We start from the raw sequence: 53,734 nt of genomic DNA, 5'->3' as shown, positions 1-53,734 counted from the left end.
CCCGAGGTACCAGTGTATAGCAAAAAGAAGCCCTGCTCTGGACAATAACTCCTGGAAAGAGTGGCTATAGTTGAATATAGGAATACGGCAGACATCAAGTGTTCATATAACAGAGCACTGCAGGCTTGCTTGAGCAACAGTCTTCGGTACTGAAATTGTGTGTTAGACGAGTGGGTGGTACTCAACTAAGTTTTACTCAGAATAGACCTGTGGAAATTAATGAGCATGACTAAGTTAGTGCATTAATTTCAACGGGTCTGTTGTGGGTAAAAGTTGGTTGAATATCACCCAATGTTCCCATTTTCTTATCTGTGAAACATTGCCAGCTATGCAGTTTGTCACAAAACACACTTTAGCTGAGCCCCTGTGGGTCCAGCTGGTCTTAGTCTGTCTCATCTCCTCCCTGAGGCAACTGGTTTGCCCCAGCAGTCCTGGAAACAATTCTCACACAAAGCTGGAGAAGTCATGCTTCATGATATTTATGATGCTATAAAAGTTGAGAATAAAAGGAATGGCAGGATCCTTCTCACCTTTAGTTGAAGGCTTGCCCGTGGCTCTGCTGGCCCGTTTTCCCACAGGACCACTTACCTGGGGGGAAAGGGCAGCCCTGAGGAGATATGCTTAGTGCCATCATTTTTTAATGAAATGTCCTCATTTTCAACAGTTAAGTGATGAATGTCAGAAAAAGCAAAGCTCATCACTGACAAGAATTCCCTTTGGGAGGGTGATTAGAAGTCTCAGAATCCAAATCGTTTACCTTGAGCCTGCCAGCTTCAAAGCCAATTGCTCTGTGCTAGTCAAGTGATGCCCAATCCACTTCCACTTCTCCTACAATGCATTTCATTAACACATTTAAGTTTTAGGGCAGAAGGAGTTGGAAAGCTATCTCTGGAGTCTTTGCTTCCAGTGGCTGCTCTGAAACCCAGTCCCAGGGCTAAGCAGCCCATCATGCAAGACCCAGGAGATCTGCATTTAGGAACTCCCACCATTTAAAGGCAGCAAGTTCAGGAAAGAGGGCTGGAATTGGAACACAGCACTGGAGAAAGAGGGTTTTCAACTGTCTTCTTCATGCCACCTTCCCAGAACATCAAAGTGATGAAAGAGAGAGCAATAGAACCATAATGCTATTTTAGGAAAGGTGGTGTGTATATATTCTTTAGCCAGAAGAGGACAAAGAGTGCTGGGTGACATTGCTCTCTTTCCCCATTGAAATCCAATCACAGGCTTAAGCTGCTCTGAATGCTAGCACTTGCTGCGACAGTTACCCAAATTCATCCGAACAGAATCAATCTCAAGGGCTTCAGGTGTGATGTGTTTAGAATCATAGAATCATAGAATCATAGAGTTGGAAGAAACCACAAGGGCCATCGAGTCCAACCCCCTGCCAAGCAGGAAACACCATCAGAGCACTCCTGACATATGGTTGTCAAGCCTCTGCTTAAAGACCTCCAAAGAAGGAGACTCCACCACACTCCTTGGCAGCAAATTCCACTGTCGAACAGCTCTTACTGTCAGGAAGTTCTCCCTAATGTTTAGGTGGAATCTTCTTTCTTGTAGTTTGGATCCATTGCTCCGTGTCCGCTTCTCTGGAGCAGCAGAAAACAACCTTTCTCCCTCCTCTATGTGACATCCTTTTATATATTTGAACATGGCTATCATATCACCCCTTAACCTCCTCTTCTCCAGGCTAAACATGCCCAGCTCCCTTAGCCGTTCCTCATAAGGCATCGTTTCCAGGCCTTTGACCATTTTGGTTGCCCTCCTCTGGACACGTTCCAGTTTGTCAGTGTCCTTCTTGAACTGTGGTGCCCAGAACTGGACACAGTATTCCAGGTGAGGTCTGACCAGAGCAGAATACAGTGGCACTATTACTTCCCTTGATCTAGATGCTATACTCCTATTGATGCAGCCCAGAATTGCATTGGCTTTTTTAGCTGCCACGTCACACTGTTGGCTAAAATGCAAGTGAGTGACCATTTCTCCTTATTTCACAAAGAGTTGCATTCTGGAGACACTCTCAGAATAGCCCCCCGAGAGTTCCAAAATTGTTCTCATTATAAGCAGGACATTGGTTTACACTGGCTAGGCCAGGCAGCTTCAGTATGGGGTGTTCTTGAGCCATACAATCCGCAATTAAAAGTCGGTGAATAGAATAGCATTAATTCACAAGCGGGTTGGATTAGGACTGTACTTTCTAAGGAGTGGGTAGCCTGTGGTGGCCTTCTAGATGTTGTTAGACTACCAGAGGGATGGGGAGCCTCATGCCAGGAGACCATATATGGCCCTCATGATCTCTCTATCAGGCCCTGGGACTCTCTCCAGGCTACACACCCTCTGCAGCTTTGCACTCTCCTTGAGTGTTTCCACCAGGCTGGAACGGGTCACTGGAACTCTGATCAATGTTTCTTGCTTGACTGGATGGAGATTTGAGAGAGATGTGTAGAAAGTAGCATACTTTATGAAAGTGAAGTGTACTTTCCCTCTGGTCCCACCTGCCACTAGTATGCAGCTTCTTGGACATTACCCAGAAGTGAATGTGGCCCTTAGGCTGCAAAGGGTCCCCCATGCCTGAACCACAACCTTCATCATCTCTTGGCCTTGCTAGCTGCGGCTGGTGAGAACTGGAGTCCAGCAACAGATGGAGAGTCACCTGTTCTAAGTCAACATTTCAAACCAAAATATAGGTGTGTGTTTTTTTGGACCCTGAGGTTTGCAGCTACCAGAAAGTGGAGGGAAGGTTGAAGATCCAGGTCATTTGCTTTAGGAAGAACTAAGTTTGCTTTAAAGACTAATAGTGTGTATCTCTGTGCTTGCCAGCTTGACTGTTATGCATACCTGCAAATAAGTGGAAATGATAAGAATGCTAGACGCCTCCAGTGCTGCCGCTTGGAAGCTGCTTGTGTGAAACAGCAGAGACACAAGACATTCTGAAAGAAGCTCCCGACTCAGGTTACCACTTCTGAAATTCAGCCTGCATTCATCTTGCCAAAGGCATACTAGCTAGCATCAAACGTGAACATCATAGGAAGATATAACAGTTTCAGGGGGGAAGGGTGTAAGAGGTACCTACAGGAGCAATTCTTATATGTGCTCCCTCTTCGAGTGAAAGTTTTTAAAAAGGTGGGGAGGAAGTGGGGAAGATGGAATGTTCAGACATCACGTTATGCTTAGCTTTGTCTAACGTGGCACAGCAGTGCTGGCTGGGAATGATGGGAGTTGTAGTCCCAAAACTCTGGAGGGCACCAGGTTGGGGAAGGTTAACACAGCATAGCCACTGTTGTTTCCAGAACAGGTGCCAATGCAGCTGTTTCTGCTCTTAAACAGGGAGGCCCTTTCCTCTGCAAGAAAGCAGATTCAGGTTGCCTGTTGGAAGAAGCTTCCAAACCACATGGAGGCTTTCAATGGAAGTCTGGTCAAACTTCTGTTGGGTATGACTATACACTCGAAGTGCATGGCTTCCTCAAAAGAATCCCAGGAGCTGTTGTTTGTTAAGGATGCTGGAAGCTGTAGCTCGGTGATGGGTGAACTATGGATCCTGGGATTCTTTGGGAGAAGCCATGACTGCTAAAGTGATACAAATGTGCTTTGAATGTATGGTGTGGATGTGGCCTCTCTATCTGTCCACCTGGCTGTCAGTGTGAAAATAATTACATTTGGGGATGGGCCACCTGATTTGCACACAGGAAGTCTCAGGTTTAATCTCGGGCTATCCCAGGCAAGGCTGGGAGAGGCCTCTGCCAGTCAGTGTAGACCAGTGTTTCCCAATCAGGGGCCATGTGGCCTCTTGTGGGGGCCCAGAATATTCCAAGGGGGCCACAGGTGAAAAATGTGTAAATGGGGGGGGGGGGATAGCACAAGGCTAGGGGACCACAGAGGGAAGTGAAGAAGAAAAAATGATATATATGCATCTTAACATCAGCTAATGCATTTCCATGCAATTAAAAAAGGTGGCTGGATCCCAGATCAAGGCTAAATTCCCCAGGTAATATCCAGTGATTCAGCACAGGACGAAGTCAAGAGATTAGGCAAGAGTGCTAGATTAATAAGGCTGTAGGAAAAGATCTGCCGAGGAAATTGAAGAACATATTCATGTATGCGACAATGGCGGCAAGAGTCTTAATAGCACAAGGATGGAAGAATGAAGAAATCCCGACAAAAGAGTAGTGGCAAGGGAAACTGATGGACTATGTGGAACTGGCGAAACTAACGCATAAATTACGTGACAAGGACAACTTTGACTTTAAAGAATAATGGGAACCTTTTACAAAGTACTTAAACAACAAAATGAACTGATCTCCTTGGCAGATTTTGAATAAACAGACACAAATTTATTATTGGCAACATATAGACAGATAAATTAAGGATCATTACAACTTGGGAACATGCAGAGAGTAAAATGTGTTTAAAAACCAGAGAGAGGAGCTGAGGGAAGTCTGGGAGGTGGGAGGGTGGGTTCTTTTTAAGGAGGGGGAGATAAATTTATTGGGGGGAAATGAGGTTGATATGTTTATGATAAATTGTCATGTTGAAATGTTTAATAATTAAAAAATTATAAATAAAAAAAGATTAATAAGGATGATCACTCGCTAAGTGATGAGCATCCACCTGTGATCTAGCAGCAGAAGTGTTGCTATATATGACTTACATTCAAGGTTCTTTGCACGTGAATGATAAATCCTTTCTATCTACAAATAGAAAGGGATGTGTTCCATTGCCTGGCTGATTAATTAACATTCTCAGCAGTTTCAAAAGCGTGGGAGATGAGTTTTCAGCAGTAAAAAGCACAGAAACTATTCCAGAGCATGGCAAGACATACAGTGATACCCAACACAGTGGAGAGCTTTGTGAATGAAAGCTAATGAGCTCAACTGAAATTCTTTGCCATAGATGAAGGTGTTCATGCCTTACTAAGGAGGAATTGAAATGTTATTTGAGAGAAGGTTCATTAATGCATCTAGGATCTACATAACTACACATTTGAACTGACAGCAGCATTGGACCTGAGAACCTGGTTCAACACCAGCTAAACAGCAGGGTTGGTATGCAGTTTGTAGCAGAGAAGTAGTGCCATATCTTTGATTTTTCTCCCACTTTCTGCTGTTATCCTACAACTTCTTTCCCTAGCTGATATTCCCCTGTGATGCAGCAAACACATTCCCTTAACTGTTACCTTAATAATCAGAGGGGTTTAATCCCCCCCAACCCGTTTTAGGAATAAACTAAACAGTCACGTGAGGGAAGTTTGGCTAAGAACAACTGGCCCACAGTCATCCCAGTGAACTTTATGGGTGAATGTGGATGTCAACTTGGCTTCTCCAAAGGAATTTGTTGACTACACCACACTAGCTCAAATTTAATCTGCGTTTCCAGACTCCAGACTGCAGTGTAGCCAGACCAAATGACAGGGGCAGGTCAGCAATAACTCATGCTTCAGGCTTCAGTGAAGTTAATTCTGTTCAAAGAAACAAGACAGCCCAGGAGGCCTAGTGAGCACAGCAACTCTTCCCAGTAGTACCTGCTCCTATGAGGAAGTTGTGAGGACTGAAGGTCCCTGCCTTCCCGCAACTCCCCAAGTCTCCTCCCTTGGTTCCTTCCCAAGCAGTCTGAGACTCCACCACCTTGTTTGTCTTTGCTCCACCCTCTTCATGCTTCTTTGGGTTCTGGGAAGGGGAGCTGGTCACAGCAGCAGGAGGAAACAGCCTGGCTGCCTCACCAGCCTGATTCATTGCTGCCTCTTAGCGTCCCTCCTTTCCAGCCTCTGATTCTGAACTGCTCTCTGCCACAGCCTCTTCCTGCTCACTAAAGCCTGTTACCTCTTCAGCTTCCAACACCACCTCCTCCCAGTCTGCTTTGTCTTCTCCCTCTGACCACTCATCATCATCCCATCACCAATCCCCTGGCTCTGAGCCTTCTTGCCTTGGGAATTCCCCAACTGGTGCCTCCCAGCCCTCCTCTGTATCCAGCCAGTCCATGACAGCAAATAGGGCTCAGTGATATATCTAGGTTCAGTGTGCACATTTACTCAGGACTGAGTTCAATTGAGTTGAAAGGGAATTGATCCCTAGTCAAGTACATTCAGAAGACACTTGAGTGCTTCATGCACGTGTGTCTTGTACGAATGCAGGAGAGAGTGTACAAAAGAGACTGTTCATGTTAATAAATGCAGGCTTTACATTTGTATTAAGCACCAACCTAAAGCAAAAAGCATATTTAGGTGTGGGTGTGTGCTGAAAATGCCCTTTAAAATGCAGTGCCTACCAGACGCTTGAGGGGGCACCCACATTAGCAAAATGTACAGAAAGAACGGGCAATCTTGCTATGGGAAAAAACCCAGAAGCCTTAATATGAAGGCTACTTAATATTAAGATCAGGGACTTAATATTGTAAATGGGCCATTCTGATATCACAAATGTGTCATTGGCAAAAATCAGATTCCCCCCCCCCCTAAAAAGGGTAAATACAGATTTGAAGCAGGGAATGAGCTGGCATACTGTGGAAAAGTTTGCATGCACAAGCAATATGCATGCCATAATAAGCATCCATCTGGAAGCACCCCTTGTGCTTCAACAACATTAAATTCACTGTCTTTTACAGGAGTTGATCAGTTTTCTTTGCTGCGCTCAGTTTTCATAGATTAAGAAGCAGGCGGATTAAGTGGCATGGCAAAGAGGTGATGGATTAAACCCAGACATAATGTAGGGTGTCTGCACATCATCCACAACAATGCAATTCAGAACCTGAAACTAATTCACCTTCTGCTTGGATTCCACTTTTATCAGACCACAGCATGTTCACAAGGATACAATGTCCTGTTGCATGAAATGTGATACCTGTAATGCAATTACTCATGGATGGAACACCTGTCTTGCCATATGCATCTACTGTTGTAAACAAAATCATCCCTTTTTCCCTTACGGGGTATCCAAGAGCCCATATAGAGTCCTTACATAGGTTCCCTATTGGTAGGAGAAAATAAAAGAGGCCAACCAGAGAATATTGAGAAGCAAAGCAGCTAGTAAGCCTGATCTTTATTGATCTGTTGCAACAGGGTGCTCCCCTCACACACACAGGAGGGGGGAGGGACTCCGAGCCATGCGCACAAGCCCTTATATAGATATTTTAAATTCCCTGCCCTTGAGCTCAAGACCACCCCCAGAAACATTGTACATACATCACAGGAGGGGGGTGGTTCAAGACCACCCCCCAGATACATCATACCTACATCACAGAAAGGGCGGTCTACAGCAGAAATCTGAGTGCATTGTTTATCTCCTGTCATTGTTCATCTCCTGTCTGGCAGGTTACTTGATTGGATACCCTGCTTACTTGATTGGATACCCTGGGGAGCCTGGCCAGTCTTTTGTAATGATAAATACTTAGTAATGATAAATACTTAGTTCCTGAGCCAGGTCACAGGCTCACCCTATTCAAACACAGACATACCCTTTAAGACAGGATTTATGAAGGAAAATACAATGGGGAGGCTTTTCCATTTTCCTTTGACCTTGCAGAGAAAACATTTGGTCAGTTTGGGAATCAAAAATGGTTTCAGGTCGGTCTTCCTGTGCTGATCTATGTATGTGCTTGGTTGGTACATTTATGAACATTTAATATATATCTGAGACCTTAAAATTCTTATCACACTATGCAAATCAATTCCATGCTAAAGCTATTTTTAAATTGTATTTTCCACCATGGCATGCTCTCATAAAGCCACTCATCACTGCACTTTTTCAACTGCACACTCCATCTGTGAAGTCCCTTGCAATACTAGATTATAAGTACTCCTGTGTGGGCAACAGGTATAATGTAAGCAGTTTGGAAATCATTGCCGCATTCAGTGAAACAAATCTTCTGTCAAGCTACATTGTGCCAAAGGCTGGCCAAATTATTTTGTAAGATGAGGTCAGAAATCCCAGAAGCATCTCTCCCTGGGAATAAAAATGCAACAATAATAAATACATTATGTAACTCACAATTGGTTGTCATTTCATGACACCCAACAAAAGCTGCCTTTTTTGTATCTTCTGTTTTTCTTGTTTGTATAGTATTATTTTGGATTCAATGTCTGTAATTTTTGTTATGATTCTGCATTGAAAATAAAATATTTTTTTAAAAAAAGCTGCCTGAGGCAGCCACTACACTTTGCCTAATGGTAGGGCTGGTTCTTCCTCTGTCCTCCTAAGAAGAAATGGTTGCAAAAACAGTATCTCCTGCATGCCAATACTTACTCATTGTGGGAGAATATAGGCAGCCTCTACTTTCCATTTGGGTACAGTAGGAACAGGGCCTGTTGCATGGATAGAAACTTTTTAGTTTTCACATTCACTTCTGTAGTAAATTATTGCTGTCATGTGGTAGACACCCTCACCCCATTGATTTAGAAACTGGCCACTTTTGGATAGGGTGGCACAGGAGTGAGTCCTTTTCTGCCCAAGGGCCACAATCCCTCACATGAGGAACCTTCTAGTGGACACATGACAGCAATGGGTGTGGCCAGTGATGGGTGTTCACCTGCTGAACAGCAGCCTGAAGGGGGAGAAGCCAGAGTGACTACGCCTGCAGTTGATCAGCCTTCAAGGATACAGAGGAGAAGACACTGATGAGAACCAGCTGACTGCAGCCTTCTTAAGCAAAGCTTCCAGCAGCAGTCTGATGCTGGCAACAACACTTGTAGTTCCTGGTCCGACCTTGCTGCTTCCTGCTCATCTTGACCTTTGAACCCATGATCATTGGATTCCCTGACCCCTGGAATTGCTGTTTGCCCAACCTTAGGACTGGACCTGACTTTGGATGCTGATTCAGCCTCCAGGCAAGCACACCTCAGAGACTCTTCCAGTTGGTTGGCCTTCCACTTCACTGAGCTTTGTGCGCTGTTGCTCAGCAAAAAAGGCTACCATACTTACCTTTATTACAGTAGGCTACAGCCACACAAAAATGAGAGGTTCAAATGTGCGCACACACTTCCAGATAGGCAAGCAAGACACATTACCACAGTTTAAGGACATGTTTCAGCCAGGCAAAAGCATTTGAGGAGAGGATGGAGTAGGGTCAGTGAGAAGTGTGGGGATATGAGATAAGGTAAGGTTACCAGATTTTTTCCCCACTGAATCTGGGGACACTTTTCAACTTCCTATTAAATAGATGGATTTTGTCAGGGGACTGATTTGTAAATCCGGGGACTGCCCCCAGGAAATGGGGACGTCTGGTAACCTTAACATAAGGAAAGTTTTGAGAGCCAGAAAGAGAGCCACATTTGGCCCCTGAGTCTGAGGTTCTCTGCCCCTGGGTTAGCACGTCATGAACAAGCTGCAGTGAACCTTGGGTTCTTGAGCTCCTTCCCTTCCCCCTCCTTGTCCACCACTTCGCAGCTGTTCCAGAGGAGGGGAGGGTGTGGGTGCAAGTCCAAGACTCACTGTGGCCTATCAATGCCACACTAAACTATGGTTTAGCAGGACTTCTGAACATTGTGGACAAATACCTCCTGAATCACACCATTCATTTTCTTGTGGTTTAAACAGAGAGGAATATGGCAGTCGTTTCTGTTCGATACATTGTGTAAGTTGCGTAACATTGAATGTTTTTTGAGATGAAGTTCGACCATGTCTATAATGGGAAATACAATTGATGTTGCTTTTGCAGCTGGCCCAATCATTTGTACAGCTCTGTCCACCGTAAGTGAGAAGAACTTAGGTCTGATTTACGCATCAGGCAGTAGTAACTTCCTGAGCAGGTAAAATGGACATTGCTAACTGTTGATTTGTGGATCCATTTCGAAAGCTCTGCGAGTAGAAATTTAGCACTTCCAGAAAGAAGGGTCTAGATCAACTTTCTCCCTGATGTGCTAACCTTTGACTTGTAGGGAACATTAAACATTGACATTCCTCCAGCCATGATCTGAGGTGATAGAGAGCGTTCTACCATTTCAGGATTTTACCTCTTCAATCTGCTGTATGTGTATAGCAGGCCACAGACAGAGGAATGGTAACAAGACCGCTTCATAGATTTCTCTAAGGGCTCCTCAGTGACCCCAGAATAAAAAAGTATATGCACAAAAATATGTGCTTCCAACATGAGAATCCTGGAAAAAGCAGATCATTAGATACAAAAGCACTGTACAAGCAAAGTGAACCAACACTGTACTACACAAAAGACACAGCGGTAATCACCACTGCTGACATAGCCAGAGAATAGTAGGAAAGGATTTCACGTGTACAAACGAAAACATATGACTATGCATAAAACAGATGCACCTGTATTATGTGTAGTTTGTGGTCCCTGCATGATGGAAGCAGAATGGCATTAGTCTTGTTCAAAAGATCTGCAACTCTGGTTACATATGTTTTTTAAAAGCAGATTATTAGAGAAAGAAATATTGACCAAAAAGAGAAGCCTTGATTCTTTAGATCACCAACAACCAATGTGCTATAGCATCTCTCACAGGAGCATGGAATTCAATTGTAAATCCCTCTATTAGAGGCTTAGGAGATCAGCATCGAACCAAATTTGTCTTGACAGTTTAAATATTTGATTTATAGAGAGTGCTGGAGGGGAACAATATTATTGCTCAGAGTCTGTTCAAAGCTTGTTATTTGTTTGCCCATTTCAGCTGCTTCATGGCTAATTCCTTGCTGTTATACCTGTCTCTGACCAGCACTGGATCCCCAAATTCAGTACAATGAGGAAGTGGGTGTGTAGAGACTGCTCTACAATGCACAGAATAGATAATTGGGAAGCAAAACCTACCAACCGATCAGCCTCCAAGGCAGAATTGTACTTGCAGAACTTGTTTCATTCATTTAGAATTGCGTCTCCTGCTCACTACACTTATAAGGGCTCTTAAGGAACAAAGCATTATAAATACTGTTAAATCGAAACAAGGATAGCATTCAAACAGCAAAGGCAAACACTGTTAATAATATTAGTGATAGACAGGGCTGGATGGATCAGTTTATTTTCAGCCCATGCCTATGTTTGTTCATAAGTCTGTCTTGTCTCTGCATTATCTGCAGGATAAACACCTTTTTAAGACTAAAGTTTATGTGGCTAAAGTAATTGTGCTCATGCAGTTCAGGAGAAGTGGAAATCAAACCCTCAGTCTGCATTTTGCACTGGGCCAGCTTCTATTGCATAGCAAATACCAAAAGCCCAGAGCCTATCTCCTCTGCTTCCTGTAGCTGGCACGGCTGCCCCCTCTAGTACTTCCTCATAATTCTGAGCGAATGCTCAAATCCCTTTTTATCACATTCCCTGTTTTAATTACTTGCCAAGCCTCAAGCAAACAGAGCAGGCTCTGTCAACTGTGTCCAACACGCTGGAGAAAATTGAGACACATTTTGGAAACTGAAATTAAGCGGATTGACTGCTGATGAAAAGTGTCAGACCGTAGGCTCTGGAGACTGACAATCAGCAGTCAATCGTAGATGTCAGGCAGACCTCTGCAACAGAGGAGGATAAGCACATTAAGGATGCAGGATACTCTGGGTGGGGTGGAGGAAGAGGTAATTTACCACTGTGCTGGTCTAAGACACTTGGTCCTCAGGGCTCTTTTACATATCAACAAGGGTCTGCAATTCCATTTGCCAAGTGTCCCTGTTACAAGTCTCAGACTTACTCCCTGACTGTGAAGCTGGGGGGGGGGGGGGAGATGGCATCACCCCTGCAGTTGCACTGTGCTACTGAAGCCCTCTGAGCACCTCAGGAGCAGATGTTCATTTACAACAGGCTTCCTCAACCTCAGCCCTCCAGATGTTTTTGGCCTACAACTCCCATGATCCCAAGCTAGCAGGAGCAGTGGTCAGGGATGATGGGAATTGTATTCTCAAAATATCTGGAGGGCCAAGGTTGAGGAAGCCTGACTTACAGCCTCCAACCCCTGGGGAGCTGGGGAGAGGGAATTGTCCTTGATCTTCTGCAGGATTCAGGTAACCACACATTTTGGGTTGGCTACCAAGGCTAGCCAAAATTTGTTGACTCCTGCACACAATGCACGGCAGCAATTGCAACTTTGCCAGCAACTGTATGCTCAGCGTAGAGCCACATCCAGCCCCATATCTCTGACAAGCATACTTGCACAATGCATGCATTTTCAAACACCCGGTTGCTGCATTTACACATGTATTGGCTGTACACCTAAAAAAAAAATCAATATTCAGACTGGTTCACAGAAATTCACACGTGCAAGTAGCCTATTTCTTTAGACATGGTCGCAAGCTGTCAAGGACAATATGGGAAAACTGATGGTAGAGATCAAATCTCTCAAACACTTCGCTGTCCTACAAAATTTGTGGCAGTAGCATATTTCTCTTGTTTCCTTGGCTACTTCTCGATCCCCGGCAATCTGTTTCCCTGGTTTTTCAGTACACTGGAATAAAATGTATTGGAAAGGCTAGCGGCCATGCATGGGTGGAACGGCACAAATTCAGTGTTTTAAATAATAAAATTTATAAGTTTGAATATCTGCTTCCAGAAGTGTGAAGCCTGAGGGTATGGGAAATGCACACAGAGATTATTTCAGATCAGTGGGTATGATGGAAAAAATGTATTGATTTTATTTATTAAATTTCTATACCACCCTTCATTGGAGGATCGCAGGGCAGCTTGCAATATAAAAACTCAAAAATACATAACATAATAACAAACAAAATAATACCCCTCTTTGTTTAAAAGGCCTTAGATTGTTAAATTAGCAACCATAATGAAAAACTAATCTTGCTTGTCCCATAGCCACAGCCTTAAATTCCAACAGCAATCAGACATAGCTCTGGCTCCAAGCTGCCCAGCCTGCCAGCTTCCACACAACTCTCACCTTTGTCTTTCTAACTACCAGACAGTTGAGGGAGGGGCTCCCACCTATTGGTTTTCTTGCCCAGAGTCACTTCCTTTGTTACCTTAATGACCCATACTTAGGCTGCTACCTCACCAGGAAACTAGTCTGGCTATTCCAAGAGTTGGATCCATGCTGGGTCCAGGAATTAGGTCTCAGGCATGCAGCCAGCACCTTCCCCCCACAAAAGCTCCATCTAGACTAGCTCTAGCTAATGTAGTAGACGCTTCCTTCTATTTCTGCCACAATGGCACTTGAGAGAAATCCTGCTGAGTTTCCTCTAGCTTCCTTCCTGAGACTGCGCTGGACACACTTAAGCTCTTTCCCACGCAGACAGAAAATTGTTTGTTTGTGACAGTTATAGGCCACCCAATAACAGCTTGCAATAAAAAAAATTAGGACTCCCAACTAGATGTGAAACCTGAAGCACCACTAGGAACCTTACATAAGTGAGCCGGGAGTGAAATATTCATCAGATTGATTAAATAATAACAAGCGGAAAGTCGTATGCAAACAAGCAGATAGCTGCCCCAGCGCTAACAGAAGCATAGAAAGCACTCAGCCACAGAGACTGAAGTCCTCCTGAGTAAGGGATGACAGAACTCTAAAAGCTCTCAGGTATTCCTTCGACTGTTCAGCATGAGAGAAGAGGAATGGCCAGACTGCCAATGAGCTCGCCGTGTGTTCTGTGCAACTGCTGTTTGGTCAGTTCAGCTTTGAAAATATGACCACAAAAGTGTAGCAGTAGCCTGTCTGCCTGCTCATACCCCTGACACTCATTTATGTGAGTAAAAGAAAGAGATCGACCTTTGTCAAGTGCCTCTCTATTTGGTCTCCTGGAAGAAGTTTTCTTTTGCCATAGGTGACCAGGTGACAATGTGTTTATAAACCTGCAGTTAGTTCGCTAGAAATGGGAGTCCAAACATGAAATGCCTATTAATTAAAAATATATATGATTACCCTGAATGTAATAACTTACCTGGCCACTGAATATTTTGGGTGATGCTTTCTCACCAGTAGTTTCCCCTATAACTAAGGGTGCAAATGCTGATAGTTTTTCCTCCTCCACAACCTTAAATATTGTGGCTTTTAAAACGACCAGAGAGAGGAAACTCCACCATTTATATAAAATTCATTAGAATTCTGTGTGCATCATTGTACCATCTGCAGATGCAGTCAGCTGATTTACTAAACATTTATGGGTAGTTTTCTCTCCCCTTCCTTTTTTTCTAGTAGGGAAAAACAGAATAATGATTTGATTTAGTGTGACTGGTTGATTGCACTCAGGAACAAATATTGTCACACATAGTAAAGCTGGTCTAAATCTGACCTAGTTTTTCTAGGGCCAGCATTGGAATATATGAATTAAGGAAGCATGGGACAACATAGGTAAATAGAGCAATCAGATACAGAGAAACAACTGAATAGGACTCACAAAAGTCCAGAGCATGAGCCTACCTGCTCATTCCCTGCATTGCATCCCCATCCCTCCATGTCAGGTGAATTTCCATATGATGAAAGTCGTTCTGTGATTTCATGTGCATGGCTGAGAATGAACTTTGTCTCTTAGAATGTGGAAAGTTTTGACAATGTAGAACCAGGATGGGGAACCTCAGGCTTGTGGGGCTGCCTATGTGATATAAATCAGCCTCATATAACCAACATGACTAACAACTAAGGCATGTAGAGGTTAAGACCATAGAGTAAGCAGTCCTGCCAGGCTTAACTAGGCCACATACCCTCACATTGGGAGGTAGGATTACCAAACTCTTTGTTCTTTCCACCAAGACCCCCTTTTTACTGTGTGAACCAGCCAGTAAGGATGCCTGGGCTAGTTGCTCCAAGCCCAGATCGTGTGGCCTTAGCAAGCCATCTTTGGTTTCCTATACAAATAATTTAGAAACATTTTTGAAACTAAGTTGAACTGCCTGCCTTTGCTTGCTGCTGTATGGGAAAGCACATGAATCTGACCTTGTGAAAAGTTTGTATGTAAACCATTTTTTTAAACTTACCAAACTTTCTATGTTTGGAAGAAACTTAGAAGAGGATATTTTAAAGGTCTAGCAGCCTACTTTTCCACATTTTACTTTGCTGCATGTTTTGTGATTTTAAATCTCTGCTGAGGCTGTCTCACCAAAGAGTACTTGCCCCAAACTTGGATCTAGGCACCCATGGAATTCTCCTAAAGGGGCCACTCCTCACCAGTATCCCCTCTCATCATCCTTGAGTGCCTTTGCCTGGCTGGAATGTGTCCTTGACAATGACTTTTGCTTGTCTGGAGGACAGAGCAGTGCATGCAAGTGTATGTAGAAATTAGCCTATTATACAAAGGTCGCTCTACCCACTTCTACCTCCGGCCCTGCCGCTCACTCGCATGTGGCCCTCAGAAAACTGCCCAGAAGGGACTGTGGTCCTTGACCTAAAAAAAGTTTCCCAACCATTGTAGAAGCTCTTTAAATGTTATTCTGCCACACACCTTGCATACATGCCCGAGGAAATCACTTTTCACCCTTCAGTTCTTTTATGGATAGAACAAATTCCTTCCTGACATAACATAGAGAACAAAAGATGCACTTATTCTCATGTAAGGCTAAATGCTCTCAGATACTTCAGCTGTATCCTTTTTTTTTCCACAGGAGCATAGGCAAAATTGTAGGAGGCTATCAGACAGAGCAGTGCAGCAAGGAGTGTACATCACAAAGCACTCGTGGTTTATTCATTATCTCAGCTGTCTTTTAGCTTTCATTATTGATGACCACATTTCATAGTGTGCCTTTTGAACATACCACAGGATCCTTCTGTGAAAGTCACGGGATATGGAGAACACAGAAAACTACCTCCCCAATTGCAATGGTCTGCCAGTGACCAGAATGGTAACTATGAGGTAGAAGTGTTAGAGAAGACTACCAAAAGTCTTGCAATGTCTTGAAGATGAATTTCAGAAAATCAAATAAGTCATACTTTGGGTTACAGACGTTTCAGGTTGTGCGTTTTCGGGTTGTGCACTGCGCCAAACCCCAAAGTACCAGAACGGGTTACTTCTGGGTTTCGGCGCTTTGTGCATGTGCAGAAGCGCTGAATCATGACCCACGCATGCGCAGATGCGGCGCTGTGGGTTGCAAACGTGCCTCCCGCATGGATCACGTTCGCAACCCGAGCATCCACTGTAGCTTTACTTTTCTTTATGAAATCTAAGTCCATGCCATGTCATGTTATGAAATCTAAGTCCATGCCTTGTCCATGTTTCATGGACAATAAAGAGCTCTGAAGATAAGGATGGTGCTGAATTCTTCCATGTCTGAAATTCATGGTGGATAAAGCCATCAGTGACTATGAGTCAAGATGGCTATGTGCTACCTTTAGGGAGGGGCTGTAGTTCAGTGGTAGAGCATCAATCCTCAACTTCTCCAGGACATCTCCAGCTGTTCTGTTTGAAACTTTGGAGAGCTACTGCATTATAGACAATGCTGAGCTAGATGGACCAATGGCAGCTTCCTAGGTGGTTCCAGTGTTGCAGGCTCTGAATACCATCTGCTTGTTCTTTTTATTGTTGGCATCTATCCTTCTCGAGAGACAGCGGAGTGAGTCTCTATGGATGAAGTCAAACTGCTGGAGAATCAGCCACAGAGACCAGTCACTCATAACCGCTGCCTCCCTAGTTTTTGCTGCATTAGCAGCACCATAGTGACCTTTCTGTGTTGCAAGCCTGAACAGTGCGTAGGGAGCTCCTGGGCTACCCAGATGACAAGCGCAACCCCTCTTGGCCTTGCTGATGTGGTCCAAAGGGAAGCAGACCAATCCATTTGGCACCAGCTGGGAGGCATACAGGGCACCATCCGACCATTTTAGGGACTCCACTCCAGATTTCTGTAGGGTTTACTGCTTGGCCTTTTCTTTCTATGGTGCTGTGTGGCTATCTTGAGAGATCACAAGTATCTGGCTTTGCTGGTGATTCAAACCAGAGACTAGTGTTTATTTATTAAATTTCTATCCTGCCCTTTCTCCCCGAAGCATGCGCAGGGAGGCCAACAACATAAAACTCAACAAAACCGTATCCAATAATGACAATGTGCCTAAATGTACCTATTCCCTTCCAAAGGCCAGGACAATTCAAATTATATTCAAATTCTGCCAGGTGAGACAATTGCCTGATCTACCCTGGAGCTGAGGAGCACAAACGTGAAGAGTGCTGCAGTGCTCATGTCATGTTTGCTGGCTTCCCATGGGCATCTGGTTGGCCACAGAATACTTAATTGGATTGGCCTTTGGTCTCATCCAGTAGGGCTCTTCTTACTGCAAAAGCCATGGTTTTATTATCCACATCCCCCTATATTGGAGGGACACGCTTTCTCCAGACAGAAAATAAAACTGGATATCCCCTCTATTATCTTCAGTCGCTGCACATTGATGCAGTAGCCATATTTTGAACAGAAGCAATATGAGGGCTGCTCCACCACAGCAATTAACCTTCTAATATCAACTTCTGCTGGTTCTGTTTGCATTGCCAGGCCATCAGTACATCAGTTGTCCACACCAGCTGAATGCCCCAACCATCTTCATGCATATGCATGCTTTTTTTTGTTTGTAGACATGATACACCTTTGCATTTGTAGTTTTAAGGTTCCAATTCTAACCTAGTTTACACTGTGACCCTAACTGACCATGTTTACTAAGCAGCAAGCCCAGCTCAGGGCTTCCTTCGAAGCGTGCTTTGAAGTTCAGCCTCAGTCTTGCACATGTATATATTACTTTAAGCCTCACTGATTAAAGAAGATGATTTGGCATGAAAACACTTGAATACAGATGAATTGTGCTCATTAGCGCAAGCCTTGACAGCAATAAACACATCCTGGCTCACAATGAATGCGTAGCAGATTAATTAAAAGTACAGTGTCTTTCAGATTGATTGACAGGCATCAGGGCAAGATTCAGAAGTTCTGGAATCGCAAATATTCAATCCAAAAATTCAGCTGTTATTGCAAACGTTGCTGTCAAATCTAAGCACAGGTCTTGTTTGGAGATCCTGCAGGTCAGCTATACAATGGAGAATGCTTGCATAAAGCTGTTTTACTTGTTGAGGTAAAGTGTGGGCAATAAATTGTAATAATAATAAAAAATGTTAGAACAATTGTTGAATTGTATTCAGATAGGGTAAGGCTTGCTAGCCCTGCCAAAAAATGTTGTTGTTGTTTAGTCGTGTCCGACTCTTCGTGACCCCATGGACCAGAGCACGCCAGGCACTCCTGTCATCCATTGCCTCCTGCAGTTTGGTCAGGCTCATGTTTGTAGCTTCGAGAACACTGTCCAACCATCTCATCCTCTGTAGTCCCCTTCTCCTTGTGCCCTCCATCTTTCAACATCAGGGTCTTTTCCAGGGAGTCTTCTCTTCTCATAAGGTGGCCAAAGTATTGGAGCCTCAGCTTCATGATCTGTCCTTCCAGTGAGCACTCAGGGCTGATTTCCTTAAGAATGGATACGTTTGATCTTCTTGCAGTCCATGGGACTCTCAAGAGTCTCCTCCAGCACCATAGTTCAAAAGCATCAATTCTTCGGCGATCAGCCTTCTTTATGGTCCAGCTCTCACTTCCATACATCACTACTGGGACAACCATGGCTTTAACTATACGGATTTTATAGCCAAAAAATGTAGAAAGAAGCATTCCCCATCCCAGTATCCCTAAACTAAAAAGATGCACCAGTGAATTTCTGTCTTTTTTTCCTACCTAAAGGTGCATAGTTGAAAATTCATGATTGCAAATGTAGAAAAGAAGGGGTTGCTGGTAGAACATGCACTTTGCTTGCAGAAGGTTCCAGGTTTAATCTTTGGCATCTCTAGTTAAAAGGCTCAACTAGCAGGTGCTGAACAGAGGGAACTGCCTTATAGCGGTTGTGTACACATGGCAGTTTAAAGTGGCTTTGGTGCAGTCCATGGTGCAGCCAATCAGAAGCTGCGCTTTGGTTTCTGAACATTTTGGAAGTCAAATGAACTTCCGGAATGGACTCCGTTTGACTTCCAAGGTATGACTGTACCTGAGAGGTGGGGACAACACCACAAAGTGCAAATTCATCTCATAAAGCACTTCTTAAATTTCAAAAATGCTTAGGGCAGGTCTTTTAGGAATCTTACAGCTTCGATTTACAAGTCTGTATTTTGACCTGTGGTTCAGAAAACTCCCACCAGAAGTTGGCACTCGGGAATCAAATTAAAAGCACAGAGCCCACAAAAAGCACAGCCTTGAGTCCACAAAGCATTAGAAGACATTCAATGAATGCTGTGGTTTAGGCTCGCCGCAGCACTTTAAACCCATTTCTCCCCTTTGCTGATTTCCCTCGCTTCCAAATGCTGACATCTGCTGGAGCCGCACACATATCGCACCCTCGTTTCATTAGAAAGAATAGTATCTTGCGTTTGTAGAGTAGGCAACTGTTATTTAAGAACCTGATTGATCCCTGGGGAAAACTTGTGTTGCCTAGTCTTCCATGGTCAGCCTGAAAATGTGCCTGCATCTCACTCTCTTGTATTTTTGTAATTGTTTTTGTTGTTTGCATGAAGTTATATTGAGTAAGATGCAAGCCACCCTGAGAAGTGCATTAATTACCGTATTTTTTGCACCATAACACTCACTTTTTTCCTCCTAGAAAGTAAGGGGAAATGTCTGGGCGTGTTATGGAGCGAATGCCTACGGGTGGCGGGGGGGGATCTGCTGCAGTCGTGAGCAGAGGATCCATGGATCCCCTTCCTTCCCCCCTCCTCCGTGGCTCGCTTTAAAACAGCAAAGCAGGAGAGGAGCCGCTTACACAGGTGTAAGCGGCTCCTGTCTGGTTGGCTGTTTTAAAGCAACCGTGCTCTCTGTCCCTCTCTCCTCCCTACTCAGCTCACTAAATAGCAGCAAAGCTTTTCAGCTCTCTAAGCCGGGGAGGAGGGAGAGAAGCAGAGCCTGCTTGTTTTAAAGGAGCAAAGTGGGAGAGGAGAGGAGCCTTCTCCCCTTATACCCCTCTCCTGCATTATTAGCAGCATCCTTCTCCACACACTCCACATTCTCCTTGTCCCTTGAGTGCTTTTCCTTCCCTCCCCACTTAAAACGTGGTTACAAAGCACGGATCCACATGGATCCTCAGGATTTTTGCACTGGGTCACCCCAAATTCACCATCAGATCACATAGCATGTCCATGTCTACAGCCTGCACCAAAAATATCACGGATCCACTGTTGCCTGGGGCTGCAGTGGTGCAAAAACGTGGTTACAAACATGGATTCTCAGGATTTTTGCATTGGGCTCCCCAAACTCACCGTCAGATCACATGTCTGTGGCCACAGCATGAACCACAAAAATCATAATCCACTGTTTCGTTTAGAATATTTTTTTTCTTGTTTTCCTCCTCTAAAAACTACATGCGTGTTATGGTCAGGTGCGTGTTATAGAGCGAAAAATACGGTACATTAGGAGGACAGAACGAGTAAGAACAGCCGACCTGAAATTTGTGGGATCGCAGCTTAATGGCTGGCCAGCTGAAATTATCTTTGGAAAGATAGGGATGGTCACATGGAGGCGATTCTGACTCTACACTGTAAGTGAAATCTCCCAGTACGTAATCCTGGTGCAAGTTCCAAGTCTACTGTACTTGAATGAATGCTTTTGCTGGCTATGGATAGTCTGCCACTGTAGAACTTTAAGTGTTTTGTTTTTAACCACTTCATTTTATTTACTGTATTTGATTATTTGACCTGTATTTTATGATCTTTTGCACATCACCTTGAGATGCGTGCATAATAGGAACTATGCAAGCATTTATATACAGTAAATATAACAGCTACGACTTTTTCATTCAGCTGCTTACTTTATTTCATATTTGACCAAAGATACCCAGCTCCTGTTTCTCACTAGAATTAGAGGAGCTTTGAGGTAAAGAGTAAGATTGTTCCCACTAGATGGACTGAGCTGTGGAACTAACTGGTTGGGATGGAAGTTTGGGGAATTTGGCCTGAGGTAAAAGCCACTTTTAAAAGGGCTCCTGCCAACCTAGCAGTTCGAAAGCATGTCAAAGTGCAAGTAGATAAATAGGTACCGCTCCGGCGGGAAGGTAAAAGGCGTTTCCGTGCGCTGCTCTGGTTCGCCAGAAGCGGCTTAGTCAAGCTGGCCACATGACCCGGAAACTGTACGCTGGCTCCCTCAGCCAATAAAGCGAGATGAGTGCCGCAACCCCAGAGTCGGCCACGAGTGGACCTAATGGTCAGGGGTCCCTTTACCTTTACCTTAAAAGCCACTTAGAGGATAGGGCCAGCGACAATGTCACTTGAACCTTCAGAAACCGTCAACCACCACCTTTAAGACCTCAGTATAAGTCCATATGTGCACAGCAACTCTTTAATAAATCAACAATCTTAAAATTTGTCCTGTCTCTACGGCTTGTGTTCATCTCACACCTAAGCCTCCTGTATCAGCTGCAAGGAGGCCTTTAAAACATTCTGAATAAATTTAAAAAATTTAAAGCAGTGTTACCTAAACTTGTGGTTGCCCAGGGGAGGCTGAGGGAACTGGCATCCCTGACAGGCCTTCAGAGTGGTTTGAGGTGTCTACCCCTGGGAAAGATGAAGCACAGCTCTGAATCATTATAAGGCAGTATCACGTGCTCATGAACTGAAAGGTGAAATGTAGATTATTCCTCCTAGCGTCGGCATTGTCACAGACTTAGCAGAAAGCTATCAAGCAGTGGCAAGAGTGTTTCTGAGTACCTACGTGATCAACCAAATGCTTACTTTCCAAGGGGAATTAAGCCAACAAAACTGTACATACAAGATTCTGAAAATAATCCATTCTGCTATGAAGCTCCCCAGAATCATCGTTAGTGGCTCATTCCCAGCTGAGATATTAAAGTTAGGAACGTTGATTAAGTCAGAATGAGCATTAGCAATTTAAAAGGGTGACCCGGAGTGGAAGACAGCAGCAGTTAAAATGTTGAGTTTTACAGTACAAAGCAGAAGACAGCAAATATCCCCAACATGTCAGGCTTTAAAAAAAGAAAGGTGGGGAAAGCAAGCATCTAGCTGTTAAGTCAGTGAGGAGAACTTGAAAATATGAGGGGAATGACTGGTGAAAAGTTCAGTAGACAGAAGCAAGGGCCCCAGAATATTATTGCTAGTGATATAGTTTCAGGATTCTGCAATGCTCTTTACTCAACTCCGTGACTATCACAATATTGGGCAAATAAACACATGTGAAATTGCAAAACCTTTCTCCTGCTGAAAAGTCCTAAAAGAACTTGCTTGTGGGCTTTCCAGGTGTGCATCTTTTGAATCTGTGTTTGGATATCCCACTCCACAGATGCACTTCTGAATAAAGGAGAACCTAGAGGTGTTCAGAACAGTGGAGCCCTCTCTCGGGACAAACACCCCCCCCCCCCGAGGTCACCAAGTGTTCTAAAAATCACAACAAGAGACACTGCAGAGCAAAGAGAAAATGAAGTAGAAGTATTTATTAAAACTAAAAGCACAGATAATGAACAAGGCACACAGAGGTGGATTGCCCTCAATGTCCAGGCACTGGGATTTGCTGGAGTTTTTGCAATGCACTTAGGTGCTTGGCTGTTGAAGGACCCAGAGTTCCTGGCTTGGCACTTACAGGAAAAGGTGCAATCCTTAAGAACCACCACAATATCCCAGCAACCTTTAGCCACCCAAACTGAATGCCATCGCTTGGGATTCCGTAGCCCCATGCATTAAGCACCCACCTCCAAGACAAACTACACACACCTTCTTGCCGAGGCAGAAGACACCCTCCCTCCTCTGCTGTGCTTCCAATTTTAATAAAACAACATGACAAAAGCCAATCTCTACTTGAACTTGCCCATACTTTTCACTGGAAGTAGTAGCTGAGACGTACTGGAAGGAGAAGTAGAATCATACACAGCCTAGGCTTTTACTTCTTTGATCCAGTAAATAAAGGCTTTTCAAAGCTATTGGTATATGTGTTCTATAAGTGCTCTCATCTGGGTTAGAAAAAAAACAGGGAGGGAGAGAGCCTGCTCCCATCCTCCTCCCCCTCCCCAATCTGCTGCCACTTCTCACAACAGGTTCGCGGGTCGATACCAGTAAAACTTTCTGTAGCTAGACATCCATGCTTAAATTCAAGATACCTGGAATATCAGAAATAGGGCTTTTCTCAAAACAGCCCCCTGATTCATTAGCTCTTTTATTCGTGAGTTTACCTGGATCCCCCAAAATACATATTAAGCATTACAGTGAAGTGGCTGGTTTCCCCCTTGTCAACTCCTTGAAAGTTCTGTAGGCCTATAGGCCACCATTCCAACCAAAGAGGCTCTGCTGAACATTATGCAAATATGACACACACACACACACACACACACACACACACACTGACTCTTCCACCATGCAAGATCAACTTGCACGGCACACACCAACATCTCACAGGCCGTGAGGTGCTGTTCCTTTGTGCTACTCATCGTAACTTTTCACCAGGCGACAACAAATGGGTTCCATCAGCAAAACCAAGAAGTGTCAACAGGGCAAATGTTGGGCGGAAGAATGGATGTAAGGTTAATAAATAAAACAGAAGGATGCTTTATGATACTGATTTGTTCCTGGCTTTTGCAATCACCGGTTTGGGGAAAAGTTTATTAAGTGTATCAAAACCTAAAAAGGCCTCTGAAACGTGCTATGGTATGGAAACATCAGGCACTTTGTAGCAATCAGGGAACATGCTCTGAGTCAGGAACAGGGCAAACCCTTGGAAAAGGACCGTCCCCACCAAGAACAGCAAAGCAGCACATGGAACAGGCACGCCAAGAGGAACAGCTCATCTCAACAAGCCATTTGGAAGCAGTGGCACATTATGGCAACAGCTTGTTGCTCTAAGCACTGGCCTTTGCTGAGGAGGAACAGAATTCCCTAGAAGGTATCCACGTCTTAATGAAGAGAGATAATCAGACCGGAGTCTTCTGCACCTAACCTAATAGAGCAGCCTTCCCCCAACCTGTTGCCTTGGGGACATTTTGGACTACAACTCCCACCATCCTCATAGCCATGGATGGTGGGAGTTGTAGTCCAAAAGCGTCTAGAAGGCGACAGGTTGTGGACAGCTGTAGCACAGGAAAGTAGCTCAAGCGAAAGCAATCCAAGTCCTACAATGCTAGTTCTGATCTGAACTAGAAAATGGTAGCTATTTAAAATAACACACCATGGCACCCGTGTGTCTGTGTTTGTGTGCGTGTGCATTTTCCGTGGAAAATATAACTCCTAACATTTGCTTCAAGACGGACTACTTGCAGGTGATTAGACAGCTAGGAGAGGTAGCTGCTTCTCCTTTTGCAATGACTACAGAGCCTAGGCACAGGATGGTTGCTCTGAAGTATTGGTTGTTTCAGCTTTACTGTGACCTACAGTCTGTGACCATAGGAGGGAAGAACACATGTTCCAGGCATAATATTTGCCTGACTGGCAGTATGCGTCTCCACCTTTATAAAATCGTGGGCTGTCCAATTCCAGCAAAGGGATCTTCAGGCACGTGGATGAATGTCCAAGAGCCCATACTCTGCAGAGGTGTGTGCATGTTGTCTCTGCCCTTTCCTCATCTATTCTTTGTGCATTTTTGCACAGAGGGCCTGAGGGGGGATTCTAACCATGTTCAGCAGGACACAGCTACAACCTTCCAGGCAACTGGGAACCTTGGGCAATCAGGGATACCAATGGAAGGTATTCGAACTGCATCCCACTGTTAGAATCCCTGCACACCTTCACTCTGAATGCACAATGGCTGGAAGAGGAGAGGGCAACACTCACAGCCGCTACAAAGCTTAATTCACACCATACATTTAATGCAGTATGATGCCACTTTAAACCGTCATGGCTTCCCGCAAAGAATTCTGGGAGCTGCAGTTTGTTAAGGGCGCTGAGAGTTGCTAGGCGACCCCTATTCCCCTCACACAGCTACAGTTCTCAGAGTGGGGTTTAACACTCTGTCCCTCTTCGCAGGGGACTCTGTCAATTGTAGTTGTGGGAGGGGAATAAGGAGGGTCTCCTAACTCCTCAGTAACTTTAAACAGCTCCCAGAATTCTTTGCGGGAAGCCATGACTATGCAAAGTAGTACCATGGTACTTTAAATACATGGCATGAATGTGACCTAAATACTCCCATCCAAACACCTAAGGAGGGCTAAAGAACCTTTCTGTTTATGACAGCCAGGAAAAGCCTAATTCAAAAAGGCTTTTCTTACTTTCCCCCTCGGACAGAAGAAGAACTTCCAGCATGGTTTTAGGCTATGTGCGACCCAGTGCCACGATGCATTACAGGGTCCATAGCCCTCTCATTCTAACAGGCATACACAGCTTCTTTTTCTTATAAAACTAGCCCAAATGGATAGGGCTGTTCCACAAATGTACTGACACCACAATGGCTGCCTACAGGCACCACGTTGCTGAGTAATAAAGCTTTGCACACAAACACACCCACCCACCCAGCTGCCTTTTTTGTGAAGCAAGGGACCCTTTCAAAGCAGGGGAACACTTTGGTGAGTCCTAGTATTTGAAATTTGCTAGGCTAATGAAAAAGGAAGGCACCTAGGGGGCAGCACCGAGAGCTGCCTTGTCATATGCTATCCAGCCGGCAACATTCACACCCTTTTTATCCTTGCTTCCCAACAACTGAAGGTACTTACCAAAATGGACAAGCCCAGGATGATGCTTGTCCTTCCTCAGACTCCTGTAACTAACGCTGTATGTGTCTCTCTCCCTTCCCTTCCTCCTCAACACAGAGTATTCCTGTACAAGATGAACCTGCCGTTCATTCTTCTACCAATAAATAGCATTTCAGCACAACAATATTGACCAGCCACACCTCCCACCACACGGATGGGACACAAGAGCAACCTCGTCCTACCAGACCCCAACAGCTCATCTACAACACGCCGGCTACTCATTTCTCAAACTCTCTTCCTCCATTCCTCATTTTGCTAGGCTAGCTATTCTACCAGGATACAATATGTCCTATTTCCCTGCATGCCTGGACATGCAGAGGTCCACTTCATGCAGTCTCCTCTTTACTTGCCCTTTCACCTTCCAGAAACACTGGATGGAGCCCACATAAATAATTAATAAATAGTATGAATTCATGATTTCTGGAGAAAACCCCATAGTGCTTAGCACAGGGGGAGGAGGGTGTTCGGGCAGTGCACAGACTGAAGGCAGTCAGTATTCACGCCTTTTGCTTCGCAGGGGAGGGTCAAACAGGTCTCCAAACAAACAAAAAAGGCATTTGTCATATACAGCTTTACATTATTAACTGCACCACAGCCAGAAAACAGAATTCCTTGCCTTTCTGGAGACTAACGAGCCACATTTTGCTTCCCTCCTGATGAAGCAAAATGTTATTGGCTGACCTCACCTAAATCACCAACTCCTCCTGCCTTCTGCTCATCAAAAGAGAAGTGGCAGCTAAATTCAATGGCCATCTAGCCTACTTCTTTTTTTTAAAAAAAAAGTCGCACCGAACCCATCCCCAGAAATGAACTTCTTCTACACACAAAGGTGGGGAGACTCAGAGGCCTTCCAAAAAAAAAAAAGGTGAGGTGAGGGGAGCCCAAAATAAATAAATAATCTATATAGAATCCTCCTTAAAGCTTTATCATGAGTAGGACCTCATGCCCCAGGCTAATATCCAGAAACAACTCAGCCCATCATTCCTGGCTTCCTTATATTCACTTCTCTTTTGCAACCAGTATATATATATATAAAACAACTATGGGGGAGAAGCAACTCTTCAGGCACATCTGATTATCTATTTTGTTTCACTAGCTTTGAGCAGCTCCCCCCCCCCCCGCCCAAAAAAGAATTACTGAAAGGTTCCCTCAGCACCATCCTGCACAATTCTACACACTTGGCTTCCTTTCCTCAAAATGGCCATTATTTCACTACAGGATTACAAATCTCAGGTTTACACCTTGCCGGCAAAAAGAACTCCCCCCCCCCCATCACCTCTGATCCTCCAACTGCAAATTGTTGGTGTCTCAATGCCAGCCAACCAGAATGACATGGTCTGTAAGACAATGGGGTGTCAGGTTATCACCAATTATTACTGAGAAGTACTGTTCTTGCCTTTTTTTCTTCCACAACTGGCTGGCAGAGAGAGGTGCCCCTCTCGCAATGAATATCCAGGCCATTACTGCCCTACCCCCCGGAGACTTTGCCGACAGAAGGGAGGGAGGAGCGCGTGTTCTCAGAAACTCTTCTGACTGTCACAGTTTCCAAGGCAAGAGAAGAAATTGCTCACAGTAAGGAGCGATAAACAGCTGACACAGGGTGGGGTGGTTTGCCCACAGCAAAATTCAGTTTAGAGGACTTGGGGAAATGAGTGGTTGAGCAAAGAGTTAAGTTAGCTGTTGCTAGGGCAACAGCATTAACTACTAGGACTGCCCCTATAGAGTCAAAACATGGCACCAGAGAATCAAGACGGCCCTGGACACTACTACTATGGGCCTGGACGCAGCAGGCCCACTGGAAGGCCACAGAAAGGGGCCTGCAACATTCACAGCAGCCATTAGCTTCACAGCCACCTTCTTCGGCCGCAGGGAGGTGGCTGGTGACAGGAAGCCAAGAACTGAATCACACCCTGGCCACTGCTGCCTTCTGTTTCCTCCCCTGGAGTCCTCTCTGCAGCACACTGGCCGAGGAGGCTGCAGCTGGCCTTGCGATTACATTCAGACGTCAGCTCTGAGAGGATGCCCCGTGGTGGGGCAGGGCCAGCTGAGTGGTGCTCCCCACCCCACCTGAGGATGCTCAGAAATCCAAGGAAGTCAAGTCTCCGAAATCACAGTCAAAGAGCTCGCTGATGCCCTCGCCCTCCTCGAGCCCAAAATGATAGTCCTGGGTCGGCGAAAGCGCAATGAATTCGGCAGGTAGGAAGCTTGAGAAGTCCTCCTTGCCCTGCTGGAGCAAAGCATCCACGGATGCCAGTGGCGAGAGGTTCACGTCATCCGCAGGGCACTTCAGTGGCAACGTGCTCTCCCTAGACAACAGGGGCTCTGCAAAAGACAAAACACATGGGTTTCATTCATTACTTCTATTTTTTAATCACACCACAATCAACTTGTCTTGAACTTTTAAAGTGTTCATTTAAAATGCCACAGGTCAGTTCAGGCAACACATGGTGACTGCCCACCATTTATTTCATTTCATTACACTGAACGAAATTCAACATAGCGCTAAGTGGGGTATGTGTGTGAGGAACAAAGTTTGCTCATGCAGTGGGATGTTTCCTACCCCACTCTTTTCCTCCCTCGCCGTGCACTTCTTGCATTCACCCTAAACCTGTTCTAGGGTTCCTCCAACCCTCCAGAGAATATTTAGGGGCATGGAGAGTGTCACTGCATGAACAGAACTTATTCCGTGCATGCAGCAACTTACTGGACTCCTGCTCATCAGTTTTATATCCTGCCCTTCCTCCTGAAGGAGCACAAGGCGGCTAACAACATAAATGCAATAATATAACAAGAACTGAAATGAACACCACCAGCAGCAGTTTGAACACCTGACAGCAGCAGAGTCAGTAATAATGCTCCCTATATCCCAAAGGCCTGAGTAAATTAAAAGCTTTTACTCTTGCCAGTGATGCTCATTTCCCATGGAAATGCCTATGGGAAGCCTGTAAGCAAAACCTGAGTGCCGTAACATTCGCCCCAATCACTGGTATTCAGTGGAGACAGAACACGACGACTGTGGCCATTGATCATCTGTTACTCAAGTTTGGCAGTGCATCTTCCACCCCTTTCCGTGTGTGTGTGTGTGTTTGTGTGTGTGTGCGCGCGCAGCCACATTAACTTGCAGTCTCCCCTGTCAGAGACTTGCAAAAGAGGAACAACCTTCACTCCAAACCTTGTCAGTACCTTTCTGATATGCCTAACATGCCTATGGACTCCTTATCTAGCCCTCCCGAGCAGAGGCAACGCATGAAACAAAGGCACCAGGCACACCTGCTGAGTCACGACACCGACCTCCTTGCCACACTCTCTGTCCATGTGCCTCCCCAGAAATTCAGCCTGCGGTCTTTTCTTCTACTCAGCCCATAGGCAGGGAACCCCAGCCCAGGCTGCTGCATGCAGCGTCCCAAGCGAGGCTGAGTATTGTGCTTTGTCACCACCATGGGGAAGGCAGGTGGCTCAGCAAAAAAAGAAAAGGGAAAAGGAAACCTGGAGCCCAGCAACAAAGCAGATGAGATTATGGTAGCTTCTTAAGAGAGGCCACCGTGACAGAAAAGGGCATGTTTAAGACTGTGTTCTGCTCTTTCCAGGCAGAAATCTCTTCCAAAATGCCACAGGTCAGTTCAGGCAAGGAAAAGTGTGGGCAAAAGCCAGTTTTAGAAGAAAAGTTAAGGTGGATACTTCCTCCTTTAAGCACAACTGCCCTAGTAGTGCCTGTCAACCATCACTAGGAGCCACAGTGAACCATCAGGCTTAAAGCACAAGGTACCTGCTGAGATTAGCCTCTCACAGGGAACGGCCAGAGCTCAATGCCCAGCTTCTCCAGGTGTGCTAGGAAGAAACCCCTGCCTGAAACCCTGGGGGTATGCTTCCAGTCGGTGTAGACAGTACAGAGTTAGATTTGGTATAAGGCAACTTCCTATATCTGGGTGATGGAAAGGAAAGCCCAGCATTAGGAGTGTGTGCAGTAATGCTTGGGTAGGGCCAGGAGGGAAAGAGGAAGAACAGAATGTTTCCCCTTTGACCACTTGAAGCCCTACCTAACATTCCTGATCTGATTATACGGAGACTTCAGTAGGCACAAAATACATATTTTCCACGCAACTCCACCCATTAAGTTGGGGTGAGCAGGTTTTAGATTAAACAACTGGACAGAGAGGAATTCTTGGATCTCTTGCTGCTAACAGAGTTTACACTAGGCAGACCCTTCTGGGTTTTTTCATCAGAAAACCAGAGTGGCTGAAATCTATTGAGTTATGAGAAGCGAATGCTAAGATGGGAAGCAAAGGAATCAGTCCCCCCCCCCCCACTGGCTTACAACACACAGCACAAAAAGATGAAAGTCCACACAAAAATGATGCTTCTGATCCTAGCATATCGTTCTCAAGCGAATGGCTTTCAGTCTAGCTCAGGGAAGGGGAACCTGTGGCCCTCCTGATGTTTCTGGACTACAAATCCCATCATCCTTGACCTTTGATCATTGCTAGATGGAGCTGATGTGAGTTGTGAGTCCAGCAACATCTGGAGAGCTACTGGTTTCCTATCCCTGGTGGAGATCTAGGCTGGATCTTTTACTGGAGGTCTGGAAATACACTCCTTTTAATTAAATCTTATGTCCTATTACAGCTTTCAACGTGAGGATGTATCTAATCATGGGGGGAGGGAGACTAATAATAATAATAATAACAACAACAACAATAATAATAAACAAATTAAAAAAAACTTCTATACTGCCCTTCATCCAAGAATCACAGGGTGGTTTACAGCATAAAAACACAAAAATACATAACATAGTAACAAACAAAAACAATTACACACCCACCCACACCAGTTTATGGTCTTGTTTAATTAGCCAAAGGCCTGAGAGGGGAGGAATGTTTTTGCCTGGCACCTAAAGATATGTAACAAAGGCGCTAGGCAAGTCTCCCTGGGGAGAGCATTCCACAAGCAGAGAGCCATTGCAGAAAAGTCCCGTTCTCGAGTTGCCACCCTCTGGACCTCTTGTGGAGGAAGCACACGAAGAAGATGATGGTTGCAGGATCTAGGTCGGTTCATATGGAGAAAATACAATATCTTCTGTGTTTGTGTACCAATGATCTGTCCCCAGTCCACAAACCAAGCCTGCCCTTGCAAACCCCCAAACTGCTCCCACGCTCCACTCTGCACCCTGTTCTATGACCTATGTTGTGATGGGGCTGGCGTATCAGCTGCTGCAGACAAAATAAAGGGACAGCCAGCACAACTATGTATTTCTTGCAAGCTTCTCAATGTACCTGGTTGGGCCCAGCTGTACACAGAAACCCAGACTAGATGGGCCATGGTCAGACCTAACAAGGCAATTCTCACGCTCTTATAGGAGACGTTATAGGCTCAGATCCTGACCTGCTTTGATACAGCCTCCAATCACAACATGCTCCAAAGGGACCTTCGGGTGCCCTGTTCCCCCATCCACATACCTTGGTCTGCACTCAGCAATGGTGAGTTCATTTCCTGGGAGGGACGCAGAAGTGCAGGAGCTGCTGCTTGCGAAGACCCTGGGGAAGGTTCCTCGGAAGCCACCTTCAATGGACTCTTGGTGGGGCTGCAGACTCCAGAGCTCTCTTCTGGGCACAGGAACACATCTATTGGGCCCTGGGTGCTCTTCACAGCAATTTGGAAAGCCTGGAAAAGAAGAAGAGGTGGACATCTGTGGAGACATTTACACAACTGAATAGTTTTCTGTCGTGGAAAATCTCCCTACCACCTTGTTCCCCTGAAGAAGAGATTATGGTCAAAACATGGTGGGAACTTAACCTATATTCCAGTGATGTGGGGATTAACAGGTGGACATTAGGATTAATTAGGGTTTTACAAAACCTGGATTGGATTGGGGGGCTATGCACAGTCTTACCATTCTTGGCTCTAACTAACAGGGGCTAAATAATAGAGCAGTCACTTTTTCCAAGAAGGACTACCCCTCCCCAAATGTGCAGCATTAGCTTCACATTGTCTACTATTTTCCCCCTAGCTCACCAATTGTATTTGGAAGGACGGAGACAACATTGCCTGAGCTGCCTTTTTCTGGAGGTCAACAATTTATTACAGTGGTACCTCGGGTTACAAACACTTTGGGTTACAAACTCCGCTAACCCGGAAGTAGTACCTTGGGTTGCGAACTTTGCCCCAGGATGAGAATGGAAATCGCACGCTGGTGGCGTGGGAGGCCCCATTAGTGAAAGCGAGCCTCAGATTAAGAACGGTTTCAGGTTAAGAATGGACCTCCGGAACGAATTAAGTTCATAACCTGAGGTACCACTGTATTAGCAAGGCTCCGTGGGTGAATGAATGTTGATTCGTACTCACCATTATCAGCTAATCCAGTTAAAGTGAAGCTACTAGCTACCCCCTCTCCACCCTTCCATACAGTTTGTAGCTGCATGAACTGTCTAATGTATTTCTAATTCTTGCCTCCAGATCTGTCTACTGGAGATGACATGATTTGGATCAGTATGATGCATGGAGAATCCTGCCTTGGATAGGCAAGCGAGAAAGGATCCTTATTGGCCTATGATTCTTGAAGACTGGATTTCTTAGCCATACCATTGGTTCAGGGTTGGCTACAGCTGGATCAGTCACCACAGACTTCTGCAAAGGGAGTGACCGGTTCAGCTGGTAGGAGCTGGTGCAGAAAGCATTCTGTGCACAATGGCCCTGTAGTGACCAGGAAGAGTTACCTCTGCCGGGTCAGAGACTTGCATCTGCGTCTCCTGGGGTGCTTTGATCACCATCACCAGTTGCTCAGAAGGGTCTGCAATGCTGCGCAGATCTTGGCATGTCACATAAGCTGAGGTGTGCCCAGTTAAGTTTTGCCAGGAGAAGGATGACAGACTACATGCTAAGCACTAAGTTACCAAGCCCAAATCACTAGCTTTTGGGAAACAAAGACTTCTACTGTTCTCCTGAACGCAGCATAATATGCTTGTATCCTTCAGCTACCAAACATTGTGGGGAAGATACGAAATGATAGAATTGCTTTAGTGTGGGATGGCACGTATAGCTTTTCCACACAGCAAGAAATCATTTGTTATTGCAATAAGAAACTGCCCCCCACCAGTAAAACTGCATTATTGATATTTTTTAAAAGCATCATTAACATTTGGGCACCTTTTCCTCTTCCTCCCAAACATGGACATTGTACATCCATGGACCAGCATCACAGAGCCCGTCTGTGCAATTTCCCAGTGGATTCTGCACTATAATGGCTTCGCACAGGTGTCAGCCTCCATTACAATCAATTCCTTGTTAACTGTATACATTCTTGGAGAAGAATGCTAACACTTTGGGAGGCAGTGAGGGGCAATTTTCTGCTCCACATTGTTCTCTGATATCACCTGGATGATTCAAAATGGACAACAAGCCCATCAGCCTAATCCTTAGGACCATGAAGTTAATCAATTCAGCTACTTCCACCAGACACCCTGAAGAAAAGCCACTTGCTTATATATAAAGCGTGGGCTGTGTTGGTGATGAGCTGTGTGCCTCCTGGTCAAACTTTAATGGACTGCAAAGGAATATGTTGAAACTGAGTTAAATGTGACAGTTGTGACACATTTACGGCACTGCACCCGTCACAGAGGGTGGGATCCAAGTCGCATTATCAGGAACAGGCTGAGCTACAGAGCTGCCAGGCAAAAATCAACTAGCAACATCTGACTGACTTAACGCCACCCTTCTCTCGCTCTCACACAGCTCTCCATTCCACTGACAATGCACAGCGTTAACCAGCAGCCAGGTAGGGATTTTCCATTAGCTCACAGGGTGGGGAAGTACAAATTAAAACACCAACACCCAGTCCTGGAATGTCAGGGGTGCAACTACCTCTTTGGAAGAAGGCACTCTTTTTGCACCTGGCTAATGCTTTGGACCTGCTTGCTAGGAGCCCAACTCTGCATCTTCCGGTTTGCCAAAAGCACCCAACCCCCCCTCCACCTTCCACACAAGGATATTGCTTGTTTTCTGGGTCCTCCGTGAGGTGCTTGAACTGAGTAGTACACATCTGGATGAGGCTGTCCAGTTGCTGTTCTGCTGCCTGAAGATCCTGGAGTTCCTTCACCAACCCCTGGCTCTTGCTGGCGCTCCCCACAGCAGTCCGGCTTCCCCTAAAGAAAACAGGGCACGTCAAGATGGAACAGTCTCATCAGCGACCTGCTGTCTCCTAACATCAGGGGGCATATTAAAAAGAGGAACAGACAGCATGTTCTATGGTCCCACATGGTCAAAACTGATCCAGCGCAGGGTTAGTGAATGCCCAGGTACTTATATTAGAAGTTTATGGTGCAGCAACATGGAAGTCACATTGGGCCAACTCTGAAAGTTTGTCAACTCTATCCGATACAACTTTTCATCTGCTATTCATTTGACGTTGGTGAATGTTTATATACAACCATCTCTGCACATTCAAATAATCCCCACATCAGGATGGGATGTAGCACACATTTTTCTACAGCATGGTATGGATCAAGCATACATTGCAGATGAACACATTCATGCCACACTTCATGCATTACATTATATGCGCAGGCTTTTTTGTAAGATCATCTCTTCCGTGCAGGAGGGGAATAAAACATTTTCAAAAGGACAGAAGAGCAGTTTTTTAGCTTAAGTCAGGCTTAACAGCATAATCTTAGGCACATTTACTCATAAGGTAGTCCCATTTCATTCCATGGGGTTTGCTGCAATCCTATGCACACTTACTTGGGAGTTAAGCCTCATTTAATTTTGTCATAAGATCATAGGAAGCTGCCTTATATCGTCAGATCATTAGTCCATCTTGCTCGGTTTTGTCTACAATGTCTGGTAGTGACTCTCCAGGGTTTCAGACAGACACCTCTTCCAGTGCTACCTGGAGATGTCATAGATTGAACCTGGGATTTTCTGCATGCAAAGCAGATGCTCCACTATTGAGCTAAGACCTTTCTGTAGTGAGAGGCTAGGTTCTCAATAAACATACCTAGGAAAGCACATTTTATTCAAATCATAATAATAAATACTGGTGCAGCTTCAAAAGCACGGATGGAGCAGAGGTGCACGTACACTTTACAGCAGGACTCCCAGTGGTTCAGGAGATGGGATTTCACTGCCCTGCAAAGCTGTTTGCCCATCCCTATGACAAGTAGCACATTTTACGCACATTCCATAAAGTATGTACATTTCATTTTGTCGTTTACATAGATAGCCGAATTCAGTTTTTCTGACACCATGTTCAAGTTTTCTTGATGTAGTCTTTTGTTCCTTTAAGCCTTTGACTCCATATATAGTCCTTGTGATGACATTATTCACTCACAGAAGAATGCTTGTAAATGAGAACTATTAACAAAAGGAGCTGTATTAAGTCCAGTACAGTAATCACTCTCATCTTCAAGTGTTACCCTATTAGTTTTGTGCAATACAGAAAGCCTTATCCATGCCAAACCAAAGGCTTTTCTCCTAAGAGACACATTCCAAAAGGACAACCAGGCAAGTCTCCTACAGCAAATGCAAGAGGTTGGTTACTTCCTAAGGCCAGGAGAAATTCGGAAGACCAATACAATCAGAATAGGGCAACCCAAAAGAACAGGTGACATTCTACTTACAACCACTGGATATGGTTCTTGGACTTCTTGGTGATCAGCTGGATACCTTCCAGGACATTTGTGATGTCATAGATCCGCCTCTTCTGCACCTTCAACACCTCTGCAGCCCAGTTGAGATCCACAACACCATCAGGCGATTGGCTCAGCAGCTCCAGGAAACGTTTGGTGGTCAGGTTCAGGGAGGTTTCATAGCGGGATTTCTCTCCAGGAGACTTCACCCCTGAGGATCAATGATGACTTCATTACAACTAGCAACGTTGTTGAAGGTTTGCCACTGCATGGCTTGGAATGCGAACTTGTCCAGCTCATGATGCTTGGCTGCATCGCAAATCAAGCAGCATTTCCCCAAGTTACTGCTGTTTAGCTCAGAATTTAAACCCCCAATGCCTTGAATTCTGCTATCCGAGGCACCAGATAAAATATAAAGATCGTGGCTTCTCAAAGAGGGCTCCAGCAAGACCTCCCCATTTACCCAAGCAAGTAGGAAGGGTTTTGCAGAGGAGGTGGCAGGGGCTCATGGTGAAAAGCAAAGATTTGCAGACCCATTAAGGTGCATTATAAAAATCAGTCTACAGTCTGAAAGATATCCATCCACCAATTACATTGCAACCAAAAGAGGAACTGGCCATGTCTTCCGGTTGATTTGCACAAGTATTTGTCTCTTGCTAGCAGGAGCAGAAAACTTTCTTAGGTAAGGCAAGCAAAGAGTTTTGCAGTCCCCTGTAGCATCCTACCCAGTTCCCCTTCAGCTTCAGCGACGTCAGATGCCAGGGCCAACATAGTTTCAAGTCTATCTTCACAGCTTTTTAGGTACAGTACAAGAAAAGTATCTAGGGGTCTTGTGGACCACAAGCTTAACATCATTCAACAGGGTAATGCAGCAGCAAAAAAAAGTGAATGATCTTCTAGGCTGCATCAACAGAAGCACAGTGTCCAGGTCAAGGATGTAATAGTACCACTCTATTCTGCCTTGGTCAGAACACACCCGGAATACTGTGTCCAGTTCTGGGCACCACAGTTTAATCAAGATGTTGACAAGCTGTAGCGTGTGCAGAGGAGGAAGACCAAGATGATCAAAGGTCTGGAAAGCAAGCCTTATGAGGAACAGTTGAGGGAATTGGATATGTTTAGCCTGGAAAAGAGGAGCTATGATGGCCATGTTCAAATAACTCAAGGGCTGCCACATGGAAGATGGAGCAAGCTTGTTTTCTCCTGCTCTGGAGGCTAGGAACCAAACCAATGGCTTCAAGTTACAAGGAAGGAGATTTTGACTAAACATCAGGAAGAATTTTCTGACAGTAAGAACTGTTCAACAGTGGAACACCCTCTGGGAAGCTGGTGAAATCTCCTTCCTTGGAGGTTTTGAAGCAGAGGTTGGATGGCCACCTGCCATATAAGATCTAGTTAAGATTTCTGCATTGCAGGGGGTTGGACTAGGGTCCCTTCCAGAACTGCAGTTCTGTGAGAAACTTGCTCTTTTTTCACTTTAAAAAAACAACAACTCCAAGAATGCTCAGATTTCTAGGATTCTAAATCTAGTGCCAAACATCAGCTTCAGCACTTATTATTATTGATCATTTACAGTGGTACCTCGGGTTAAGTACTTAATTCGTTCCGGAGGTCCGTTCTTAACCTGAAACTGTTCTTAACCTGAAGCACCACTTTAGCTAATGGGGCCTCCCGCTGCCACCGCACGATTTCTGTTCTCACCCTGAAGCAAAGTTCTTAACCCGAGATACTATTTCTGGGTTAGTGGAGTCTGTAACCTGAAGTGTATGTAACCCAAATCGTACCACTGTATTAGGATTTTCAGATTTTTACGGAGACATAGTTGGTTTCCTATTTCCCCCAAATTCCATTTGTCTTTTTTGTAGTGGTTCTTTCACTTCTGTCTTTCAGCCGTTTGTCTCCTTGCACTTATTTCTGTACCATTTTAACCGAAATCTGATTGTATAGTTGTAATTGATGTCTCTATCGTTAATGTATGGCTGGGTTACCTGTACATTGCTTAGAGAAGATTGTAATTAAGGGGTATGTAAGTTGCCAAAATAAAAATAACTATTTTTTAAAGGGGGGGGGGTCACTTCATTTTTGTTTCCAATGGCTACCCCCCCAACGATGTACAAGGCTTGTAATTGCTTATTCCCCCCCCCCCAAAAAAAGCACCACAGCTGCCTTCTAGGCTCAGGCTGCTCTATTAACAGGAAGTCCTGCCCTGTTTAGCTACTGGGAAAAGGAAATCTTGAAAAATCTGTGGATTGATTAAAAGCAACAGGGTTCCCTTCTGGCCACTAGCACCTTTGACAGGGTTTTTCGCTTTTCCTCGGGCTGCATGAACACTCTCTGCAATGTACTGGTGGTCAGTCTCCAAGTTCAGCTTCCGTTTTACCTGGAACAGAAGAGAGAGAGATTTGCAATAGGTTGGTGGATAGCTATAATCTCATTTCAGCTATGCAGTGAAACAAGGAAGAGTTTGTGAAGCAGAAAGAGCCCAAGGGTACTTTGAAAAACAGGACTAAATCTATATGACTGTGTGCTATCTCCATGTTCAAAGGCACTATAAATTACCAATCTGAATTATCAGTTGTTGGGAGAGAGCGACTGACTTCCTGTCCTCCCTGTGAGCTTCCCAAGGACATCTGGCTGACCACTGTGGGAAAAAGGATGCTGGGCTGCTTAGTCCTTTGGCCTGATCCAGCTGGGCTCTTATTATGAGAGTCTCCCACTTCCAAACAGAAGTGGTACAGCAAAGGCTGTATCATATAGTTTCTCTGCAACTGTAGTCAGAGCCCTAAGATATCACCAAAACTGTCAAAAACCATAGCAGAAAGTAATGTGTGAAGAAATTGTGCAATTGGAATTGCTATTTTTTTCATAGACATGAAGCTTGCTTACCAAGAACCATCCACAAGCACTCTAGCTACTATTGCCCAGAATAACGAAAAGCTTAGGAAGCTGTCCAAACTATTCACTGCTCATGATCAACAACTCAGCAACATAGGGCCTTCTGGTCATGGCGTATTTTTAGTTTTTCTTCTGTGCAGCTTCTATTCAAAGTGTGGAGTAAGGAGAGCTTATATTCTGCAAGTCCCAGGTATTATTTCAATGAACCTAAGCATCAATGATATTCCAGTCATCAACACCAGCAACTGATAAACCTTTATGCTCTCGTAACTCCATACCTCTTGCCTGAAACAGAAGAGTAAGAGATGGCAAGATCTTGGGCCACAGAGACCTGAAGTGTTGACCTAATAGAAGTAGATCACATAATCCACTTAGAGTTCCACAAACAACAAATCTCCATGAGGTTGCCTAGCAATGAGCAAAAGATGCAGGACTTTTTATACAAACAAAAACCCAATAAGGACAGCACAACTGCAATATGTTGGTTTGAGAATCCCACTTTAGTTACTATTTACAGAGCAACCAACTTGGTTGGGATGTTTCAATGAGGGAGAGAGAAGTTGCTCCAACCTGATGTGTTGAAGAAGAAAAAGAAGAAGAAGAAGACCAGAAGTCATACTAATAGAGCAGGGCTGGAAACCTTTTGACATTCCATTGTACATACTGGATGAGACTATTGGGAGTTACAGTCCATCTGGAGGGCCAAAAGCTCCTCAGTCCCGTAGTAGAAGTAGCAGACAATTCCACAGATAACCCCAAAAGTGGCAGAAGCAAAAAGTCATATTCTCTTTAATCGGTGATTCAGACACAAAGCTTCAACAAATTAAGTTATCATGAAGTTAAGAGAACATCCCACAACATTATCCTGTTTTTCCAACTCAACCTTATTAAATGATTGCTGACATAGATGGAAATTAGTTAGGAGGTAGCGGAGAAACTACAAAGGATGACCACTACAAAGAAAAGCTTGACTGCAGCAAGTATAGGTAGATAAAAGATTAAGAAGAGTAACTATCAAGAAGATGATAAATTGGTACATTAGATTGAAATGGGTTGCCAGTCTGCAACCATAAGGACAGAATGGTTTCTCCATTCCTTTCAGCCCATCTTTTAGTTTATTCTGTGGGTACAATTTCCGCACAGCTCATAGGTCCCCACACAACAAGATTGCATCCTCAGGTCTATCCATTCCCAGAGATTACAACAGCTGGAGAGCAAAGCAAATGCAAGCCTGGACATTCCGCTTTCTGGAAGCCTATTTGCTTCTTCTGAAAGGAAGCATTAGGAAATCCGCAATGCTTGTGGACAGTTAACAAGACAGGCTTGATAGACGAAGTTTTAAATATAAAATACCATCTGCATTTTTTTGCCAATGACTGAAATACACTAGGCATAGCCGCAAACATAACCCTACCATCTAGTTTTTTCTTTTGTTTTCCAGTACTGGTGTTTGCTGAGAACCACCCTATGGGAAGAGAGATATAATTCTTTTACAAACTGAACTCCGGCTGAAGGCTTCAGTTTATTAATTGTTCCATTTTACTGTCCAGGAATGGTGTCTATGCTTTCTTCCCTTTAACATGGGAGGCTAGTAACGGGATTGAGGCTCACCCTAGCACTATTCTGTCTCTGATGAAGGCCTGAAACACTTGTGAGCAGCTTGCTTCTTGGCTACGGGGAGCAGCAACGCTGAGAGATCTCACCTGGCAATTCCAGGATCTGAAGCAATCATCAGGTCAAATTCCACTGCTTCCACTTGTCCAACTACTGATAAAAGAAAGAGACTGCTTCTTTCCCAGCAGCTAAGACAAAATGACGAGACGAAGGTGGGGGTGAAGGTGTTACTTACTAAAGGAAGTATATTTTCATGCATCCTGCAAGAAAATACTTTCTATAGAGTCATTTACAGTTAACTGCAGAAGTACTCGCAGCATGCTAAAAATGCTTTAAGGAGTAAATGTTGGCCATACCTGAATGAATCCCTCAGGTACAGGCACTTTAAATGGAAGCATGAATCCGGCATGAATTAGAAATTCTTTTGTCTCGTTGCAAAACCAGAATTTCTAGGGGCCCTGGGTGGGAAGCTATAGCAATTAAACCAGTTTAGGTCTGCAGAGTAGACATGCCCTGTGGATGCCTTCACATGTGATGCCAAGAATGCCTTTTAAATGGGGTGAGAGTTGGAACTTGTGCTTTCAGTAAGGGAGCTTAATTTTTAATTCTGTCCCAAAGAATACTCTGTTTAATGTGCATGACCTGGTTGGTCTTGGGAATGTGCTTTCCTGTTCCTGTCAACCTGAGGCACATTTATGTCATCATGAAATCTTGCACCCAGGCATTCCCCTTTCTAGATTGCCATTTCCATAGTATTTTTATGTCAACAGGAAACATATTACTAAACTTGTTGTTGTTGTTGTAGTTATTACTACTGCTAACACATACAGCCCAGGTTAGTGCATCACCAGTGCGCAGGGCAGAGATGGGAGAACAGCTGGAGAGAAAGGGCAATAGAGGAGCATCTTCTCCAACCACTTGGAGAAGATGCCTGAAACATCAAGCCTAGTGAGTGGCTGAGACTGTGGTGCTGCACAACCCAGAGGATTTAGTGCGTTGCGTCATTGTTGCCAGGTGAGTGTGCTTCAGGATGCATTACAAAGCCACAACCACTGGCAGTTTGATGAGAGAGCAGTGTAGGCTGTCTCCCCTTTTTTTGCTACTGCATTAACATCAACAGTGTGGCCATAAGCAGGTCTTGGTGCACCGTGGCCTTTTTTGGTAACATATCCTTTGCTATTACCGTATGAAATGGAAATGGGTTAGTTCTTCTCTTGGCTTATGCTGACTCTGTGGTGGATTTGCCATCCTTTATGTCACATCCACATGGTTTTGTATATCAGTTGCTGGAGGGTGGGCATAAGTGTGCATTTTGTGCTAAAATGTGGGTTTATTATCCCCTGGTTGCCTACCAATATATTACTTTAAAGATTTTGTATTGATCATTAACTGCATTGCTAGAAAATGTTTTATAGCACTGGCTTTTTTGCCAAGGCATTTGTTCCAGGATTTGCACTTTTAGTTACTAATGTTCTTTTTATTTTCCAGTTTATTTTAAATTTGATATTGTGTGCTTTGCCGGGAAGAGTATATTACTTTGACACTTTTTTGTAGCAAGAGACTATTAATACGAAATAAATAATTTTGTATGATGTTGGGCTTTTTTTTAAGAGACACAAATTTAGGGTTCAAATCAAACAATGACATCAGCAATGACATATAGTAGGGAACCCAGAAAAATAACCTCAAGGTGATACAAATCAATTACAAGGCCATGGTTTGTAGCCAATTCTAGTCTGACTTAGAGTAGACCAACTGACATTAAAGGACACAGCTAATTTAGCTTCATTAACCTCAACAGGTCCACTCTGAGTAGGTCTAGCGTTGTATACAACCCATTTGTCTCTGCCCACTGTAAAGAGAGGCGCTAAAGTCAAAGTGTCCATGAGATTCCAGCCTAGCAAAGCTGAAAAGCCTCTGGCGCCTATTATATCTGAGTTTCTGCAAACTTAGAAAGTGTGGCATCTGAAAACCCTGAACAAATCTGAGGGCCTAGAAAGCCTAATGTTGGTTCTCCAAAACTGAAAAGCGGAACAGCTTGGGATTTGAAATATTTTTCAAGATTTGACTTGGAACAGCCTTTAAAAAACAGCCTTTCCTTTCTCGCTTCCATTCCAAAATGACAGATCCCTACAAACTGAGCAAATCCAGGTTCTGGGGGTGCTGGCATCCTCCATGCAACCACAAAGGTCATGCCCTCAAACCTACTACATGGCTTGAATACAGCAGCACCAACAGGGCGGGGAAACCAGACATCTTCAGTCCTGCCCTGAACAACAGGCACCCCAATGAGACAACACAAAGTGAAGGCTCATTACAGATTCCCGACCCAAACATTTAAAACAAAGAACCGACTGTAAAGCGGCCGCCCACTGCAGGCCCCTCTCAACAGAAAAGGGCCTCTGTGGGAGGAGGATGCAGGCAGCTTTTGTGAGCATCACCTCCCTTGCTCTGCCTGCTGGGAAAGAGCAACGGGAATTGCAACCATCAACTCCCTTGCACTGGCCAACTCCAGCAACAGCTTCAGTTCTCCAGGAGCAGACAGTTGTAGGAGGAGGATCCCACACAATATAGCCAAGGGCAACCATGGCTCCATGTTTTGTTGCCAGCTGTCTCATTACAGAGGACAGTAAGTCCCTTAAGCATCTGGCTCCATTCACTTAATCTCTGACAAGCCAACCCAACCGAGAAGGCAGGGAAAGAGACCAGGTTTACAAGCTCATGTCTTTCAACTGGGATTGGAGGGGCAGGTAGTCCCTGCTCCCCTGTGTGTTTATTTGTATAAGCACCAGTATATGGTAGGAATTCAACATAGTGCTATGGCAATCGTTGCCTCAGCACAAGCATTTCAGCTGGCCAGAAAGAACCAACACCCCTGTTCTCCTCCCTGTATGTTGTTCTGGGGGTTCTTTTGACCCCAACTACTACGGGGGACAAGGGACGCGGGTGGCGCTGTGGGTTAAACCAAAGAGCCTAGGACTTGCCAATCAGAAGGTCAGTGGTTCGAATCCCCGGGACGGGGTGAGCTCCTGTTGCTCGGTCCCTGCTCCTGCCAACCTAGCAGTTCGAAAGGACCTCAAAGTGCAAGTAGATAAATAGGTACCGCTCCGGCGGGAAGGTAAACGGCATTTCCGTGCGCTGCTATGGTTCGCCAGAAGCGGCTGAGTCATGCTGGCCACATGACCCGGAAGCTGTACGCCGGCTTCCTCGGCCAATAAAGCGAGATGAGCATCGCAACCCGAGTCGGCCACGACTGGACCTAATGGTCAGGGGTCCCTTTACCCCTTTACCTTTACCATGGGGGAAATGGGGGGAAAGCACTATTGCCCTAGTCAAACTCCTTGTGCAGGCTTCTCCTACTTTCTACACTGTCGCCTTCCCCTTGCCCTTACAGTTGTGGTTCCTTGACCAGCATTTTCCCGCACCATGGAGATGCGTTGATGGAGAAACTCTGCTTGTTGAATTGCTACTATGCTGCTTCACAAGAAGCTCCAAGGAGAGAGAGAAAATAAGTAACGAACATGCACTGAAAGCGTTTGGGCGGAGAGATATACATTAGTGAGCTACTTTTATTATTAAGCAGGGTTACGTTAAGCACTTTATGCTCTAAATGTATACTAACACATGAAGAAGTGGGACAGTGACTGCTGGTTTTGCCCACAACATTTGGTACCCCACCCCCAAACACCTATGGGTTCAAAGCAATGTCTGCAAAGGGGAGCCTACGTATACACAGTTGCACCTCCATTCAATTGATAACAAACGCAGGTGTGTAGGCTACCCTTTTCATATGTCACACTGAACATGTGGATGTTGGGACAGGGCCAGCAGGCTCTGCCCATCCTCTCTTCGATGTAGAAGTATAGGTGCAGAGGAGAAGGCCTGAAGAAGGTTCCTCTCTTTGCCAAATGCTGCTCCTACACCTAGAATGTAAGCGAACCAAATGGGAAGAGTGAATCCTGTGGGAAACTGCAATCAAATGTAACTAGCAAGCTTGGGGTAGTTAACACATGAAGGGCTTAAGACCACAGAATTGTGTGCCTAGACTCAGTTAGGCCTGAGTCTGGTGAAGTGAAGTGTCTTTGTTCATTCTCTTCCACCATCTGAAGCAGACCAGGCAGCACATCTGAGCTTGCTCGCTTCAAGCCCAGGCTGTGTGCTCAGAAGTATTTTTTAAACCAAATAATTTTCTACCTCTGTTCTTTGTGCTGCTACATGGAATAATCTAACCTTTGGAGTTTGTAGGTAAAGCATTTAAACTTACTAATGGTGTGGTCTGTTCACTGTGAGAGGGAGGGAAGAGTGCTGTAAGCAGACTAAACATGATCTTAAAAGGGTCTAGCAGCCTAAATTCCCATGCTTCACTTTGCTGAATGTTTTGTTCCTTTTTAAAACTTCTGTTGACACACTCTCTACTAGAGAATGTGCTTGCCCCATGTTTTGGATCTAAGAATCCAGCAATTTCTTTTAAACCAAATATGTTTATATAAAATTCTGACAATTCTCTAGCTTCTTATCAACATCTTAGTGCATGCTAAAACTAGTGATTATGCTATATATTAGAAACACAGAGACAAAATAATCTACTGTACTTGTCACTTCCAACTAGTTAGACATGCTTCATCACTAACCCTCTAAGTCCTATAGTCAACAGTCATACTATAAACAATGCAGCACATAGAAAGAAGCTCCTTACTATAGAGGGTATACACTGATTCACACAACAGCTTCTCTAGTACCATTTGAAGATCTGCCTATTTCTCTGTACACACTATGTCCCAATATTCCTAAACTGTGTCATTTTATTACAGCGTTCATGCCTCTTTTTCCAGTATACACAATAGTAAGAAAACATAGCACAGTCAGTCAGTGCTAAAACTGTTAGCCACAAACTAATTTTAGATTGGTTCATGTATATATGTAAATGCATATGCTCCCTAACATAAATAAAGGGACATATAGAAATGCTTGAGATATTCTGTGAATTCCTGTGCAAACTAATTTGATCCAAACCTCTTGGATTAATGTGTGGATAAGAGCATAATTATCCTTCAGATTGCACACTTCTGCAATACTTATTGGCTCAAACAATATACAAAAATGCATTAAAACTGTATTTTATTATAAAATAGGTTTGCAAATGCCTACATTGAAATAGAAACATTATTTAAGTAGCTTATTTTGTGATAAAATATGCATTTAAAAACACGTGCAGATTTTTTAAGAAAAAGAAATGCAATGATGAATGCAGAGACAGACTTACATGTTAATTCATGCCCAATTGACATGGACTGGAAATAGACTGGTCTGCCCATCCTTAGGGGCACAACATACGTCACCTTCTCTCACACACATTTAAAGACACTAGCCTGATAGAACAGAAACCAAAGTTGCACAGTTCCTGCCACTTCCTTCCTTTGCAATGCGGTGGCAAATCTATTACCAATCAATTTCCCTTTGGTAGGTCTTCCTTCTGTTTAACATCAGGCTGGGCACTGCATACCTCAGAGTATGTAGCTCTAAAGAAAGCAACTGCACAACAAAGCCGAAGCCAAACATTTGTCTTTGTTAAGAACAAGTTGCACAGAACTCTGGGCCTTGACATCCTGTAACAGGAAGTTAAGCTGCTTCACTAACAACATTTGCAGGCTTCTTGCACTGAAAGAGACTCGACACAATCCATTAAGTTCTGCAGCCAGGCTCAGAAAAAACAACAACCGGGTGTCTATCTATCTAGGTCAGACAGGACAACCTTGCTGCGTTAAGTTCGACAATGTAACATTTTGAAGCCTAGACCTTCTAGTTAATGATTTCTCTGCATGCCTTCATGAGCACTCTGCCCTTCCTACGAGATTGCTACATATGCCACGTTTAAGAGGCACTATTTCAGTCACAGTCTTGAAACTCTCCCCACATCTCTCCTGTAATTACAGGCACAGGGAAAGCCTTTACAAAGCCACATAGGATTAAAAGAAAACTATCAACTCACAGATATAACTGTGTCCTTCTACTGAAATAAGCAACCTAGAAAAGGATTGAAAAGGCCTCTAACACAATGGCTCTCATATTATTTAGCAGTGCTGGAATTTACTAGGTAGCTGATCCTGGACAGAAGCAACAAGTTGAAAGTATATATATATATATATTCCAAATATATATATTTGGTGGCCGGGAGGCAATCTGAGAAGTTAACCACTTATTCCCCAACATATGGGCAAAACCAACTACAAGATTATGGAGATTGCAACTTGTTCTATTACCCTGGGTGTAAAGTCTAAAGATTGCCACATTGCTGTTGGTCACAAGAGTTTTTACATTTTTGCACCATGCCCCCGGTGGAGGATGGAGCACGATTCAGTGGTAAACAAAGGGCATCTATATTATATGCCCATCTCCGTAGAGTCCTAGAACAACGGGTGCATATATATAAATATGTATATATATATAAACGTTATACACAAGTTACGCTTCAAAACATTTCGTTGCTGGCCAAGCTTGCTGCTCTCCTAGAAGCCAGCAGCAGCAGCAGCAGCAGCGGGGAAGCGGGTGGCATTACCGGCGGGCGCTCCAGAGCAGGCCTCTGCGTCGCCGTTTCCAATCTGGCGGGCTGCGGAGTGGCGAACAGCAGCAGCTCGGCGTCGCTCTCTCCTCCGGGCGCGGAGAGCTGGTCTGGGGTGGAAATGATCACGATCTGCTGCTCCATCACATGGATGGCTTCCGCGCCCCTCAAGAGGGCTTCCAGGTCCGCCACATTCTGGGTCACCCCCAGGCCCTCCAGCGACATGGTACAAAACGCTGGCACTCACATGCCTCGCAGGAGACTGGGTGGGGTGGGTAGGGGTGAGGGAAAGGCCTGATCCTGCCCGCTCCTCCGCCTCCCTTCCCCCACGCACCGCAGGAAATCCGGAGGATCCCTCTTCCCCCACCCCCACCCCACCCCGCCGTCTTGATTCCCCCTTCCCGGGAATCAGAGCCGTGTCAGCGGGCGGGGGCCACCGTCCTGGCCGCGGGGGTGCAGGGAGACGCCGGATGGCAGGGGCCGGGAGCCAGGAACACGCCCCATCCTCCTTTAAGGGCAGAGGCCCGGGAAATGGTGTCCCGCGGAGGTGCAGCCGGCCAGGGCCGCGAGCGGAGAGGAGGCGGCGGCGGCCAGGCCGAGAGCGGAGGGCGCCGAGGCTGCTTCCCGGGTCATCTGCGAGGCCCCCACGAAGGCGCGGGTCTCCGCGGAGAAGGGCAGGGCGCTACGGCGCACAGCAGGGCTCCCTTCCGCCTACGCTCGGCCGGTCAGCGCCGACTTCCCAGCCGCCCTGCCCTGCCCCGTTCGGCTGTGTGGTGGCCCCGCGCGGAGCCGGGCTCCTCTCGCCCTTCTCTCCCGCGCTCGGCCGAACCCGTCCGCTCCGCTCGCGCTCCACTCCAGGCACTGTTATTGTTCCCAGCTGGTCCCGGCCCCGCACACGTTTGCGCGCCAAATCCTTTTTGCCGCGAAAGCAGCACGAGCAGGGCGCCGTCGCTCCCATTGGTCGGCTCGCCCGCATCAACATTCGGCTCCGGGTGGGCGAGGGGGCGGGGGGAAGAGCAGACGCCGCCTCCCCATTGGATGCTGCGCCGTGATTGATACGCCGCGCCGCCGCCTCGTTGGCTGCGAGAGTGAGGACGCCGGAGCGCCGTCGTGACGGCCCGAACGTTCTGACAGCCGCCCAATGGCGAGGGCCCGGGTTGCGGAAGGGGGAACGGGGCTCAGCCAATCAAAGCGGGGGAAGGGACGGGAGACGCTGCGGCGGGGCACGTGGGAGAGGAGGCGGTGTTGCCGAGCGAGTTGTGAGGGGAACCTCGGCGACCGCGCAAGGCGCGTCAGTGGCGCTTGCGTCTGCTGCAGCGTAAGTGCTTGTTTTCTGAAGGTACATCCAAACCAGGTTTTACACTTGCTGAATAACGCCACTAGAGCTATACCTTCCTTGGTGGCCAAATTTCTCTTCTTAGCTTTTAAGCGTCGCAAGACTATAATTGACTGTATTGATATGGGGCTATCTGTTTAGCCCATTTTAGTGTTGGCTAAGTTTTAAAATCTTCCTGGATGTTTTTAACTGTGTATTGACAAAATGTACTTTTTTCTGACTGACGGTCGAATAAAAAGGATGATGATGATGAAGGTACATCCTTCGCTAGTTTCTGCCGCTTTCCTGCACCCCAACTGCCCTGCGTTGTTCTGACTTTCTTCTCATTTCCCAGCGTAGCTCCTCCGACTTTTCTTTGGCCTCTGAACGCTCAGGTCGCTTCCAGGCACATTTACTCGGAAGTAACGCATACACACACACACACACACACACGGTAAATGGGATTTTACTCTCACCTAACCTAACGATGCATGGCGTGGCAGCGCTGCCTTTCCTGCGTGCAGCGAGTTTCCCAAGCTGTGGTCTGTGCACCTTTAATTTCTCAGTTGGCGGGAGCTGGGGCAGAGCTTCAAGGATGCATGCAGAGTCAGGCCCTCTGGCCTACAAGCCTTTTATCTCGGAATCCCAGGCTTGTGGGGGCTGGTTGTGATTGCTGAGCCTTGGCAAAGATGAAAAGGAACTTTGCTCGTGCTAGGACTAATTCACACGAACCGAGTTAGTCCTGCTGCTGAAAGCAGCTTCAAGCTCTACTGAAAGGATCTTAGTGCTCATCCCCCACTGAGGTCAACCACATATTCTAACCCCCATTCCCTCCTCTTCCACTTTTCTCACTTCTGTTCCAAATATTAGTTTGCAAACTAATAGTTTGGGGTGCCTGGTAAGGTGCCACAGGATAATTTCTTTTCTGTCTTTGACTTTGTACTTTGTAACTTTGTACTGTACTGTACTGTACTGTACTGTAACTTTGTAAACAAGTCTGCATTGATATTGAAGAATAGTAACATCAATAATAAGACTAATAGTGATGTTTGTTGGCCTTCAGGAAATATGCCTCTTTCCCTCACCCCGCCATTTCTTACCGACTTTCACAATCCGTTTTCCCTACCAGTTTCTTGTGCCCTCAAGAACCGCTTCTGTTATGAGTGGCATGCTTGCTTTGGAACCATCGTCTGGATGCAGTTAGGCAGCAGTGAAGAACCTGTTGTCCTCCAGATCTTGCTGGACTTTAAATTCCACCATCTCTGATTATTGCTCATGTTGACTGAGGCTGATGGAGTAGGTTGGTGTCCAACAACTGGAGGTCCACACGTTCCCTTCCTTTGCAATAGAGCATTGGACCTAGACAGTTGTCCTTTTCCCAACAAAACATGATGACTTGGGTGATTCTGTTATCTTCAATCCACACAACCCAATGATTTCACAAACACTGGAACAGTGGCTTAGAGGATGGATTAAGGTTTGCACCAGAGCTTGGTTTTCTGGACCCTCCAAAAGTTAGTATACCCTGCAGGTGTTGCCTTCTACTAAATGTAAAAATACTGTTAAAAGCATCCTGAGAGGAGTACTTGTACTTGGGGTATTTGCTCCATGTTTGTAGAACTTCCACTGGAGACTTTCCATAGTCTTTGAAATAATAATAATAATAATAATAATAATAATAATAATAATATTTATACCCTGCCTTTTTCCCTGATGGAACTCAAGCCAACTTACAGATAAAAGTTCAGGTGCTGTAAAGTTTTCTTCATTTATTAAGCAGCGTGAGATGTATGTTTGCCCCTACATCTACATGCAGAAAGAAACTGAAGTCAATGTTGTAGCCCTGGCAAGTGAATCTGCATAATAAGTGTGTTCACCACATGCATACATTCAGTTTTTATGTAGGACATGATCCTGCTAAAGTGAAGCACATTAAAACACTGTTGATTTAAATGGGAAACCTGAAAACATTCAGGGATGAGTGAGCCTATATTTATATTTTGTCAAATCCAGATATATGCTGCCACTCTGCCAAGTTTTTAAAGTACATGTTTAGATACACATTCATAAAACCATAATTCTGGGCGGATGGGAATGAGTAAACAACTACAAATTCATGAGTAGAGCAAGCAATGGTGTAAGTGCTGGCCACCTAGCTAGGACTGTAAGATAAGGTGGCTTATGCAACACAAGTAGTTGTTAAATATAAGACTGTAATATTTTCTTTGTCATTGCATTGTACAGTATTACTATTGCAACAGTGAAAATAATTGGCCTCATTGATGTATTATATTAATACCTCTGTTTCTGTTTCTATTATTGTCCCCTTTGAATGTTATTTCTGTGATCACCATTGTACTGCATGTACTATGCTTTTATTTCCATGAAATAGTCACCACAGCTAGAACCCTTGTGCATGCTTACTTTGGGTTAAACCTTGTTGAAAAGGGTGGCCCTGAGTAAACATGCTAGGCTCCTGCTGCACATGACAAAAAGAAAATGAAGCAAGCCAGCATTTAAAAGACAGAACAGTAGAAGATAACAGTGGAACACCCACAAAATATGGTCTAGATTGTGGAGTCCCTTCCATGTGCATTGTGATGATATGCCACACAAGATTCTCACAAAAATTGAAATATAGACTCTGGTATAATAAATGTTAGAGTGTATGTCTGATGGTGAACCGGTTCTGCTTTCATGCATAAGGCCTGATTGCCCTGTAGTGCTGGGGCCCATCCTGCCATTAGGCAGAGTGAGGCAGCTGTTTCGGGTAACAGAGAGGAGGGGGGTGGAAGCAAACTGTTCCAAGTACAGAGCTAGGTCTGCCATGCTGCCTGCCGTATACCTGCCTGTTACCTTCACATGCAGAGGAGGGCACTGTTCCATTGCCAGTGCTAAACTAAAGTTCAACTGCCACTTTGATTGGTTTCCGTAGGTGCCATCTTGCTTTTAATTCAGGCAGCAAAAGTTACAGTGTTGCATGGCATACTTTGTTTCATCTTTTTTCTTGCAAGTGATAAACTAGTGTACTAGATAAAATAAAATGTAATTGTGTTAGACATGCTGGCATCCTGCATTGATGAAGGGAATCAGTCTGGATCACTTTTGTGTTATGTAAGCCCTAAAAGTCATGGGACAGTTTTCCTTACCACCAAACCAAGGCTTTCAACATCAAATACAACTTGCCATACAACTCATGCCTGAAATGGTTTGGCTTATTCTGAAATGTGGTACATGGTAGGTTTTTAGAGGTAGGGCTCTTGTGCTTTTTACAGCTTTATGGTGAACACAAGTGCCAACCAAAGAGCTTTTCCCAGGATGGAGACAGGAAAGGAAAAGTTTCACCTGATGGATTTCTGCGTGTTATAGGCACAAAAGCCCTGCTTGGAGGGGCTCGGGAAGCAGCTTTATTAACTATCCCCTTTGTTAGCACTTGAATTTCCTTATGAAACTGCAGGGGAGATTTTACAGGCCATCATTTCTCTTCTTCCAAAAGAAGATATGATAGCCACCTTCAAATATCTAAAGGGCTGTCACATGGAAGATGAAGCAAGCTTGTTTTCTCCTCTCTGGAGGGTAGGAACCAAACCAATGGCTTCAAGTTCCAAGAAAAGAGAATCCAAGGAAGATTTTTCTGATGGTAAGAACTGTTTGATGGTGGACTGGACTCCCCTGGAAGGTGCAAGCAGAGGGAAGAAGAAGAAGACGAAGTAGTAGTAGTAGTAGTTAGGTTAGATGGCTGCCTGTCAAGGATGCTCTAATTAAGATTCCTGCATTGCAGGGGACTGCATTAGATGACCCTCAGACCCTTTAGACTCTACAACTCTATGACCCAGGCTAAACATAAGTTAGCAGTGTATTGTGACTGCAAAAAAAGCCAATGTGATTTATGACTTCATTAATATAAAAGTAGCTGCCAAATAAGTCAGTCAGTCTTTAATGTTTTAACCATAGGTTATAACAGAAGAGTAGTCACTAGAATTGTTCAAACACATAAGCCTGCAAACAGAAAGCCAATCAGATTAAACAAGAGGCTTCATGAGATTCAGTCAAATATATGAGTGTCTCTCTGTGTATGTGTGTTGTGTTTATAAATTATGTTGGGCAATTTTGTTTGCATTAAGAATGGATGAGGATCTATGTATATGTTAGTCAGATCTCGATAAAAGAGCCTAATAGGTGAAATGGTTGCATTCATAAAACAGGTTTTGCACACACTAATTAGGTTTAAAACAAAACCTGTATTTCGGCTTCTCTAGTACCCCCTCATGGTTGCCACATAAAGGTTGGAACTGTGGTTGGAAGCCTAGACTGCTTGGGGTCACTCTGCCAGCCAGAAGAAGCTAAGTTAGAACCATTCCTTTACTACTGCAGACTGGGAATAGCAAGAGAATAAGTACTCTCAGTCCTTAGCCAAAGGAGGAACCCTAGGCAAGAGTTCAACATCAATATTTTCATACATTTGGAAAGATAGTTAGAGAAGGTGCTAAGTATTGAGTAACTCTTTGCTTGCGAATGCACTTCACGGGGCACTTTTGCTTTATGATAAATATAATGCTTTAAAGCTAGGGATGAGTTAATATGTCAGTTTCAGTTTCTCATTCTTCCAATCTTCAGCTGAAATCTCTACCTGTTTTTGTTTTAAAAAACCCCAATATCCTCATGAAAGTTAATTAGCATTAGTACAAATTTCTCCCAATATACACATTTTAGTACGTGGTTTTGTCTAATACACATTTTCACAAAGCAATTTCTCCTAATACAATGCATTTTTATATATAATTTTCACGAATATATGCATTTCTATGCACTTTACCCTTTTATGTGCATTTTTGTATAATTACTTGGCTGGAGAACTGCACTGCAAAATTGGGAGAAGTGCAAATTTCTAAGGATGGTTGTGTCTCGGCTTGTGTTTTGTTTTGGAAAGTTTTAATTAGGTAGGTTTCCCTTTAAGTGTGAACTGAATTGAATGTCTTCCCCAGCCCCACTTAAAGCTTTGTGATCAGTAAGGAGGACAGTATTTGAAAGGTAATGCTGGTGGTAGAGTGGGTTCATCATGGCGCAGTCATGAGTGCTAACCCTGGTTATTCCACCCTCTTTTTGCAGTCTTGGGGATACCACTTAGGATTCCCACCTTTACCATGGCAGCTTATCTCAAAATGATGTTGAAAACTACTTCCCAGTGTCTGTGTTGACAACCCTCTTTCAATTCGCAGAGTGAACTTTGGGCAATTTCATGAAGTCAGAAAGTGCTGGCATCTCCATGAAGATGAAGCACCATCTCTGTTAGCTTCTGGGGCAACTACTGTGCATTTCTTTCCCCTGTAGTGACTGCGTGGGGTCTATTGAGTAAACAATCCATTTTTAACAAGAAGAAACTGCTTTCAGACAAAGCTGCTTGTCTGTATTAGTAAAGGAAACATTTACACCCCCCAACCATGTTCTTTTCACTCCTCTGTTGCATCATCTGCTCCCTCTTTGCATTTGCTGTGCCAGACCCTCATCCACACTTAGCGGCAGCAGCATAGGAGATGCATCATTGTAGTGCGATCCCGCATGGCTTTCAGATGCGTACAAATGAGATAGCGCATGGATGGGGCTGTGTAATCCCCTCACCCCCCAAATTTACAGGGCTCTGTTACTCTCACATAGCCTACAGCACTATGGAGTCACATCACAAAGACTGTGTACACCCCGTACACTTAAAGCATGACTTCCTCCATTGAATCCTGGGAACTGTAGTTTGTTAATGTGTTGGGAATTGGCTCTGTGAGAGGTAAACTACAGCTCCCAGGATTCTTTGAGGGGAAGCCGTGTGCTTTATGTGCACGGTATGTATGCAGCCAGAGAAAAAACTCCTGTGCCACTGTGTCCTGATGTCAAAGGCTGAGTCTTACTAATACCTGGCAGAGATCCTTTTGTTTCTGTATTCTATCCCCGTACTGTTGGTGCTAAAATATATATACTATGTTAAAATTACAGAGAGAGAAAAGCTTGGTGGGTTTCATGGTTCTGGGGAACTATAGTTTGAGATGGGTATTTACCTTCCTTTAGTGGAAGGTTGCTATACTTTACAAATGCCAAATCGAATCCTGACGTTACTGTAACATTGCAAACTGAGCAACAGTTAGACCAGATGGAAGCAGTCTGTGGTTTGATTCACGCGCCACCCCACCCCACCCCCAATCTGTGAG

At 44.8% G+C, this 53,734-nt stretch overlaps 1 protein-coding gene across 1 annotated transcript; it reads right to left on the bottom strand.

Moving 5' to 3' along the window:
* Positions 1-22,285: 22,285 nt before the first annotated feature.
* Positions 22,286-47,160, bottom strand: E2F1 (E2F transcription factor 1). Its single transcript, XM_081010261.1, has 7 exons — positions 46,220-47,160; positions 37,444-37,534; positions 35,146-35,365; positions 33,520-33,672; positions 32,248-32,362; positions 30,991-31,195; positions 22,286-27,859 (listed from the first exon to the last, which is right to left on the bottom strand). The coding sequence occupies exons 1-7, from the start codon at positions 46,445-46,447 to the stop codon at positions 27,615-27,617; spliced, it is 1,257 nt and encodes a 418-aa protein (XP_080866387.1). The 5' UTR covers positions 46,448-47,160; the 3' UTR covers positions 22,286-27,614.
* Positions 47,161-53,734: the final 6,574 nt, after the last annotated feature.

This window comes from Podarcis pityusensis (assembly GCF_964106645.2).
Source record: "Podarcis pityusensis genome assembly, chromosome: 6".
Taxonomy (NCBI): domain Eukaryota; kingdom Metazoa; phylum Chordata; class Lepidosauria; order Squamata; family Lacertidae; genus Podarcis; species Podarcis pityusensis.
Note: the sequence above shows the minus strand (reverse complement) of the source record. Positions and strands in the feature narration are given on the sequence as shown.

Coding starts and splice junctions, on each gene's coding strand:
- E2F1 (XM_081010261.1), bottom strand. CDS start 46,447: ATGTCGCTGGAGGGCCTGGGGGTGACCCAGAATGTGGCGGACCTGGAA. Junction 37,535..46,219: donor CTGCTCTGGAGCGCCCGCCG/GTAATGCCACCC, acceptor CTTCTGTTCCAG/GTAAAACGGAAGCTGAACTT. Junction 33,673..35,145: donor AAGAACCATATCCAGTGGTT/GTAAGTAGAATG, acceptor TGTTTTCTTTAG/GGGAAGCCGGACTGCTGTGG.